This window comes from Perca fluviatilis, chromosome 22, assembly GCF_010015445.1.
Source record: "Perca fluviatilis chromosome 22, GENO_Pfluv_1.0, whole genome shotgun sequence".
NCBI classification, from domain to species: Eukaryota; Metazoa; Chordata; class Actinopteri; order Perciformes; family Percidae; genus Perca; species Perca fluviatilis.
Window position 1 is genome coordinate 16,262,671 of NC_053133.1, and position 69,927 is coordinate 16,332,597.

At 39.0% G+C, this 69,927-nt stretch overlaps 7 protein-coding genes across 14 annotated transcripts in view; 4 read left to right on the forward strand and 3 right to left on the reverse strand.

The window, feature by feature from the left end:
* Positions 1 to 3,632: 3,632 nt before the first annotated feature.
* Positions 3,633 to 22,065, reverse strand: drd3 (dopamine receptor D3). 4 transcript variants are annotated; one of them, XR_005638013.1, is made up of 9 exons: positions 21,622 to 22,065; positions 19,506 to 19,835; positions 14,412 to 14,524; positions 11,577 to 11,713; positions 9,631 to 9,824; positions 8,103 to 8,168; positions 6,133 to 6,505; positions 4,488 to 4,694; positions 3,633 to 4,424 (listed from the first exon to the last, which is right to left on the reverse strand). XR_005638013.1 is itself a non-coding variant. In XM_039790560.1 (8 exons), exons 2-8 carry the CDS (start codon positions 19,791 to 19,793, stop codon positions 4,567 to 4,569), a joined length of 1,299 nt encoding a protein of 432 aa, XP_039646494.1. In that variant the 5' UTR covers positions 19,794 to 19,835; positions 21,622 to 22,065; the 3' UTR covers positions 3,633 to 4,566. The 4 variants fall into 4 exon arrangements, 2 of the variants coding, with proteins under 2 accessions (XP_039646494.1, XP_039646493.1); XR_005638012.1 differs by having other exon boundaries at positions 4,488 to 4,755; positions 21,622 to 22,062; XM_039790560.1 differs by having other exon boundaries at positions 3,633 to 4,694.
* Positions 22,066 to 23,826: 1,761 nt separating this feature from the next.
* On the reverse strand, positions 23,827 to 25,658 carry si:ch211-161h7.8 (thiosulfate:glutathione sulfurtransferase). 3 transcript variants are annotated; one of them, XM_039790563.1, is made up of 5 exons: positions 25,558 to 25,658; positions 25,362 to 25,472; positions 24,664 to 24,786; positions 24,418 to 24,580; positions 23,827 to 24,031 (listed from the first exon to the last, which is right to left on the reverse strand). In XM_039790563.1, the coding sequence occupies exons 3-5, from the start codon at positions 24,752 to 24,754 to the stop codon at positions 23,977 to 23,979; spliced, it is 309 nt and encodes a 102-aa protein (XP_039646497.1). In that variant the 5' UTR covers positions 24,755 to 24,786; positions 25,362 to 25,472; positions 25,558 to 25,658; the 3' UTR covers positions 23,827 to 23,976. The 3 variants fall into 3 exon arrangements, with proteins under 3 accessions (XP_039646497.1, XP_039646495.1, XP_039646496.1); XM_039790561.1 differs by lacking the exon at positions 25,558 to 25,658 and having other exon boundaries at positions 25,362 to 25,551; XM_039790562.1 differs by lacking the exons at positions 25,362 to 25,472; positions 25,558 to 25,658 and adding an exon at positions 24,881 to 25,011.
* A 2,256-nt stretch (positions 25,659 to 27,914) lies between these two features.
* Positions 27,915 to 29,280, forward strand: LOC120552475 (cystatin-B-like). The gene is made up of 3 exons (XM_039790571.1): positions 27,915 to 28,142; positions 28,265 to 28,366; positions 28,753 to 29,280. Exons 1-3 carry the CDS (start codon positions 28,071 to 28,073, stop codon positions 28,879 to 28,881), a joined length of 303 nt encoding a protein of 100 aa, XP_039646505.1. The 5' UTR covers positions 27,915 to 28,070; the 3' UTR covers positions 28,882 to 29,280.
* Positions 29,281 to 41,034: 11,754 nt separating this feature from the next.
* On the forward strand, positions 41,035 to 42,856 carry LOC120552474 (cystatin-B-like). The gene is made up of 3 exons (XM_039790570.1): positions 41,035 to 41,193; positions 41,306 to 41,407; positions 42,517 to 42,856. The coding sequence occupies exons 1-3, from the start codon at positions 41,122 to 41,124 to the stop codon at positions 42,643 to 42,645; spliced, it is 303 nt and encodes a 100-aa protein (XP_039646504.1). The 5' UTR covers positions 41,035 to 41,121; the 3' UTR covers positions 42,646 to 42,856.
* An 11,034-nt stretch (positions 42,857 to 53,890) lies between these two features.
* On the forward strand, positions 53,891 to 54,579 carry LOC120552689 (cystatin-A1-like). Its single transcript, XM_039790910.1, has 3 exons — positions 53,891 to 54,047; positions 54,147 to 54,248; positions 54,461 to 54,579. The coding sequence occupies exons 1-3, from the start codon at positions 53,973 to 53,975 to the stop codon at positions 54,551 to 54,553; spliced, it is 270 nt and encodes an 89-aa protein (XP_039646844.1). The 5' UTR covers positions 53,891 to 53,972; the 3' UTR covers positions 54,554 to 54,579.
* A 3,603-nt stretch (positions 54,580 to 58,182) lies between these two features.
* On the forward strand, positions 58,183 to 60,445 carry LOC120552349 (cystatin-A5-like). The gene is made up of 3 exons (XM_039790332.1): positions 58,183 to 58,426; positions 58,512 to 58,613; positions 60,155 to 60,445. Exons 1-3 carry the CDS (start codon positions 58,319 to 58,321, stop codon positions 60,275 to 60,277), a joined length of 333 nt encoding a protein of 110 aa, XP_039646266.1. The 5' UTR covers positions 58,183 to 58,318; the 3' UTR covers positions 60,278 to 60,445.
* Positions 60,446 to 65,502: 5,057 nt separating this feature from the next.
* The window catches only part of mix23 (mitochondrial matrix import factor 23), a 5,655-nt gene continuing 1,230 nt past the window's right edge, over positions 65,503 to 69,927 (reverse strand). For all 3 annotated transcript variants that reach the window (XM_039789827.1, XM_039789828.1, XM_039789826.1), the window contains exons 2-5: positions 69,461 to 69,586; positions 69,211 to 69,357; positions 65,960 to 66,019; positions 65,503 to 65,866 (exon numbers count right to left, since the gene is read on the reverse strand). In XM_039789827.1, coding sequence (XP_039645761.1) covers positions 65,816 to 65,866; positions 65,960 to 66,019; positions 69,211 to 69,357; positions 69,461 to 69,586 — 384 coding nt within the window. In that variant the 3' untranslated portion in view covers positions 65,503 to 65,815. The remainder of the gene's footprint in view (positions 65,867 to 65,959; positions 66,020 to 69,210; positions 69,358 to 69,460; positions 69,587 to 69,927) is intronic.

Here is a 69,927-nt window from a genome sequence, read left to right on the forward strand (position 1 = left end):
AAAAGTAGTAGAGTTTTTCGGAAAAAAAGTAATAGTAGAGTATGACATAAAAGGTTATAGTATAGTTTGTTTGGTGCCCAAGGCTGCCATGAAAGGTGCCACCAGCTCATCAGATAAACTTTCACATACCGATGGCACAGCATCAGGAGCAACTTGGGTTCAGTGTCTCTTTTACATTGGACTGCAGGGCTAGGGATTGAACCACTGTCCATCTAATTGGTCGATGACAACTCTACCACCTAAGCGACAGCCTTTATGCCATAGTATACCAAAGTCATAGTCTAGTATGTCGAAAATTTCATAAAAAGTCTACTATGACTTTTTGTATGTTGAAAAAGTCATAAAAATCGTAGTATGTGCTGGAATAAAGCCATAAAAAAATCAGTACAGTTTGTTTGGTGTCCAAGGCTGCCATGAAAGGTGCCACCAACTCATTACATAAACTTTCACATACCATCGGCACAGCATCAGTAATTTGGATTCAGTGTCTTTTATACATTGGACTGCAGGGTCAGGGATCAAACCAACGACCTTCAAATTGGTAGACAACCACTCTTACACCTGAGCCACAGCCGTCATAGCATAGCATGTCGATAAAAGTCATAAAAACATCATAGTATACTATATTGAAAAAAGTGGGAAAAAGTCATTGTAGCCTATAGTATGTTGAAAAAAGTGATAAAAAAGTCACGTCGAAAAATATCATAAAAAGTCATCGTATAGTATGTCGAAAAAAAGTCATGGTATGTCAAAAAAAAGTCATAAAAAAGTCAAAGTATAGTATGTCCAAAAAATGGTTGAGAGACCTAGAAAGTGACTGAAGAGAGCATCGTCAAAACAAGGAAGTGAATCAGAAATAAAACGTTTTCGCTGTTTCATCACTAGAAATGCAGCTTTAGCAAGTATCTCACTCACTAACGTTATCCACATTCATATGTAGACACAACAAATGATATTCAGCTATAAAAAAAGCATTAAAGTTGGAGTTAGGACAAGTACAAGAGTACAAGAGTCATTGTGCTATGGAGATGAGACACCGTCTCATCTCATTGCATTAGTGTAAACTGGCAGGTTTCAGAACATTTCAGAACGTTGCAGACTGGCGAGCAAAAAGTCATTAAAAAGTCATAGTAGGCCTGTCTCTGTCCTCCTTTCAGTGTTGACTTTTTAAGACTTTTCAACGTTTTAAAAAGTCATAAAAAGTCATAGAATAGTAAGTTGAAATAAAAGTCATAAAAAAAAAGTCTTAGTAGGTCGATAGTATGTAATGTAAATGTGGCAGTGGGATAAATATGTCATAAGTCAAAGTATAGTATGTTTAAAAAAGTTGGAAAAAAGTCATAGTATAGTTTGTCAGAAAAAAAGTTATAGTTTATATGTTTGGTGACCGAGGCTACTATAAAAGTCGCCACGTTAATGTCATAAAAAAGTCATACTATAGTATGTATTAACTATGTCATAGTATTCATACAAATATTTCCCACAATTATCAGATTTATTCAACATAATTCTGCTCCATATAATTTCCTCATTAGATAAGGGGCTTTAGGATGGAATGCACACAGAGCACAGCATGTCTGTGCGGGGGTTCCAACAAACCAGCAGGGGTGCAGCGATAAGGACTTTGAACACTGTCAGTACCCAACACTGAAGCTGAGCCTCTATAAGCCGCTGGTGGGCGAGAACGTTGTCCTTGCACCTATGTGCCAGATGTGTATTGTAAAAAAGATCATTTCAAACAAGCTACTTTGATAAACGCTTTATTTTTCTGGTCTGTAATTTCTTGGAAAGCACCATGTTACTAATGATAAGGAAAATAGGGACTTCCTTGAGTGAAAATGCCATTAGATACAAATGAATATTCAATCATTATGTTAAACATAATTCTACATATGTGGAATTGTGTGCTTGCCTGTAGATAAACTTCATATTTATGTTCAGCTGACCTGCTGTGCACTGACTCACTGATTGTCTAGATTGTGCAAGAAATTAATTGGAATTATCTTCCTTATAATTACTTGAGAAAACACGATGCAGTGCCACAATCAACTTGTTTTGGAAACAAATGTTCTCACTATACTATCAGAATAAGCCACACAATTTTAGACACTCAATAAGCTCTCCATGTGTTTTCATCACCTTCAGGATAAAATGTCAACTTTTCACACAAGATGGCTTTCATTGTAAAAAGCTGATTGCAATGAAATTGGATAAGCACATACAGTATATTCTCCCGAAGTGATAAACTCTTTTGTTTTTAATGACCCTGTCATTTGTCCTCTAGCAGCATCCACATAACACGTTTTAGCCTCACTACTGATAAAGATACAAAGCAATATCATTAGTATATTTGATCCATAGAGCTGCTTCCTGGCCTTTGGGGGTTTTGGCTCATATGCAGTTAATTTACAGTAAGATGATTTTATTATTGTCTCAGAATGACTAAATATAATCTATGTGCACAGCTGTGCATTATTTACATGCTAAAACGGATCTTTAATTAAATTAATTCACATTCAATTTCAATAAAAGAACAGAAGAGCAAACACCATGGCATCTCATCCTCAGTTTTTTTATGTCCTGATTACACTATTACGTGTCTACATCTTATTAAATATAAATTTTAGTTCTGTCAGTTAAACGCGCCGAAATGGATGCTAATAAGATTCTGAATGGAAAGTTTACTTTTAAAAAGTTGCCAAATGGTTCCATTGACAAGACCAAAGTGTTGTGTGTTTTGTCGTTGTGAACTGAGCCATCATCGCAGCACGTCCAGTCTGAAATACCACTTGATGGCCAAGCACACAGCTGATGCGAATTCTCTGCCGAAAGCACAAATGTTGATAAGAGCATTAAAATGAGAAAAAATAATGGGACAAAAAGATATCAAGTGAAATTTAGAATAGATAAAAATGTGCGATTAATTGCGAGTTAACTATGACATTAATGCAATTAATCGCCATTAAATATTTTAATCATTTGACAGCACTAATTAATTTCAGTTGCAAATGGATTTTTTCTAGAGAAGGAAAACATAAATTAACACTACGGGTTAGTAGCGTTAGGATGATCCTAAACTGGAAGTTCCACTCACATCACAGTGTACACCCATAAATAAAGTCACACACACATACACCTGGTGCATCCTCATAAATAGTTTCAGTGGAACAAGGCCAACGCAATGACACAAAGGGCCAGGGGAGCAGGTGTTTATGCCTCTCAGAGAAATAAGACAGCTTAAATTGTAGGCTGAGAAAGGCTGACCCCCACCCCTTCTTTCCCTTGTGCAGCTATCCTTGATCCATCTACCTTTTCCCCCATCTTAGTTATCTTTGATTTTTGTTCATTTACTTAAATTATTTTCTTTTTGGCTTTACTCCTTCCCACTCCGCTCTCCCATCATGCTCTATCTCGTATTGTGTTTTTTAATCCTCCGTCGGTGTCAATGTTGCTTCTTTTTTCAGTGTCTAAATCTCAGAAAATCCTCTCCACTCTCCATTCCTCTTGTGTTCCTCGCAGAAAGCTCACAAACACTTTAATTCATCAGTATCTCATGGTGTCTCCCATCATCAGCAACATTCAGACATATACATGCATACACTTGTAATACTCTGTGTATAAATAGCCTGGAAAACATTTAATCATTTCTTTTATTTACAACGCACTGCAGTAAATGTTGTGTCTATGACAGACCTGCCCACCACATGGTTGATAATCCTGCTTGATTTGTTAGGATCACACAGCTCCTCCGTTTATCAGCGCGTCAGAACAGCAGCAGGCAACTCGCCAGCAGGGAGGTTCGCCAATAAACAGAGAGTTCCTTTAAAAAAAACACTGTGCATTACATCAAAATCTCACATTTCTTTTAATTATAATGAATTCACACTGAGCACAATGTTTCCACATCAATATATATGACAATCTTTAAAATGATGTGAGGCTTGGCAGGGACAAATACGATCCTTCTTGCAAAATTCAAGTGAATGTCCTTGATATTTGATGTGTGCATTCACTGGAGAGTAACTGATGGTGATGAAGTAAGGGGTGAGTGTGGGAGGTGAGTAACATCAGTTAATCCACAGTGCGGTGGCAGCGGGCCTCAGGACGAAGTGGCCCGGAGCTCTCAATTTATCAGCCTCAAGCTTCGTCTTGAGTCCAAAGAGCTTCCAAACTTACATCAATTGGAAAGGACTGTGCCAAAGTGCAGCGTTCATACTGTACAAGACATATTCAACAAGAAAGTCCAACACGTTGTGCTATCAATAAGACTGTATGCATGTGAAAATGTAGGTAGAAGTCTTATTTGAGGAGTAATACTGTTTAAATGGAGTCCCAGCCCTGTTGAGAAAGAAAATCCCCTTTTGTTTGTATTTATTGCATACCACAGCGTCTGTTGTTTTTCATGCTGCTACTGTGTAATTCCTGTAGGACAGGTTTGCTTACATGGATCATGAACAGCGTACATCTGTGGTCACCATTTACCAAATGCACCACGCTTGAGTTGGAGCACAAGTGCACAGCCTAATCTCCATTTGAATTTCCTGGCGCGCTGTCCTCCTCAGCAGCTCAGGAGCTTGATGAAGGCCCGTCTGAACTCGATGTTAAAAGTGGTGTAGATAATAGGGTTGAGGGCACTGTTGACATAACCCAGCCAGGTGAAAGCACTGTAAAGCCCAGGAGGCACGTAGCATGTCCTGCAGTGGGTGTTCAGAATGTGAGTCACAAAGAAAGGCAGCCAGCAGATGAGAAACACCCCTGGAGCAGCCAGAGAGCAGAGAGGTATGAAGAGAGGACGAAACAAAAAACATAAGAGCAGATTTGTAAGAAACAGTGTGTTTGTCTGCTGTAACATAAGCTGCATAAGCTAGCTACCAACAGTAATAATCAGTTACTTCAAAAGTTAGCTAATAATAATTAATGTAGTCATTAGCTAACTACTTTAATTATTATGCGGGGTTACGGGTGATAATGAGTTTAGAGTAACAAAAAATTTTAGCATGCTGAGCTAACTATCTTACTACCTACAGTAACTGTGGGTTACTTTTAAAGCTAACAGTTAGCCAACAATGCATAATAATTAATGTAGACCTAGACAGTAGCCAACTACATTAATCATTTTGTGGGATTTGAGGTTATGCTTGAAAATTCCCTAAAATGCAACTGTAAAACTAAAAGAAATTGTCAGCTTTTTTAACCAACTCATGAAGTTAGTGTTAGTTAATTAGGTAACACTATCTAACCACAGCTGATAAACTCTTCTAGCGAAGGTTATTTCACCCAACAAATTCTGCAGTTGCTGCTGGATATAGTTGACCTGCCTTTGTTGACTTTTGTGTAAAATCAAAGACCCCTTGCTTCAAAAATTACTACGAATTTCAAGTGGTAAATCTGCTGCTTTTGTTGAAAACTGCCTGTGTGCCAGAATGAAACGCTTGACAGGCTTAGCAATGGGTCAATTAAAACACTTTTGGTTCCCAATTAACCTTTATGTGGTAGTCATAGTCAAGTCTTGAAGTCACTTAATATGCCCAGCAGCAGCCAACAGGACATAGTTTATTATGTATAAAAAACTATAAATGCAGCAGCATACTAAACATTCTTTAAAGTCAAGCACTATAATTGGGGTCACATCAGAAGCACTAGTCAGTTGGGTGAAAAGCAGGTGGGAAGTGGGCGGGACTGAGATGTGTGCCACAGTTTTTTTCACAGACACCAGTGTAATGTAATGAGACACCTCTGATTAAATTTTTGCCAGCGAGATCTATGCTGTGCCGAGCTAACTTGAACGGGCTTATAGCAACCTCACTGATAATTGAAGCGTGTGGAAGTTGTGTCAGGAGCTGCAGCGTGTGTCTGGACACACACTGTGAACCCAAAGCCAGCCAGACATTTTTGACATGTCAACTTGATTTATTGTGGCTCTGCAAAATAGGCCGCAAATGCACACGGAGTAGGAAAATGTGCTGGTTTTACCGTGTTACCATTGCCAGGTGACCGGGTACATATGGCAATCAGGAAAATGTCAAAACAGTTGAAACAGAATAAACAACTATCTATAAAATTGCTTGTGTTAAGTGCTACCATCACATTAACATTTTCCTTCCTTAGCCACTTAAGACAATCTCCACTCACCAAGCACAATGGCCAGCATCTGAGTGGCCTTTTTCTCCCGTGCGTGCATGCTCCTGAATCGTGAGCTGTTAATGTGAGAAAGAGCCATCGACTGCAGTGACGTGTGTGTTCGTCCATTTGACAGATCCTTCACCTCGCAGCTCATCCTGACAGGAGGCCGTTCACTCTGGTTGTTCTCTTCCGCCTCCTCCTTCCCTCGCTCCTGCTCCAGATCCAGCTCGGTGCGGCCGCAAGAGGCGTGGCTGATGCTGCAGCAGTTCTGCATGTCCACCGGGGGCACCACAGAGTTCTCCACAGGTCCCGTCTTTGGGCGTTTGCGCCCCAGGCAACCTGACAACAGGTTGGGCTTGGAGGGACCTGAAGGCTCTACACTCTGTTGTCGGGGCAAATGACACACAATAACGAGATTAGCACACATGTAATCATATTAGTTTTATTATAGGCTATGTTATGTCATTAAAGCTGCACTAATTCATATTTTTATATAAACAATAGATCAAATGGCAATATGTTATATCAACATTGTTGGTTGTAGGGACCAACCCAACTCTGTTCCCCTCAGCTCTACGGAGTGTTTTGGCGTCTTTCAGGTCATTGTTTTGGTTTTTTGGCCTGCAGCTGTAATGTTTTGGTTCACTCTCACCTAGAACGCTACCTGCCAAGCACCAAATGGCAGGCAAAGTTAGCAGCTATCTGGGGAACGTAGTGGAGCATTTAGCTGTCTGAAGTGCTGGATATTTTCCTTGGGAGTTGTGGAAGACCAAAACAGAGCTAAAAGGACTGAATATTGGACCTTTGTCATGTGCCAAGAAACACAAGTCTAAATGCTGCTCAGTGTCTGCTGAATGTGTAAATAGCTAATTGTTTACTAATGTCTTAATTCGGTGATGCAATGTTGTGTTTTCAGCTAGTTCTGCCATCTCCAATTGCAAAAAAAATATATATATATATATATATATATATATATATATATATTTTGCAGCTTAATGTTTCAATTTAAAGATATCACAGTTCATTGCTCTGCCTTCCTTCTTATCTTCTTCTCTTTCTATTGAAAGATTACCGTCCTCTTATCCTGCCTTGACCTCATGTGGAAAATATTAGAAGCTGAGTGCTACTCCAGTGAGCCAACACAGTGGGGAGTATGATTCAGAAAGTTGGACGTTATGGCCAATACATCTCAGAAGTGCTGTTCAGACAGACTGAAAAAGGTGGAAAAGCCCCCACTGCACCTCTTCTCCAAGTTTTTAAATCGCAGATGCAGAGTTGGCATTCAGCATATATCAGTGCGACTGCAATATCTGGTAACTACCTGTAAATACAATATTTAATTTTTTATAGCCTTGTATCAGCAATTACTTCCACTTTCTAAAACATTGCAAATTCAGCAACTACAGCTCCAATGAGCTTTTCCCCCTTGGAGCAATAACAAGCATCATTAACTAGTTTTAAGTATTGTGTAATGTATATTTCTAGTATAGCCAGAAACATTAATTGTCTTCTCTTACTAACACACTCATCTCTTTACACATTTTCCTTTAGGGGAAAATTATAGATTGTCATTCCCTCGGCCTTTGAGCAGTCTGTGGATTATGCAGGTGCTGTAGTTTTTTTTTTTTTGCAGTGCAGTGCATCACCCACAGACTTTGTTCAGCTGACAAGTGAACAGGTGACGATAGACACGCTTCAGAATCACAATTTTCAGCTCCTTCTCAGACCCCTGGGCTGCGACCACACAGCGGAACAAAAATAACTCAAGTGTGCATGAACATACACGCTGACAGACTCCCATGAAAAGCTAAAAACAGAACCCCCTTGTGTGCCACCATGTCACAATACGCCAACACAGTCAATATGAGAGTTAGTCAGGCATTAGACTGTGCTGCATTCAGCTAAATTAAAGCACTGAAAAAAATTCTATTCAAGAATCTCACAGTTGTGTTGGATCTCTCGTTTAAAATAGCACCCACCACTTTAATCCTTATAGGTGACAGGTCTTGCTTTGCCTTGGGAGTCTCTTCTTGTAGACAGGTCTCCTAGGGGATGAGAGGGATAGAAAAATGCTGAGCCACCCTTATCTAGTCCCAACACCCCTACCCCATCAATATACACGTACAGAAAGTCTCTGCCATTCATTTGGAAAGTCATTGATTCATCTATACAGTATGCATCTCAGTGTCTCCCAATGCAGACATGAATAGCGATTCACGTCTGTCATGTCTTCAGTTTCTTTCACTCCTGAGCCAAACGCTGTGCGACTCAATTAAAGCTCACAGCAGCAATAAAGATAAGTCGCTTTTGAAACAAGTCTCCTTCTTCATATCAATATCATATATATCCTACCCTATTGTGTTATTTCAAAAAACGTTGCCATTATACTAATCTCAGCCTCTCCTCCAGCTCCAGGGCTTGGATATTATCTATCTATCTATCTATCTATCTATCTATCTATCTATCTATCTATCTATCTATCTATCTATCTATCTATCTATCTATCTATCTATCTATCTATCTATACAAGATAAATAAGAGGGACAGAGAAGACTCCTCCAAATTAAATTGAATATATTTAGCGTTACAAGCCATTTTAATTAAGAACAACTTTATTTTGACAGTGACAGTCGTGTCAGATGCTTAAGAACCATACTATAAATCTTTTCTACATTTCTTCTTTGACCTTCGGAGAGGCCACTTGCCTACATTTACATTTTACAAAATGACACAGCATTTTTCTCCTATTTGAGCAAAGCAATATTCCTGAGATTATTCTGACATCTCCTCCGAACTCTTTTACCTGCAAATGACTTATAGGAAATTATGCAAATGAGAAAACCGGCTTTTACTTTGGCAATTTTGCCGAGTTTCTCAGACAAGTGTTCTCTCATACTATAATGGAGCCAGTTATCAGGCTCTGGGGAAGGTTTTGCTAGAGAGGTCTAGTTTAATATAAAAGGTAAATTGTAATTTGCAAGTCATTATGGGAATACATAAAGTGGGGGAATGCGAATGAGGGAGAGAGCCTGCAGTTACATGAGAAATATAAAGCTGCAGAGAAAAACTTGAATCTACAAAGAGTCAGTTTATTGGGAGCTAAACAAACAGCAGCATTATTCTGAGCTTGACCACCATGAATTAACTTTATACAATCAGATCGAAAGGGTTTTATAATGGTGGACAATAGTATTTTTCTCTGTATAATTCAGATGCCACGTTTTAATAAGACACCCTTTATAAAGCGTTAATAAATTGTAACTAATGACTGTATAAATGGTTAATAAATCCTTTACTAATGTTAACAAGTTAAATAAATGATAATAAAACATCAAGTCTGCGTCATGAATATCATATCACATCAAATATCACATCAAATGCAATCAAGTTTTCAGTTAAAAATGTTTGTAAGTCATAAATAAACGACAATAAACCATTATGTCTGCAATTATTCAAAGTAGCATAATTCAGCAAAAGTGAAAACACTAACAAAGATAATGGACTCACCACAGACGGCAGAGTTGAGCCTGGCTGCACCTTTCCGCTGGCCTGGCCGAAGGTGATCCTCTTCCGCCTCATCCTGAGGAAGACGTAGATGCGGACGTAGACCAGCAGAGTGACAATAAACGGCAGGTAGAAGGACACCACCGAGGAGTAGATCACAAAGTCGGGGTTGGAGATGGAGCACACCATGGGGTCATCTGAGTAAAAAATAAATTATAATTATGCAAAACAGCCTCAAAATCACACAGGATATCAAAAGAGAATAGGCGTAATTTATAGCCGAACTCTGAGCCCAGTGCTAGATGCTCTCCACTTGTAAAATGATCTTGATGGCTTGTCCTCTTTCATATTCGCCATACATACCTAATCATACAGCGATGATTGTGAGGTGGAGGCATGATTGATTTGAGAGTAATTGCGCTATAAATTCAGAATAAGAAACCATTTGACATCATGACAATAATAATAGTGTACAGTATATATCAGTTTTTCAATCAATATAGCGTTAAATATCTATCAGCTGAGCAAATAGTGCTGCAAATTGAAATTTGAAAAAAAAAAAAAAAAAAGACAGGCTCTGACCACAGCTGTGAAATGCATATTGCATATTGCATCTCAGTGGCATGAACAAACAGAAGTGATTTGCATTTATTGTAAGTAGACAAAACTAAATGGCTGTGTCTCTGTGAGTAGCTTTACATTGTGTCTGACTAATGTTTCTAATTGTGTATGTGCAGTCATGCATCGGTGCTGTTGGCTATTGAAATAGAAATAGCTCCTGGTGATGTCTCTCGCAGTTCTCTGTCCTTTTTATTGTGTGGTGGTTCATTCTTCGTCACAAAAATGCAGAAGATGTGATTTCATCAGCATAGCAAGTTAGTTATTGTTCAGTAATCCCGCCATCTCTCCACATACAGTAACCTCATTTAACCAGAATTCAATGCAATATTTGAAAGTTAACAAATGTATGCATTTTCACTTGTTTGGAAAAATGCCTTCTTTTATTGTTGCTATCAGCACTACTCCCTCCACCTATACACACAATATAATAATATTCTAATAATTCTAAATAAACATAAAAATAAGACAAATCCTGCAGTGTACTAAACCTCACAGATAAATGATATACATTTATTACACGGCCTTGTTGAATACTTGATTCTAATTGGTCAATCACAGGTAAGTGTTGCCATGGACGCAGTTCTGATTATAGACTCTGGCGGACCATTTTTAAATCAATAAATAATTTCAAAATCAATATTTGTGCTCATACGGAGCTCGTATCAGCGGATCGCACATTTTTGTTAACAAGTGAAATCACATGCAAACCAATGGTGTATAACTCTTTTTAAATTTGCTGAGTCAAATACATAATAATTTTGGATCTTATTTATTTGGATTTTATTTAGCAATAGGCTTTTTCATCCATTTTGCCACAGATTTGTTGACAGCCAATATCTGTGACTTTGGATTACAACTCCAAGGCTTTCTCCCACTCAGCTGTTCCTAATTACGGCCTGAACGATATGACCTGAAAATAGCATTAATAAATGGTTATCATGATATATATCATTCAAACTCAACAAGTTCTAGTTTTTAACACAAACTCTGTTAAAAATGTTACTTCTCAATCCCATCATCAGTGGTGTGTTCTCAGGCTTGAGAAAGCTCAAGACAGAGTCACAAAAACATTATACAATATTTCTTCAGGCTGAGCAGTACAGTCCATGACTAGTAAATTGACTAAAGTGGTGTCCCATCCCATTTTAGATTGCATGTCATGTCCCACTGCTGACCCTACACGGCAAGTAGACTGAATTTTGGCACTCAATTTCATATTAACACGGTGCCTTCGTGCCTTGCATTCTATTTTGTATCCTGCATAACCTGATTCTTCGCTACGATGCATCCAGACAGGAAGATAGGAGTCATAATGTTGTTGACCTGACCTGTGGTGTTGAAACCAAACAGCAGCGGACAGGAGACAGTGAAGGCCAGGACCCACACAGTGGCAATCATCACAAAAACTCTCTTCCTGGAGCGATGGGTGGTGTTGTACAAGACGGGCATCACCACTGCTGTGTACCTGCAGACACACACACATTAGAGTCTGTCCAGCTGTGAAAATATGTGTGTATAGGGGATAGGAGAATAGGTGGGCCAGAAAGCTGAAACATCGGACACTGAGAACAAAAATATATCAATATCATGTGCAATATTACTTTTTTTAATTTCATGCACAATATCTTTAGCTTACTTATTTACTAAATCGTATAGGCACTGGTGTTAGAACATAACTCCTTATACACTTTACATTTATTGTTATTGTTAGGGTTATGGATTAATAAAGTTCTATCTTATCTTATCTTATTTGGATGAAGACAGAAGTGCTGATATAGTAAAGTTAAAGGGAATAATTAGAGTGAGAAAAAGAGTGCCACTGAAAAGATCTTAAGGATGCCAAGAAATGCACTGCTGAGAGAAAGCAGATAATATAAAGACCAACAATAGAGCAGCAAAGCAGGCATTTCTATCTAGAAAATATTTGGGTATTCAGCAATAAACCAAGTGGAGGTTTGATTTAAGAGTTAATCAGCACACTATACGCCATGAGTGTATAATGAGCCCGGGAAAACTAGGCTCACATGAGGCAACAATTATGCTGGACCCTGACCCAAAATGGATGTGATGTTGTTTAAAGCCAGATAACTTCCATGATTGTTTATCCTCATCAGAATAATTACACTGCTTCTTCTCTGGGCAAAATGTGGGGCTAAACCCAGAGCACAGAAGTTCATTAAAAATACTGTTCCCTTCTGCCATGATGCTGTCTGGTTGAATAAAAGCAGATATGAACAAATGGAGTAGGTTGAAAATAATGTACATGATTTATTGATCAAGTGCTGTTTTAAGTTACACATTTAATTGAGGATTAAAACAGCTACTGCTCTGAGAAGCCCCTCAAACCATTACTTACGCCGTAAGTAGGCCTATTCACAATACCTTCACCATGAAGTTTAATGCAAAAACTTCCTTTCTGTTGTATTTTTATGCTGCTTCCGAATAGCCTGGTTTGACCCTTCCTTTTGACAGGCAATGAATCTTTCCTGCTATCATAGCAACAATTGCTATAAACTTATTAATAAACAATACTGTCACAAAGGTTGAGTGGGTGCATTGAACACTATCAATGACACAGAATGTCCTTGGTGTTTCTCTTTAATTTAGCACCTCACAAAGCGTGTGATGCTGCAGTGGTGTTGTTGACACATCAATCACAGAGAACTGTAGGGCTCCAAATATCTTGATCCCTCAGAAGCAAATTGTGCATTGTACGTACAAACATAGTGTATGTACCAGCAGGCATGTAACCATGTGCAATGAGAGATACAAACTATGGGGAAAAGTGATTTGGTAACCTGTTAGGGGGCCCTGGATCATGTTGCCTCTAAGGTCCCATTGCCCCGACTGCAAGTTTTTTGTGTATTAATTAATTTGTGGCAATCTAAACCGTCGGCCAATTGGAGGCAACAGAAACTGACTTGTCATCACTTGTTAAGTTTGTCTGGTGTTGCCTTTTTACAAATTCAGCAGTTACAAAACAACAATCATTCATTTGGAGTTGTGTTGTGAATAAAAGTCCAATAAACACTTTCTTTTAGATCCGTTTTTGGTCTCCTGAGGGACATATCTGTCTCTTTAGCTGCTAAATACTCTGCTGTGCTCACCAGCTAGTCTCTAACTGTGTCTATCTGCTGCTTTTGTGCTGGGCAGGTAGTTTACAATGAGTTGTTAGAGCTATTTCACTGAAAACAGCTGCCTGCTGTGGCTGAAAACTATGAGAGGAAATGAGTGTGAACCAAAACAGTAAAGTTTAAATGAGCTGAAACTATAAAGCTCTGTGAAGCCGAGGGGCACTGCAGGGTCACATGAGAATCCTCTGTAGGTTCATCACTACGAGCAACACCTTACACATATTGCCGCATTGTTTTCACATTGTCACTCGAATGGTTAGGTGGTTAAACTAGTTGTTGACACTCTACGAGACCTAGGCACATAATTAAATAATTATGCAGGATCACCTGTTATCATGCATAAGAGGTCTTGGTTGGTAACCCAGCTTTGTAACTGACGACACTATGAAAGCACACATTGGAAGGTCTTACTTACTAACTGTGCAAATACATTCCCATGACACCTTCAGTCCTTATGTAGTACTTTATACATACTATGTAGTTGGACTCTTGATGCCTGAAGGTTTTAAGTTCAAAGACTGTAGAGAGCATTTAAATATTAACTGTGACACAAGAAGAAAACTAAGCAAATAAATAATTTAAATAGAAGATGCACATCTACATTAAAGGTTCAACTGATGCACGGCACAGTTTCCCCTACAGTAATGCAAACAAATGCACAGCTATTAGACATAAACAGACCAGGGACTGAACCTGGAAGATCAAATAAAAACCACACATACGTGTACATAAAATCTCCTAATTTCTGTCTCTTCCTCACTGTCTCTCATTCTGTCCCGCACTGATGCGCACAGATGTACACGCTGACACACATTTTTTAAGAGGAAATGAATATGGTAAAATATTGTCTTTCTCCAGGAAGTTGTGAAATATCTATGAGGTGAGGTGAAGAAAAGAACAAGACCTTAAAACATGGAAATCACACATGGTCCATCATGGATGACATCCATACTGGAGGTGTCACGGCAAATTTCTGTAGTCATACACACAGTGACTGCAGCAAGAAGGTACACACACATACACACTCACCTGTCAATGCTGATAGCACACAGGTTGAGGATACTGGCAGTGCACATCATCACATCTAGCGTGACAAAGACGTTACAGTAGAGCCGGCTGAAAAGCCAAGCGCCGCCGACCACCTGCACAGGACAGACAGGCAGATTATCAACGCACACGTTTCTCTTTCCCTTCTTCACCGTGAAGTGTGACACACCTCTTGAGTGCACACATGAACACAGACACTTGCATATGTAAAAGAAAGGCAAGGAAGAAGGAAATGCATGAAGATAGTTTGGACTACATTAAAAAGAAGGATAAAGAAAAATAAGCTGCCAAAAATACTACCATATTCACCTTGATATTTTGACTTTAAGCAGTTATAATAATAGGGGCATTAATTAGGCTAATTTATGCATGAATTAAATATGTTTAAGTCACTTGTTTTCAGATAACACTAGCTGCAAAGGGTAAATGTGAAAATGGCCTGTGATGATGCATCATGATAGATACAATTCATAATGTTGTTAAATCTAATTATCATTGACATGACATTGACCAACAGGCTTTCACTTTCACTTATCCGCTCCATAATGCCTCGTATTACCTGTCTGACAAAGATAAATGGGATCCAAACTCCATTGCCTGGTTGCTGAATCTTTTGTGTCAATGAAATGAATATATGCCTACCCACACAGAGAGGCGGCGGGCACACATGGGAATACGCACGGGCGCAGACACACACACACACACACACACACACACACACACACACACACACACACACACACACACACACACACACACACACACACACACACACACACACACACACACAGTACAGTACAGTACGGTACGAAGATGTAAATAGAAAGCAAACAACTCAGGCTGTGAAAACAGTTGCATAATGTTTTCCACAAACTAGAGGTATTGAGTTTAAAATATAAGGATGTTGAATAGGCAGGGAGGGTGTAATTAAATACAATTTCCAGTGGTGGAATGTAACTATGTACATTTACTTTACAAGTACTGTACTTGTATAAATTTGAGGTACTTGTACTTTTACTTTTCATGCCACTTTCTACTTCTACTCCACTTCATTTCAGAGGGAAATATTGTACTTTTTACTCCACTACATTAATCTGATAGCTTTAGTAACTAGTAACTTTACAAATGGATGGTTAAACACATAACTGTTTTGATCGTTTCCAGTTTGTAAAATGTATTATAAAAGTATTTTTCTGCATTGATTACTTTTACTTTTAATACTTTAAGTACCTTCTCCTAATGGACAGAAAGATCTTAGAAACGGCAAAAACTGTATTCTATTACAATTAGTATATTACTGTATATACTGTATACACTGAGTTTTTAGTATGGAATTATGACACAGCATAGGTAAAATGTCCTCTTTGTGGCATGCAACTATCATCTCTTTAATATTTTGTAAGGACTTCTCAAATGTAGAAATTATGTCAATACACACAATACACTGCATGTACACAGTACATTTTTGTACTCAGTCACCCCCTCAAACAAAAAGGCTGAGGCTCACATGTGAGCACATATTGAACGAAATGTGCACAGTGTGGGGAAATTATGGTGACTCAGTGGGGCTCTGCATATACCTTGTATCGACTGTTTGAACAAACTGTATAAAATCTATACTTTTGCAGCAGTTAAGTGCAAAATGTCTCAGTAAAAAGACACAGCAGGAGCAACAAATGTTAGGACCCGGGGACAGGAGATAGAATATCTGTCAAAGATCTTTGTGTTTGTGTTTGTGTTTCCACTGTTTTCTATAAAGTAAAAATAACATCATATTCTGTGACAATAAACTTCCTTTTTGGAAATTATGTGAAACAGGCGTAGATGATAATAAAACACATTTTTTGGAATTTTTCTTGATGAAAGGTGGAAGTGGAAAGTGTTGACTAGGGTTGGGTATCATGTTTCCGGTACTGGTGCTAAATCGATACTTTTAAAATGGTGCCGGTGCCTGAACCAAAATATATATAATATATTTATAATGTATATAATATAAAATATAAAAAAGGAGCACAAAACGACATTAAAGAATGGCTTGTTTATTTTTTTTAGGCCGTATGGTCAAAAAATTATTAATTAATAATGTAATAACAATAACTTGACTTATTTCACCAGTAAACGACAAAAACAAGCACTAGATGGGAAAAGGGTATTTTACAATAACTTAAAATGCACCACAAGACTGGCGAGTTTCAAGTCTGTGTGGTTTTTCCGACAACGGCAGCTGCAGTCAGACAGTTACATATAAGGTGTTGGAATCCTCCAAAGGGAAATACAGTCACACTTTACACCGCTTAACGTAAACTGTCAGCATTTTAACCATTGTGTTTAATCCAGCTACTAGCTAATGGTAACTTGGCGTCCCGTGCAGCGATGCTTCTGAAAAAAAGAAAAAAGTCAGGAACCGAAATTTTCGTTCTTATTCGGTCTCGTTACTACCGTTTACATTGGAGCTGGTGCCCTATTGGCACCGCGTTTCGGTACCCAACCCTAGTGTTGACCCAAGAAGAAATAATCTGCATGTGGATTTATTTATTTATTCTTGTGCGCAGGAGTACATTTGTACCACTTAATCTTACATTTTCTGTCAGATCTACCTGTATTTCATAAAATAAAACACCACGAATAAAATGTTGACCTTAAAGAGGGGTAACCTCCACAATACCAATGGAGCTGTTTCCGAGTCAGGCCGTATATTTGCTGAGGCCAAGCAGCATCATTTAGGATGATTTATAGAAAGCGAGCTCTCTGTCATTGCAATACAACCACTTCCTTCCAGTACAAGTCATACATCAACTGTACCATTCAGATATAAGATGGCTTGCCCAAGGGCACATGATTGGTACCTGCTGAGGGGTGGGGAGAGAGATACTCAGTCAGTTTTCCTGCCAAGACACATCTGCAGAAGCAAACCAGCAACCCTCTGGTCAAAACAAGCTAATCCCCCATCCTTCAGATTATAGAGCTCGCAGGGCGATGGTGCTCGCAGTGTCTTGGGAGTTGAAAGACTTTGCCTCTGACTAATATGTTTTTCCACCAGCCCTATATAAGATATTACTGACCTTTAAATTCCTGCTAAAATAATGAATATGGCACCAATTATTATATTTGTATGATACTATATTTTAATGATTCATTCCTTATGGTTTTAATGATTTATTTCTTATGGTTTTGTAAGTCTCTCCTTTGAATCTGAAATGAAAAATATAACACATGCTCTAACAACATGACGAATTTGACCGGTTTTCAAAGTTTTTTATATCAGAAATATGGGTTTCTTTCAACAAAATTGCCCAAAATGGACATTGATGGATTGAATTTAGGGTGTTTTATAATGTCATAAGAATTTGTTAATTTATATATAAAAAAAAAAATTATGAATAAAAAAAAAAGCTTTGAAAAAAAGTGACAAAAACATTGGGAAAAGAGACAAAAAAAAGTTAATTTTCAATTTTGGCGAACGGGAAGACAACACAAGGGTTAAAATCATGTTTAATTTGTAAGCTTCAGCTCACTGAGTGTGTTCATTTATTTATTTTTATGGTCGTTCAATCTTCTGCACGCTGTGCAAAATAGTGTTCTCTGTTGACTGTGACCCCCACACACACACACACACACAAGCCTGTGCTCTTACACAAATTGGAAACCCCTGCAGTGCATTTTCAGTGTGCAGAGTATTACTTTGATGAAATGTGCCTGAGAGTCATGAATGCCAGTACAGTTAATGGATTTACTGAACAGCCCCACAAGGATGGAGGCTGAGAAAATTAACAATAAGCATTAGCAAGTAATTTTTAAAGTGTAAATAAAAATTAACAGCAAACAAATATCAGTTTGCTTCAAAGGTTTTGATAAAAATGAAATTCACAGGTTTGCAGTTGCCTCTACGTAATTTGCAGCTCAGCCAAATACCCAAAGCAGGTGAAGTCATTATTTCTTAATACTCAATATGTCCTTCAGCAATTATGTATAATCTAAAGGAATGGTGAAGCACTATTATAAACCACACAGCTTTCACTTTGTAATAAACTCCAAATGACCCTCATCATTTTTATCTCTGACTGCAGCTCCATTTTCCTGTTGCAAAAGTCCACTTTGTCCCAACTTTCTGTCCTCTATTCGCGTCAGCTCACTGCCAAGCACCTGTATTTCAATCTCTTCCACACCCTCCGTGCTTCCTCTCTACTTCCTTACCCTTCTTTCCCTTCAGAGCTCTAGAGATGATTCCCAACCAGGGGTACTTGCAGCACAAGCGGTACTTCTACAGTATTGTTGCTGGGATGGTGGGTGGAAAGATTATGGGGTAGCTCAGCCAATTAAAAAAATTATAATTCATGATTTGATTAAAATAAACGTATCCACTTGTGTTTAGGGAAGAAAATACATCCAATTAGGATTACAAATTGGTCATTTAGTAAATGTATTGTCACAATAACCAGTAAGCTACTAGACAATATGCTGACTGCACATTACTCTCCTCCTTTAAACCTGAGATAACTGTAATACCTTAAGGCCATGTTTTGCAAAAGAGATTGCAGGGAAACTAGTAAGCAAGCAACATAGAAGTTAAAACTACAATTTTTAGGTACTTGACAATTTTTTTCTTTTTATACTTCTAATCCACTACTTTTTGGAGGTATTTAACTTTTTATTACACTACATTTATTTATCAACTTTAGTGCCTTTGAAGATTTAGATTAATAAAAAATAAAGATAGACTAATAAATTACGAGGTATTATTATAGGAAGAGCTACGCAGCAGTATATGAAGTAATCCAGTAGTCCAGTAATATACATTATTCAGAAATGGGTAATTCTCTGTAATGAGTACTTTTACTTTTGGTACTTTGAGTACATTTTGATGTTAATACTTTTATACTTAAAATTTTGAATGCAGGACTTTTATTTTTTTAAATTGCTACTTTTACTGAGGTAAAAGATCTGAATGCTTCTTCCACCATTGCCTGAAAGTAAACAGCTGAAATAGTTACCTAAAAGTAGCTTTTGGATCAACTTTTGAAATAATTAGCTACAAGTAATAACATTAAGTAAATACAGACACCCTGAACTCCTCACCTCCAGGTACACAGCCCAGGGCATGACCAACGAGGCCACGAGCAGGTCGGCAACAGCCAGGCTGACCACCAGATAGTTGGTGGTCGTCTGGAGGGAACGCTCCCTCAGAACAGCCAGACACACCAGCACATTTCCAAACACGATGCCCAGGATGAGCAGGGAGTACAGCATGGCGTAGTAGTTACGCTCGTCCTGCCCTGATTCCCCTGAACTCTCATTCCTCTCTGAGTCCAATCCAAGTCTGTCTGATTCGTTCCAGACCTGCTCTGCACTGCTGAACATCGCCATGGAGACGCCACGGTGACATGGGAGAGGAGATGTTTGGAAGACCTACCAAAGGAAAAGAGCATAGTTTGGTGTTTACCCATTCATCACATAACTTCCTCTCTTTTGGATTCACAGACTTAACATTTTCACATCTCATTAGTCAAATGAAAGTCTAGCATATTAGCCATCAGATGATGGTAGCAGCATGGTTTCAGGTCAGAAGCCTTGTGGGAAACATCCCTAGTTGGTTCCTAGGAACAGTAGTCAGATTAAATGATAAATAAAACAGTGTAAAAGCATCCCTGCAGTAATGTTCATAGCTGTATACACTGGCATAAGTAAGCTGATAGAATGCGCTCTTGAATATAGGAATATAACTCCATACATAAGTGTTTTATTTTTTCCAGCTGAGAAGCACATATTGTTGCCTCCTTAAGCTACTGGTTCCTATACAGATAATCACATCCATAACGATGCAGCAAAAATTCATGCTCTCAACAGCAAACTTCAGTAACAGTATAATGCATTTTTGATTGTTCCAGTCAGCCTCTCCCTTCCTTCCTGAACAGAAACTCCAAAGCAGAGATGGTAACTTTAATGAGTGGCTGGCAGTGTGCCTTTGAGCAGTGTCAGTGAGGTTAGCTCATCAGGGAGGGGTAAGAAGTCTGTGATGCCACCCTGAGAGGTTGGCTCTGGTCCCAGGCTCTGCTCTTCGCACTCAATCCTTCCTCTCACTTATTCCCAATCCTCCCTATCTGGCCTGAATCCAGATAACAGCGCTGCTGTTGCAGTGCTCACACCTGTGTCTACATGTTAAAAAAAAAGTGATCAATCTTATCCAGCTCCCCCCCTCCTCTCTCTTTCTTAGACCGAAATATGGAGAATGACACAACAAACTAGGATCATTTTTAGATATGGTTCAAACCCAGGAGGCTTTTAAAGATTTTTCCTGGTCTATAATCCCACTCAGTGCCTCAGTGGCACCACTATCACATGATTGTCCTCAAGAGAATCTAGAAGAAGCAAAACTAAAAACAGCCACCAATATCAATCACCTTGAAGTCTCCTAATGGAAGTGAGTTTATCACATAATCAAGTGTGATAGGTCGCGAGGAATGCAAATCATGAAACAACATACACAAGCATTTTAATTTTTTATCTGAGGACACTGGTTTTGTGAAACAGGGCTGCATAGTGCTCCAGTGAATGGTTTGTTTCTATATTGTAGATCAAGGGCTGATTTTTCTAAAACAGATTTCCCTCTTTACTCTTTAGTTCCCCCTCATGTCAATATGCAGAGCTCTGACCTCCTCCAATCATCGGACCCTCAAATGCACACATGCATATGCGTGCATTTGATGGTCCGATGATTGGTCTAATAATGCTCATATTGTTGATTGCTCTAACGTAATTAGGGAGGTTGTATGGGTGTGTTACTGTATTTAACTGCATATAGGAAGACATAAAGCAACGTAGTTATATTTAATCAATTTTAACGATAAATTAGGAGCATATCAGTTAAGGGTTATGCAGCAAAAGACAATTTATTTGGGGTATTTTTCCTTCCAAATTTAAATTGGCTGCCAAGTCAAACCTTAATGTAAAATGCAATTAAATCCTGTAATGGAGCATCTTTTCAGGCTCCACAATCCTGCTTCCCCACACGATCAACTATCAGAGCACACGCACAATGGAACAATTAGCAAACGGAAGCATAAGAATTTAATTTAGGCCTACACAAACACTGGAGCAGAAACATGCAAACTTCGAACGGGTGTGAAATGATGCTGTGGTGTTTTTTTTATTATGATTTTTAAACCAAGGAGACAGAATAAGTAAACAGAATTACCTGTTACGGTTTCCCAGAGAAGAATTCATCAGATGCCATCGAGGATAAAAGCATCATCCGTAACTGCAGAGTTAAAAGTTATCCGGTCATCGCGTCCAGCACTGCGAGGCGAGCAGCAGGAGGAGCGCTCGGTGCTATTGCGCACAGGCGAATGTGAATGTGGTAAGCTCGCACATGAACCACTCACTTTCTACATTTTCACCAATGCTCTGTGGCTGTGTGACTGCCGGTAACACGCGTTGGTCTTTTTTTTTTTTTTACACCTTGATTTTGCAGCCACACGGGAGGCGCGCGTGTAGCCTACGTGAGTCGTCAGGAGTCTCCCTTTGCGTGTTTAGTGATGCAGTGACAAATGGAGGAGACTAATTATCACAACCCCGCAAAAAGCTGTTTTAATGTCAGAATTAACTACTTTTTGTATTTAGTTTTAATGAAATGTATAATGATCATATTTCTGTTACATTCCTGTTCCATGGGACTGGACTGGACTGGACTGGTTCAGGGTCACGCTGAGGAGTAGGCTACTCCTCCTCCATGACCCTGAACTAGGCGGCCGTGCTTTGCCGAAAGTGACATTGCACAAAAATAGACTAATGTTGGCCTCATACAGGACCAATAAAACATACAGAACATAAATTAGGACATGCTTTGTTTTGCTATCTTCAACATGACATTGTAAGATAAGAGTACTAAACGTGCAGAAGCCAAACAAATGAGATCTGGAACAAACCAATTAAGTGTCCCAAGGGAAGATGTTGTTTTTACTCTATGAACCAGATCCAACTTGCAAAGAGTCCAATTCCATTGTAAAAAACAAACAAACAAAAAAACCAGACAATTTAATAGACCTTTCTGTAGCTCATATAAATACATGTTCTCTTTTTAAATAACATACTGTAAATGTCAATTGGGAGGCAAGTGAAGACCACATAGCTCACATTTCCAGATATTTCTATATTTAACAAATTACAGCACATGTACTCAATGTAGATTTCATTATGAAGCCTCCCATAAAGTGCATTTAAAAAAAGTGGTGAGCAGCAGGAGGTTGATGACCTGTTCCATGTTACCACATGCAGCTGGCAAACAGCCCTAACTAATAATTTTTCACCACAAACCTGGAGTCACATTGTGTTTTACCTAATGTTAAAGTGCCCAAATGTCCTTGGAAATTTGGGCCATTCTTCTCCACAGCAGGACGCTGGTAAAAAGCTCCTGTACACTGCAGAGCTAGAGAGAATAATAATACACACTGTAGCTGGCATGGATCCATACATTTGAAACTTGACAAAATTAATGGTGTGACATCCATAACACATCCTGAAATTTGACTTTGGATGAGTGGTTTGTAAACTCCTTTAAACATAAAAACAATAAATCCAGATTTTGCTTTAAACATTTTAATACATGTATATTATACAACATGGCAGCTACAGGAAATGTGTAGTTTTTGTTTCTGGAGAGGCTATTGAATTTCTGAGTTAAACATGCACAAATATTAAGTTTTTTTTTTTTTTAAGAGGCACATCCAAATGTCTTTTTCATGGTAAGTGAGAGGATCAACTCATGTATAAACCCACAGTGGGCCACACACACACACACACACACACACACACACACGTTTGCAAATAACCCCGATGAGGGAGGATGGAGGGTGAAGGTGAAATGGGATTTGCTTTCCCTCTGAATGAGAAATCTATGGCCCTTTTGCAGACCGGGCTCCTGACAGCTGCTCACAGAGTGGTTACTCACAGGATCCATACCTGTCTAGACCAATACCTGTGTGAAGGTCAGGCCTGAGAGGGCTTCGCTCCAATAATAATAAAAATAAGGAAAGTGGTAGGAATAATGGACACAAAAGTTTGACTTTTGAAATTTTGCTGCCATCTACTGGTCTGGAGCTCTAACTGCTTTATACCACACAAACTCACAAGCTGTGTCCCAAATCCAAACTACACATTTATTTAAAGCAGGTTTTGAGTATGCCTGAGTATGTTCACACTCGAAAAGAGACAAAATCAATGGCACTCAAAACTTGCACAGAAAGGAAATGGAGAAACTGGTTAAGGATGCTGATATTTTTAAGATGCTAACTAAAAAAACAGTAAACTACGACAATTACTACATAGCTGAAAAAACTGAAAAACAATAGTGTGTAGTGTGAATGGGACAAACTGCAAGTCTACAAATACATTCAAAGACAAGTTAAAATTTGTATATAATTTAATGTGAATCTGATTTGTAACTTATAAACAGTCAAGTCAATGTTGCTCAAGACATCACTCATTTATATTCTGTAGTTTTGTATTAGCTGTATTTTTGATATGGAGGTAAAGCGCAGCATTTAGTCCGGATTCATTTTCCTTCTTGCTCTGCCCACTCACTGTATCCTCCTTTATAATGTCTCACCCTGAGAAAAAGAAGCATAAAGAGAAGAGCTTAGTCTCTTATCACTGTTATTTGTTTTTCTAGTAAAAAGGTCATACAGCGTTTAACACACCAAAGCAGTGTCAGAGGACATTGTACTCTAGTCCCAGCACCAGGACTGATTAATAATTACCTAACAACACATGAAATATGCAATTTATAGTGCTACATATCTCCACTACAGCACATTATGTGTTTTAGCAGGATCCATATTATCTAGCATGATTGAAATCAGAGAGTTTAACAGTGGAGTCACTTTTATTTTTTGCTCTTTAGGTAATACTTGTCGCCTTCGACCTTTAATGGGCCATCTAATAATTGGACTACTGGATGTTTCATGTGTACACAATAACATCTGCTGTCATTTACCTGCTAAATCCCAGCTGACGGGCGATGCCCAGTGCTTTGGCACTCCTGTTGCCACTTTTGCAGTGAAACACAATGTTGTCGTCATCTTTCCCAGGAGCCTTCACTTCAAATGTCTGCTGAAAACGCTCTGGGGACAGCTTCAGAGACTCCTCCAGGTTGCCCACTGATATTCAAACACAAACAATATGAGAGTAAAAACACATAGAAAACAACTCTTCTTCACACTTTGCACGTGTTAACACTTACGTGGGATGTTGACAGCATCTGGAATGTGCCCAGCCTGGTATTCATCAGGATTTCTTACATCAAACAGCTGAATGTCTTGGTTGGACAGCATTGTCTTCAGCTGAGAGTAGGTCACCACTGAAGCTGAGGGGGAAACATAAAGGTTATACACTTTACCTATTAAGTTAAAAATCATCAAAACATTTTAACTGATGCCTATAGAAACCTATAAACTCACCATCCATTGATTCAATGATAACCTTGGTTAATTAAGCATTAGTGCTGGTAAGTGCTGTGAGGATAAACTAGATCCTTTCCCTACTGACGGACTATTGTTGTCCATTTGAAACAAAACTGCTAGAGTCAACCAAACTCTCCGTTTCAAACAATCACACGAAAAACACACTCTGCACTTCATTCAGTTTGACAATAGGCCTACTGGCAGGAGCTTTATGCAAAAAGCAGCCTCTGATAATGCCATAAACCACTACAGTGATGACTACACATATTTGGTAACCACCAACAACATACGACAGCAGTGGTAAACACTCAAATAACTCTTTAAAGCGACATTTCACAGCTGTAATTTTGATACCCAGCATATAAAGAGACAGTAATGTAACGTTAGGCTAACAGTTGTATTACTGGGATATTAATGTGATTACTGTAGGACACAGCCAAAGTACAACCATAGACAGTAACAGGCGATATTTTTTTACCGCTGTCGGATGTATCTCCCCATTTGGGACTTGAGGTTGTAAAAGTGCGTAAAACTGAGCCAAATGTCGGGTAAGACCTGCGGTTCACTTCCGCAACGACCTGGCAGAAACCTCGAGACAGAAGAAAAGAAAACATCGTGAAAACAAATGCCCCGTGAAGACCGTGCATACAGAGAAGTGAACACATCCTACTCACTGCAAGATTATGCCGCGAGACTTTCTTCTTCTTCTACTTAAAAAATGTCCCACAAGAAGAGCTGCATTTGACGCTTAGCAACTTGACACGCCACCCTCAGGTTGGAAAGGTTACAGCCTGTCATAGTAGGAAAAGCACAGGTGTATTCAAAACATTAATGATGGCTGCATTCCACTTAGGAGAGGCCCTGGTATTGTGCATGCTGACTCAATAAAACATCTTACTGGGACACTTGATGGAATTGAGCCATCGTTAAGGTCATCAACTTCAGCTGTGCTTTTCCTACTATGACAAGTCCAAATGTCTGCTGTGAAAAAGGTCCGTTAACTAGGAGTACCTCTGCCCCATCTCATGACATATATACATGTCTGTACAAGGAACATTAATGTTGGTTGAACTGGTCGCAATTCATAGACATATGCAATAGGTTATGAGTGGGCATTGGTTGGCTGAAAAAGGTTGGGAATCAGTGCAGTAGGCGAATTGATTAAATACTTTTAATTCTTCCAACCAGACTACTAATCTCTGATCACTCCATTTCTTCCAGTCAAATTTAGTCAAAACTGGTTCATATTCTGAATCCATTGTTCTGGGATTCTTCATAGGAGTCAGCAGGAACCGATTAAGACAGTGTTGGGGTCAGGTGGCTGAAAATGGAACTGGACGTATTTTATTCTGTTTTACACTGATGGATCCAGTTATAGATGAAAATCACACTTGACCAGCAGATGTGCTCATCAGGTTTCTCATTTGCTCATTTGTACATCTCCATCATGCAGTGGTCAGAGAAGTCAGCTGAATTGGATCATGTTATATGCACAGTTGCCGAAATTGAATTAATTCCTCTAGAACTGGATGGATACATGATGTAAAAAAGGTATGCCTTCCAAGCTGGGTGTTAAGATGAAAAGAACGCTTGATAAAAAAAAAAGATCAGAGGTGTTACCCAACCTTAGATTGTACAGAATAAATGCTATATTGTGGGAAGGATTTCATAATTTGTGGAATTAATGGAAAGTAACATTTTAGTAAGTACATTTACAATTTTGAGGTACTTCTAGGCTATTTTACTTGAGTATTTCATTTTTCTGCTAGTTTATACTTTTTACTTCACTTATTTGATAACTTTAGTTATGGTTACTTTTCAAATTCTGATTAATAAAACAAAATATAATCAACAAATACAGATGTATTATTGCAGGTTTATGATAAGATAAGACTTTATCGATCCCCATTGGAGAATTCACAAGCAGTATAATGTATAAAGTAATTTAAATTAGCCCCACCTTTAATGCATCAATAATTATAATCCAATAATACATTATTCTTAAATGGGTCCTTCTGCATAATGAGTACTTTTACTTTTGGTACTTATTTAGACGCTAATACTTTTGTACTTTTACTTAAGTATACTTTTGAATGCAGGACTTTTACATGTAACAGAGCAGGCTACCTGCACAATCAGTTAGCAGAAGAATAAAGGGATACAATGCAAATAGCTTGTAGGCTATACAAGTAAAGCACAAGCATCCCAAAATTGTTGGCTACTTAAATACAGTAATTTAGTAAATGTAGGCTACTTGGTTACTTCCTACAACCAAATATTGTGGAAATTAAGTGTAGACTATACAAAATAAATAGAAGATGAATCACCTCTGGCCTGTTGAGTGATTTATACCCTATCAAAGTTGTTGTTTCAAATGTGGAATTGGAGATATAATCCTAATCTGAAATTTAAATCAAACTGTCACAAAACCTGTTCAGTGAACGTATGGAAAGTGTTTAAACCGAAATGGGACTACAGTGAGGGTTTTAATCCTGATGCAGTTTAGCCTACTCTTTTTTTAGGGGGGGGAGGTTATCTGCTGCACAGCAGAATGACTATTAAAAGAGGAAATACAAGGAACACAAGTTTTATGATTTATTAGAGTCCAACCAGTCTGTATCATGGATGCATAGGCCTAATAAAACAGGTACTGGCTGAATTGGCTGAATTGAGTCACCTCCCAGCAGTGTTTTGAACGGGATAGTCAGCTGTCACATCCAAACCAGAGAATGTCTAATAAGGGGAGAACTTCCACTCTCGGGAAAATTCCGGGTTGGTACAATGGGGCTAATAGGGAGTGAGATAGGGAGTGAACAGGCTCTCCATAGACAGGCTCTGATCCAAACACAGCCACTCTTCCGACTAAACCATATGGATGTATGAAGGAGAAACAAAAATATATATATTAAAATATATTTAAGAGACTTTCTTCCTGATACTTTAAACGATTAACACTAGAGATATACAAGTAGGGCCTAGTTGTAATGGTTTATTTACAATTCGGATGTTATTTTTTCTAGTCAGTTTGTGACATCATTCAAAAAGTAAACACCCCTACGCCAATGGTATGATTCAAAATAGGAGTCATTACCGCGATATGGTTATTACCGATTTAATTTAAACGCCTCACTGACACAAACTGCATCGTTTTCTTTCGTCTTTTTTTATATCTACGCCACCAAAAACGATGGCGATGAGGCGTGGAGGTACTGGCCCGCCAGCGGATGCCGACGAAAAAGTTCAGAAGCTCTGTGATCACGTAAGTAGAAAAAAAGAAATGTATTTACACGTTGACTTTCTTCCCTCAAAACTAACGTTATCCCCACACAGTAGACACGACTTGTACTATTTTGATGTTGCTATGATTTCATTTTTACTCAGGTAAAGGCCAGTGCAGAGGCAAAAGCAGGGAAGACGTATGATGTTTTCACAGCCAAGAGCTACACGAAGCAGGTAGTGGCTGGGACCAACTACTTCATTAAGGTACGTTTTTATTTGCAAGGCAAAAAAAGCACAACAGCAAAACTACGCAGAACCTCGAGATTCATAGCATCACTTTGGTTCGCAGCAGATGAAAAAGCTCTAAAAACCCAGTGTGCACTCCGCTATCTGCCCAGCACCAAACAGCAGACAGACACAAACATAGTGGAGCATTCAGCAGCTAAAGAGAGGGAATGTTGGATTTACGTTCTTCAGGGCAACATTTCAACATAACTTCAAAATAAATGCTATAACGTTGCTACATGTCTGCTGGATGTATTAACTATTTCCTAATAAGTTAGAATAGTGTTGTTCTTGTTATTTCTGCTACTTTTTTTTTAAATGGCCATACCAAGATCTTCTGTAACTTTACTTTTCCTTCCTTGCAGGTCCATGTGGGAGGAGACGAACATGTTCACCTCCGTGTTCACGAAAAACTCCCATGTTATGGAGGAGAAATAGAGCTGAGTAATATGCAGCACTCCAAGAGCCACCAAGACCCTATTGAGTACTTCTAATGGGATTCTGAACCAAACAAAGCATCAGTGCCTACAGGCTGCCATCTCATTATAGTCAGTTCTGATCAAATTATCCTTTTTTAATTATATAAAAAAATGCTGTTATAAAAAATATGCAGTTCCCTTTCCTAGCATGTTATAACAGACATGTGTCAATGTTATGTTTTACAAGATCAGGGTTAAACATTATGGTTTTTTAAAAAACTTTTTTACTTGCCCAACGTAAATTTGTGTTAAAAAGTGTTTTTTTATTAGTGGTTATCAAATAATGACAAAGATTCAAGTTTTTTTATTAGTGGTTATCAAATAATGACAAAGACTCAAGTATGTTGTATTTGATCTTAATTTACAATAAATAAACACATCATGAACAGTGTCATAGATGAGTGAAAGTTCGTACTAAAAGTGAAGGCTATTATTTTAAAAAGAACTAACAAATCTAATTGTGATAACTAACTTAACAGAGACAGTTGTTTCTGTTATTTGTTTGACTGCATACATTTTTTAGGTACCCTCATTTCTACTATGAACTTTTATAATTTTTTTGTTTCTAAACTAAGACACCATTTTCCAAGCTACTTTAGTGGTCATATTTCACCGGACCCACTTGAGCTCTGTTTAGGAAATCGGGGGGGGTTGGGTTTTTTTTTTTTTTTTTTTTTTTGGGGGGGGGGGGGGGGGGGGCGGAGGGAGGGTTGATACTGTGGGATCGATACTGCGATACTTAGATTTGGTATTGATTCCTTTAAACAATAATTTGATAATAAAATATTACACAAAACGTGGGTAGCTGCATCACATTTAAACATTTTCAGCGCTTTTGTATAATGTTTGGGCCAAAACAGCCTGAGTCCCGTCACATGAAACCTATGTGACAGAACCTAGTGAGCACTGTGCAGCATGTGGAGATACACTATTTGTGACAAAAAAGTGGCACACAGCAGCTACAGCAACAACATGTGTAACCTTTTCAAACATTTTAAAACAACACCCTGAAAATTGGAAGCTGAACAAAACATGAAGAATGTCAAAAGTTTACTTGCTTTTTCATGTAGGTTCAGAAGATTAGAAAATCTTCACAAACAATCAAAATGTTTATTAACTTGTATTTCACCTCTACATCATGCAACTTCAGTAAAGATGTGGAACAAGCTAATCCATATTATATGTGTACTGTCATTCAGTGTGAAATTAAATTACTTTTTCAACTTAAAGGTCCCTTTAAGAATACATTTCAGGAGAAATATGGACTTCCAAGAGGTTAAATGTTGACTAAATGTAAAGCAACATTTGAGTGTATAGCCATGATATCTGCCCTATAACAAAAGTGTAACATAGTTGTGTAGATGAAGTGCTGTGACTTTATACCACAGTAACAAATGTACAAAAATAATCACAATGAGTAACTTTAAACATACATGAGAGGAGACATATCACTTTTTCATTCCCAGCACATGTTCAACAGCTTAAAATAAAATGTGTATTCTTTCATGAATTTGATTATTTACACCAAACACGGTATCATTCAAAAGTAAATTTAATTAGTTGCATTATAAACAGTTTTAAGGTTTCAGGCTTCATACATACCTGGTGAATGATGACCACATATCTTAAACAAAAGTGTTTTATGCACTCTGAGCCGTGAAGCTCACCCAGCCTGTAAGACATTTGGATGAGTCATGCAGTCTATAGATACCTCCATATTGTTTGAACAATACTGTGTAAACTAAGCACACATTTATGAATCACACCCACTCCACTGGAAGTGAATCAACTTGTTGAGTTTGTTTTTATAGTATGAATATGAAAAAAAAAACTACATACATTTGATCCATCTTTCTAAAAATATAAAGTTTTAATTCACTGCAATTATTGATGCATTTAACAGCACTTTAATGACTTTATTTATTTAAGCAATCTATCAATTTGTTTTAAGGGATATCTATCAACCTCTTTAATAAAGAACTATTCTGTAAGTCTGTTATTAGCTACTGCTTCAAGTGTGTTTTATTATCCATCCTATTTTCTATTAATTATCACATTCTATTGTTTTTATGTTCATTCTATGTCTGCTTATGTCATGCAATTTCCTTATTGTACAGTAGGCCTATTTATTGTATTAAAGGCGCAATACAAATATTATTTATACAAAGTATTATTACTGCTATTTACACATAAATACATGCAGACTCATTTCAATGAGGCCTGTTAATCAGCTGCATGAGTTTCAGATTCAGAAATTTGTGATCTGTATCATGATTAATTATATTAATGCTTACATCTCGCAAAAACAGAATTTATCTAAAGAAATCACACATACAACTAGCCTATCTACGGTGGCCCTGAGAGGCCACAGCACGCAACAATAAGACAACACGTGCAAATAAACCACAGCACGCACTAATAAGACAACACGTGCAAATAAGACAACACGTGCAAATAAGACAACACGCACTAATAAGACAACACGTGCAAATAAGACAACACGTGCAAATAAGACAACACGCACTAATAAGACAACACGTGCAAATAAGACAACACGCAATAATAAGACAACACGCACTAATAAGACAACACACACTAATAAGACAACACGGGCAAATAAGACAACACGCACTAATAAGACAACGCACTAATAAAACAACACGTGCAAATAAGACAACAACAGATACCCGTTTCTCTTCAGGAGAATTGTTTAAATTATTTATTATTAATTAATATATTATTAGCTTTAATTTTATTGTTTATGGTTTAGCTCTAACACCCCTAACTTATTCAAAAGAGTGGAACACGATCCGACTAGTGTATTAGTTTATGTCAGTTTAAATTATAAAAAGAAGTAGGCCTATGCGCTGGCGTGTCCTAGGTGTCCCTATTACTGTTATGTGGAATTATCATTTATATATTATTGTAGTGCACTGTAAATGCCTAGGGACAACAGATGGAAATTAGCAATTCAAATTATAAAGGTTGGTGTCTCCCCTTTAGTCTACATAACATGTCATAGCATGTTACCACTTTATGTACAACTGTTCATTTATCATACAGATTGAAACTCAACTTCTAATAAATCAGAAAACAAATACACCAACAAAAAAGTATGAGCTAAATACCAAATCTAATGTATATAGCCTATGTCATAATTTAAACAAGTCTCCCGCATCTGCCTGCTGCGCTCTGGCCGTGTGTGTGTGTGTGTGTCTGCATAGGCGCGGATTTATGTTTTCCAAAGTGGGTGCTCACGGGCGCACGCCCTTCAAAAAAAAAAAAAAGGAGTCAAAAATGGTTTGCATTTCAGAACGTTAGGAAATGGACAGCGGCTGACGCGAACACACACACCCAGTGGTTAAATTGGCTTTTGTAGGGAGGGGGAGCCCTTATTTACGGGGGAATGGTCGTCATTCAAAATCGCGCCGTAAAATGACTTAATGTGTTTTTACACCAAAGGGGCACTTTTTCCAGTATTAATGTGTAAGGTAGGGTTGATTAGTTCAAACAAAGAGAAATACTTTACAATTCACTTACTTTATTATTATTTCTTACCTTTTATAGGCTAATGTTAACAGGCAGGCAACGGATTTCACCCTTGGAAAATGTATGAAATTGAACATGTTTGAAAATATTGGTTGGCAAATATGTAAACATCTTTTTAAACAAGAAAATTATGTTGATTTAAGAGAATCAGAAACCACTATTATAGCCTTTTTAACAGTGATTGGCTTGCCCAGCTTGTTAATAGCCAGTGTATGTTCATTTTAGCTTCCAGTTTGTTAGATGGCACCAACATTTGGTCTAATCATAACTGGCCTGGCAACCCAAATGCCAAGGTTTTGCTTACAGATTTGTGTGCTGACTTATGATGTGGGGGTCTGGGGGTCCTCCATCCATCCATCCATCTTCGTCCGCTTATTCGGTGTAGGGTCGCGGGGGGAGCCCAAACTTCCCTTTCCCGAGCAACATTAACCAGCTCCGACTGGGGGATCCCGAGGCGTTCCCAGGCCAGGTTGGAGATATAATCCCTCCACCTAGTCCTGGGTCTTCCCCGAGGCCTCCTCCCAGCTGGACGTGCCTGGAACACCTCCCTAGGGAGGCGCCCAGGGGGCATCCTCACCAGATGCCCGAACCACCTCAACTGGCTCCTTCGACGCAAAGGACAGCGGCGCCTACTCCGAGGCTCCTCACGGATGACTGAGCTTCTCACCCTATCTCTAAGGGAGACGCCAGCCACCCTCCTGAGGGAAACCCATTTCGCCGCTTGCACCCTGGATCTCGTTCTTTCCGTCATGACCCAGCCTTCATGACCATAGGTGAGGGTAGGAATGAAAACGGACCGGTAGATCGAGAGCTTTGCCTTCTGGCTCAGCTCTCTTTACCGTCACAACGGTGCGATAGATGGAATGTAATACTGCACCCGCGCGCCGATTCTCCGACCAATCTCCCGCTCCATTGTCCCCTCACTCGCGAACAAAACCCCAAGGTACTTGAACTCCTTCACTTGGGGTAAGGACTCATTCCCTACCTGGAGAAGGCATTCCATCGGTTTCCTGCTGAGAACCATGGCCTCCGATTTAGAGGTGCTGATCCTCATCCCAACCGCTTCACACTCGGCTGCGAACCGATCCAGTGAGTGCTGAAGGTCGCAGGCCGATGATGCCATCAGGACCACATCCTCTGCAAAAAGCAGCGATGAGATCCCCAGCCCACCGAACCGCAACCCCTTCCCACCCCGACTACGCCTCGATATCCTGTCCATAAATATTACAAACAGGATTGGTGACAAAGCGCAGCCCTGGCGGAGGCCAACCCTCACCTGAAACGAGTCCGACTTACTGCCGAGAACCCGGACACAGCTCTCACTTTGGTCGTTACAGAGTTGGATGGCCCTGAGTAAGAGCCCCCTCACCCCATACTCCCGCGGCACCTCCCACAGTATCTCCGGGGGCCCGGTCGCACGCCTTCTCCAAATCCACAAAACACATGTAGACCGGTTGGGCATACTCCCAGGCCCCCTCCAGGATCCTTGCGAGAGTGAAGAGCTGGTCCGTTGTTCCACGACCAGGACGGAATCCGCGCATTGTTCCTCCTCAACCTGAGGTTCGACTATCGGCCGAACCCTCCTTTCCAGCACCTTGGGGTAGACTTTACCAGGGAGGCTGAGAAGTGTGATACCCCTGTAATTGGCACACACCCCTCTGGTCCCCCTTTTAAAAAAGGGAACCACCACCCCAGTCTGCCACTCCTTTGGCACTGTTCCAGACTTCCACGCAATGTTGAAGAGACTTGTCAACCAGGACAGCCCCTCCACACCCAGAGCCTTGAGCATTTCTGGACGGATCTCATCAATCCCCGGGGCTTTGCCACTGTGGAGTTGTTTGACTACATCAGTGACTTCCGCCCGGAAATCGACGACAATCCCCCGTCATCCTCCAGCTCTGCCTCTAACATAGAGGGCGTATTAGTCGGATTCAGGAGTTCCTCAAAATGCTCCTTCCACCGCCTATTACCTCCTCAGTTGAGGTCAACAGTGTCCCATCCTTACTGTACACAGCTTGGATGGTTCCCCGTCCCCTCCTGAGGTGGCGAACAGTTTTCCAGAAGCACTTTGGTGCCGAACCGAAAGCCCTTCTCCATGTCTTCTCCAAACTTCTCCCACACCCGCTGCTTTGCCTCTTTCACGGCAGAGGCTGCAGCCCTTCGGGCCCTTCGGTACCCTGCAACTGCCTCCGAGTCCTCTGGGATAACATATCCCGGAAAGACTCCTTCTTCAGTCGGACGGCTTCCCCGACCACGGTGTCCACCACGGTGTTCATGGGTTACCGCCCGCAGGCACCTAAGACCCTAAGACCACAGCTCCTCGCCGCAGCTTCAGCAATGGAAACTTTGAACATTGTCCACTCTGGTTCAATGCCCCCAGCCTCCACAGGGATGCACGAAAAGCTCCGCCGGAGGTGCGAGTTGAAAGTCCGTTGGACAGGGGCCTCCTCCAGACGTTCCCAATTTACCCGCACTACACGTTTGGGCTTACCAGGTCTGTCCAGAGTCTTCCCCCACCCCCTGACCCAACTCACCACCAGATGGTGATCGGTTGACAGCTCTGCCCCTCTCTTCACCCGAGTGTCCAAAACATACGGCCTCAGATCAGATGAAACGATTATAAAATCGATCATTGACCTTCGGCCTAGGGTGCTCTGGTACCAGGTACACTTATGAGCATCCCTATGTTCGAACATGGTGTTCGTTATAGACAATCCATGACTAGCACAGAAGTCCAACAACAAACAACCACTCTGGTTTAGATCAGGGAGGCCGTTCCTCCCAATCACGCCTCTCCAGGTGTCTCCATCATTGCCCACGTGTGCGTTGAAGTCCCCCAGCAGAACAATGGATTCCCCCACTGGCGCCCCATGCAGGACTCCACTCAAGGTCTCCAAGAAGGCCGAATACTCCGAACTCCTGTTTGGTGCATATGCACAAACAACAGTCAGAGTTTTCCCCCCCACAACCCGCAGGCGTAGGGAGGCGACCCTCTCGTCCACCGGGGTAAACTCCAACGCAGCGGCGCTCAGCCGGGGGCTTGTTAGTATCCCCACACCCGCCCGGCGCCGCACACCCTGAGCAACTCCGGAGAAGAAAAGAGTCCAACCCCTATCCAGGAGTACAGTTCCAGAACCGAGACTGTGCGTAGAGGTAAGCCCCACCAGATCTAACCGGTAGCGCTCCACCTCCCGCACCAGTTCCGGCTCCTTCCCCCACAGAGAGGTGACGTTCCACGTCCCCAGAGCCAGCGTCTGCTGCCCGGGTCTGGTCCGTCGAGGCCCCTGACCTTCACTGCCACCCATGTGGCAGCGCACCCGACCCCAGCGGTTCCTCCCACAGGTGGTGGGCCCATGGGCTGGAGAGATGGGAGCCACGTAGCTTGTTCGGGCTGTGCCCGGCCGGGCTCCGTGGCAAACCCGGCCACCAGGCGCTCGCCGACGAGCCCGCCGTCTGGGCCTGGCTCCAGACGGGGGCCCCGGGCTTCCTCCGGGCAGGGTCACTCCATTTCTACCTTGTTTTTCCATTGGGGTTTTTGAACCATTCTTTGTCTGGCCCCTCACCTGAGACCACTTTGCCTTGGGAGACCCTACCAGGAGCACAAAGCTCCAGACAACACAGCCCTCAGGTTCACAGAGACACACAAACCTCTCCACCACGATAAGGTGATGGTTCACGGAGAAGAAAAAAATAAAAACATAATGGAAAATATTGCAGTAAGGCTGTCAGGCATTCTGTATTGCATTCATCTATTTATTCTCCTTTAGATCGACTTTTCTAATTATATCTGAGTCAGCACACATGTAGCTTAGGCCTAATTTATTCTTCCCTCTTTTGCATCTTTTGTTGGGGAAGTAACCTCTGTAAATGTGCATATGACAATTTTTCACCTCAGTGATACATTATTCATTTAATAAATCCCTGGACTGTAATATTTCAGATGTTTGAACAAGATTTCTGCTCATGTCCAAAACTTGAGTTGACTTGTGCACATTCAAAATATAACTCATCCCACCTGTGCTCTCTGAGATTTTGGGGGGGCGTGATATTTTGTGAAAAATAAAGTTATAATAGGCTATTAGCCTACAAGAATAAAGTCACTATATTTCAGGAAAATAATGTACCTGCACCGTAGTTCGCTGCGATACGCTGATTGGTCTGCTAATGGTAGATCTCAGACCGTCTGACAGACATAGAGCGCCGCTTTGAGACGTTTAGGGAAGTGGTGCGCGGTCCCTGCCACGGAGTATGGAAACCCGAAACTTATAGCAGAAATGCACTGAGCACAAACGCGACCATTTTGCCGCAGCATGTCGCCAGCAGAGCGCATCCATAAACCTGAAGCTGCCCAGCTTTTTACAGCGAGAATGGGCACAAGCGACGTCCAGTTTCATATTTGTGAGTCAACACTTCAAAATACATTTGGGGCTGAAGCCCCGGCAAAATGTTTGATGCTGAAGGAGACGGAGCTGAGCTCCGGCAGGGTGTATAGTGGACCTGAGGAGGTGGAGCTGCGCTCCGGTGCGCTCCGGCCCAATTTAACCTCTGCACACACCTATTAACTCGATAATAAAGCCGGAAAATAGGCTTTCAACTCAGGACAGCGCCACTTCTCACAAATACAGAGAGGATTGGAGATGAGTAATTAAACTGGCACGTAACCGCGATCAGCTTCGTGGGAAATTAAGAATCAATTCCACCAACATAACCAATCACACCATGACAGACGCTCCACTCAGCACCAACTGCTATGTTTAATTTTAAATGAATGTAGCCTACTGGTAGTCTGGCACATGTAGGGTGCTCAGTATTTTATTATGTATCGGCGAGTGTGTGTGTGTGTGTGTGTGTGTGTGTGTGTGTGTGTGTGTGTGTGTGTGTGTGTGACGGCCGGCCAGCGAGGTTGTTAAGCCTGCAAGCGCTTGTGGAGTTTAACTCCGAAAATGCAGCTAACCACAGGTGACTCTTGAAATGGACATGTGTTGTGATACTTAAACAAATAATCCATCAACGGGGAAATAAAAGCCTCTTATTTACGAGAGCGGTCTGAGAGACCTCCAACTTAGAGCGGGGTCTCTGAGCAGGACTGTCTGAGCGACGTCCTAGCCCCGGCAGGCGCTAGCTGGCTGTCGCGTCACTTTATGGAGCTCCTCAATTCCGAAAACTTTGAAACAAATTGTCAATTCGGCAACAATTTTCGCAAGACTGCCTATATTCGAAATCTAAAAAGTTCATTTCTCGCCTAAAACGTATTCAGAAGTGAATTTAGTGATGAATAAAATGGCGAAACTTAAAAGTGTCCCCTGGAAACACTTCCGTTGTGGTGTGGGCTATTTGCATGTGTTGTCTTATTAGTGTGTGCTGTCGTTTATTTGCAGGTGTTGTCTTATTTGCAGGTGTTGTCTTATTTGCATGTGTTGTCTTATTAGTGTGTGCTGTCGTTTATTTGCAGGTGTTGTCTTATTTGCAGGTGTTGTCTTATTTGCACGTGTTGTCTTATTAGTGTGTGCTGTCGTTTATTTGCAGGTGTTGTCTTATTTGCAGGTGTTGTCTTATTTGCACGTGTTGTCTTATTTGCACGTGTTGTCTTATTAGTGCGTGTTGTCTTATTTGCACGTGTTGTCTTATTAGTGCGTGTTGTCTTATTTGCACGTGTTGTCTTATTTGCGCGTGTTGTCTTATTAGTGCGTGTTGTCTTATTAGTGCGTGTTGTCTTATTAGTGCGTGTTGTCTTATTAGTGCGTGTTGTCTTATTAGTGCGTGTTGTCTTATTAGTGCGTGTTGTCTTATTTGCGCGTGTTGTCTTATTAGTGCGTGTTGTCTTATTAGTGCGTGTTGTCTTATTTGCACGTGTTGTCTTATTTGCACGTGTTGTCTTATTAGTGCGTGTTGTCTTATTTGCACGTGTTGTCTTATTTGTGCGTGTTGTCTTATTTGCGCGTGTTGTCTTATTTGTGCGTGTTGTCTTATTTGCACGTGTTGTCTTATTTGCACGTGTTGTCTTATTTGTGCGTGTTGTCTTATTAGTGCGTGTTGTCTTATTAGTGCGTGTTGTCTTATTTGCACGTGTTGTCTTATTAGTGCGTGTTGTCTTATTAGTGCGTGTTGTCTTATTTGCACGTGTTGTCTTATTAGTGCGTGTTGTCTTATTAGTGCGTGTTGTCTTATTTGCGCGTGTTGTCTTATTAGTGCGTGTTGTCTTATTAGTGCGTGTTGTCTTATTTGCCCGTGTTGTCTTATTTGCGCGTGTTGTCTTATTAGTGCGTGTTGTCTTATTAGTGCGTGTTGTCTTATTTGCGCGTGTTGTCTTATTTGCACGTGTTGTCTTATTAGTGCGTGTTGTCTTATTAGTGCGTGTTGTCTTATTTGTGCGTGTTGTCTTATTAGTGCGTGTTGTCTTATTAGTGCGTGTTGTCTTATTAGTGCGTGTTGTCTTATTAGTGCGTGTTGTCTTATTAGTGCGTGTTGTCTTATTTGCACGTGTTGTCTTATTAGTGCAGGGCCACCGTACCTATCTAGTAAATAAAACGTATAAATAAATAATTAATTGACATTAGTTATATTACATGTTTCAGTAAAATATCAAACTAACAATGAGGAAACTAAAATTGAAATTGTATTTATTCATCTTCTCCTTCTCTGGTGGTCAGCAACTGGAGTTTTAGCAGTTGTAGGCTATACATTACTGCCACCTAACCATGGATGTCCTGTCTTGAACCAAATGCATAAGTGCAATGCATTGTGGTGTGATATTCACCTCTGGAGTGATCATCGTTGTTCACTTGCTCCCTCAGCCCTCCGAGAGTCGAGCTGCTTAGGGGAAGCGAACGAGGGCATGTTGAACCACTATTGAAACGCAGCCAAAGACATCCAAAGTCCATCCTCACCTGCTCCATCACCATAGTAGCTATGTAGTATCTGTTGCACAACAGAAAACTGTAAATAGAGGAAACACAAGAAACACAAGTTTTTCATGACGTTTCCAACCAGTCTTTATCATGGATGTATAATAAAACCTGTCAAATCTGTACTGGCTGAACTCATTGACATATAAAAGGCTGAACTGGCTGAATTGAGTCACTTCCCAGCAGTGTTACCGTGCGTTCATGGACATCGGAAAAACGTTTTTCCGAGTGAAAACGTCACCATTCACGTAACGTCCTGTGGGAATCAGAGGTGGGAAACTCGGGCTGGATTTTGATAACCGAGTTCCCCAGTTGGTGACGCGTTGTTGACAACTGACGTTTGATGGAGGCGACTTTGGTTCACTGAACATATTTTAATGACAATAAACTGTTTATTGTGGACAAATGCCTCTGCCAAGAAACATACACAGACATAATATGTTTCAAATTATTCATAAATAGGCCTATGTATAAAAAAAACCAACACATTATCCGTGTCTTTTCCCGTTCGTTTTCCTCCAGATAACACAAACAAACACCTGTCCATGTGCTGTTTGGATGCTCGTATAGAAAACAGCAGCAAATCTTTTGTTATTGTGGCCTCCATGTTTTCACACACCTGATGCTCTAGGCTACGGCCAACCGTTGGTGGCAGTCATGCAAAAAGTTGTTATGCCAAACGCCAATATAACAGAAGAAGAAGAACACTTTATTTTTTTTTATTTTTTTTTTATTGAACAATAGTAACAACCATACTTGGCCTGGTACAATAAATGAAATGTCTTCACAGACAACAGACAAGCACCTTACATAAGAGAGAAGAAAGAACACATGAACAAACAAGCAAACAATGTAAAGAAAAAAAAATAATAATAAATAAAAAAAATAAAAAGGGGAGAACACTAGGAGTTTTCAGAAAGTTTCACATCCTCTATCAAAGTAGATAAGATTAAGGCATTCTTTTTCTTCATTAACTTCAGAGATAAAAAGTAATGACACAATTCTTTATGAAAAACATTAAAGTTTGGAAGTGTTTTCAGAAATCTATTCTTGTGTATAAAGAATTTCCCAAGAATAATGAATGTGTTAACTGCTAAGTCGTGCACTTCATTTTTCATAAACATTCCAAAAATTATATTTTCCTTTGTAAATACAGGCAAATCTTCAAATTTAGGAAATAACCAGTAATGCAAATCCTCCCAGAAGGTATAAGCAAATTTACATTCATAAAACAGATGTTCTGTTGTTTCAATCTGATCAGCACAAAACGAGCAGCAGTTCACATCAAATCCGAATCGACATCTTATAAATTCTCTAGAAGGGTACACTCAGAAGAAGAAGAACACGCATTCCGACAATGTGAACGCTGCCAGTCGGAAAAACAACGTAACCAGGGGGGCGGTGCCTGTTATTCCGAGGTGGCATGAACGCAGCATTATTGAACAGGGTAGTCAGCTGTCACATCCAAACACAGCCGCGCCTCGGACTAAACCATATTGTCTGTAAGAGGGAGAACAAAGAGACATATTCAATATATTTTAAGAGACTTCCTTCGTGATACTTTAGACGATTAACAATAGAAATACAAAAACATAATTGTAATAGTTACATACAAATCAGAGACGGTATGTGGTATTTTAGTCAGTTTGTGACATCGTTTTAAAAGTAAACACCCCTACGCCGATGGTATGACCCAAAACAAAGAGTCATATGACTCCTGACTATTTAATCGCCTCACTGCCACAGACCACATCGTTTTCTGTCGTTTGTTTGCTGCTTTTTGCCACTTAAAGCTGTCACAATGCCGATGAAGTGTGGAGGAACTTCCCCTCCGGCTGATGCCGACGAAAAAATTCAAAAGATTTGTGATCACGTAAGTAGATACAAAGGAATAGTATACGTTGAGTTTCTTCTCTCAAAGCTATCACCGCACGTAAACACGACTTGTATTATTTTGATGTTGCTATGATTTCATTTTTACTCAGGTAAAGGCCAGTGCAGAGGCAAAAGCAGGGAAGACGTATGATGTTTTCACAGCCAAGAGCTACACGCAGCAGGTAGTGGCTGGGACCAACTACTTCATCAAGGTAAATTTTATTTACAAAAAAAGCACAATAGCAAAACTACGGAGGCCCTAAAGTCCTGAAAGATGAGATTTCTTTTTCAGGACTTCCGGAGTTCCCTCCAGAACAGATCGATGACTAGACTTCTGTTGCAACAAGATCAAGTGATATTTGAAGCGACTGCAGTCAATATTTCTTTTAAATAAACAATGGATCACATAACTAATTTTATGTAAAAGGTGTCGCTTCGTAGTTATGAACCCACAGAAAAAGTCACCAAACCCCTCATTTCTATGATATAGTTCTGGTTCTGGTTTTCTGGCCCGTAACTTTAATATTGTATTGGTTCACTCTCACCACTCGAGACTATAGCATCATTTTTATTCGCAGCATGGTGAATAAGCTCTAAAAACCCTACACTACCAAACAGCAGACAGTTAGACTCTAGTTGGTCAACACTGAAGGATCCATTTGTTAGTATTTAGTTGTTACTAATGAGTAGTATTGTTTGATTGTTCTAGAGGTTCTAGATTTGTGTTTTTGATAGTATTTTCTTTTGTAGCATATTTATTAGTTTTTGCGTAATCAGTATTTTGTTTTGTTTACGAATTGGTCACTGGGCACTCAGTTATAGTTAGGTACAATCAGAATGCACCTAGGTGGGCCTATGTTTTATTTAAAATTTTTACCAGTTTAAGAGAGGCAGCAAGAACAATGATTTCTTTATTCCTTTGTTTGCTTACTTACTTTTGGATAATCATGAGAAACTCAGAACTTTGCACAGAAGGTGGACTTATTTTGCCTGTGTACACCACATGCCTATGGTGAGTCAGTAGTCCTTTTGATTTAAGTTTAGGTTTGATTTTGATTTTACTGACAAATGGCCACTAGTAACTTAGTGGAGCATTTAGCAGCTAAACAAGATATTTTTTCTCAGACCACTACAGAGCTTAAAGAGAGCGAATATTGGACTTACTTTCTTCAGGGGGACATAAACATGACTTCAAAGAAATTCTAACGTTGCTGTGTCTGCTGGATGTATAATTAGACATAGAAAATCAGTGTTGTGCTTTGTTTCTGCTACATTTTAAATGGCCAAGATCTTCTGTAACTTTACTTTTCCTTCCTTGCAGGTCCATGTGGGAGGAGATGAACATGTTCACCTCCGTGTTTACGAAAAACTTCCATGTCATGGAGGAGACATAGAGCTGAGTAATATGCAGCACTCCAAGAGCCACCAAGACCCTATTGAGTACTTCTAATGGGATCCTGAACAAAGCATCAGTGCCTACAGGCTGCCATCTCATTATAATCAGTTCTGATCCAATTATCCTTTTTTAATTATAAAACAATGCTATATGCAGTTCCCTTTTCTAACATGTTTGAACAGACTTTGTCATACTGTAGATCATGCTGTAATGTGTCAAGATGGAACTATGTTGTTGTACGAGCTGAATAAATGAATGAATCAGATTGGTTGTGGTATAAGTGTTGCTTTTCTTTGTGAAATAGCTGCAGTCCAAGGCGTATGTCTTGCTGCAGCCTTCTTTATATTATATGCGGGGAAACCCCGAAGATCCAGTCTGACATAGTTAGATTTGTGTAATAACATTGGGCTACAACTAACTTATTTCCTGAATTTAAACATGCCTGTTTAGGCAAGAACTGTACCCACATAACTTATTTGAAACACTGGAGATCCCCAAAGTTTCAAATGATGCAAATATGGCAGGCTGAATTTGGGAAAATGAGTATACCCAAGAGGTTTATGAGCCTTTCCCCAGTCCCTAAATAATGTACAGTAATATTCTTAATTAACACTGTTTCCTAAAGTATTCCTCAATCTGAACACTAGTTCACAGTTTATACATTTAAGGTATATTATATTTTTGTTTAACATCATGTGGTACATTTTAGTAACTTATATTTCACCTATACATCATGCAACTTAAGTAAAGATCTGGAACAAGCTGATTCCTATAGGTGTGCTGTCATACAGTGTGATATTAAATTACTTTTCAACCTAAAGGTCCCTTTTAAGAATGCATTTCAGTAGAAATATGGACTTCCAAGAGGTTAAATGTTGACTAAATGTAAAGCAACATTTGTCGAGTGTCGAGCGATAATATCTGCCCTATAAGAAAAGTGCCACATAGTTGTGGCTTAGAAGTGAAGATGAAGTGCTGTGACTTTATACCACAGTAACAAATGTACAAAAATAATCACAATGATGAACATTAAACATATTTGAGAAGACATTATTGCTTTTTCATTTCCAATACATAGTCAACATGCAGCTTAAAATAAAATGTATTCTTTAATGAATTTGATTATTTACACCAAACACTGCATCATTCAAAAGTAAATTTAGTTTGTTGCATTATAAACCATGTTAAGGTTTCAGGCTTCATACATACCTGGTGAAAGATCACCACATATCTTAAACAAAAGTGTTTTATGCACAGTCTCTGAGCCGTGACCCAGCCCCAGCCCTCAAGACATTTGGATGAGTCATGCAGTCTATAGATACCTCCATATTGTTTGAACAATATTGTGTAAACTAAGCACACATTTATGAATCACACCCACTACACTGGAGGTGAATCAACTTGTTTCATAGTATACAATACATGTATATATGAATTTTTTTTTATACATTGTTACATTGAATTTAATAATTTTTCTATAAATGTCAAATCTATGGCAGTTATTGATGCATTTAACAACATTTAGATTACTTTAAATTACTTTACTAACTTTATCAATTTGTTTTAAGGTATATATATATTTCAACCTTTTTAATTAACCACAGTTCAAGTCTGTAATTACTTGGTATGCAGCACCGGTACTCAACCCAAAGGTTGAAACATAACTAGAATCACATTTATATTCTGCACTCTGATGCTCTCACATAAATGTAACTGTTGAACAAGCTGACTAAACCGCCTGTGACTTTGTTTCTCCATTTTCCGGTGAACGTTTATACGTAAAAATGAAAATATTCCTCAATGGATATTTGAATTAAATTAACTGAATCCTAATAATCTGATTAAAGCTCAACAAGTCAGAGTTTAAAGGTGATAAATATTGATAGAAGTCAAAAACATAAGGCAGAATTGATTTTCTTGTTTGCTCACAATGTCCTATAACCGCATAGAAAGATTCTGTGCCTATCTTACAGTGTCTGTGACTTATTTCTGTTATTAGAATTGATTTGCTTGACATTGTAAGTTTTTTTAAGTCGCATCTTGCAGCAGCATGTATTGGCCACATTTGCCCATCAAGTCTTATAGTCCTTTACACAGTTAAGGGTCTGTCACATCAGATTTGAATAAATACCATTTTCTTTTGTCCGACTGACCCAACATTTTGAGAGTAAGTTACTAACTTATGTTAACTGACTAACTCTGTAATTTGTCACTTGGTAATAAATTTAAGTCCTGATGCTTTTGATTTCTAGGTTAAAGTAGTGTTGTATTTTCACTGGCGTTTACTGCCAGTATCATCTGAGTTTCACTTAGATTCTGTATTATTTGCTCTGAAATTCCTCAACACTCACTAAAAATCACTAAAACATTCCTACAACAAGCAGGAACAGGACTATCTTCAAATGACTGAGGAGGCAGATGCCAGACCAGGCATTCAATTTTTGTGTAGACTAATTCAAGAAATTGACACTATTACAAGGCTTAGAAAACAAACAGCCACGCCATAGTCTGCGAGAAACACTTAAAATCTGAACCTTTGACTCATGACTTTTTGTCAATAAATCTACTTCAAATCTTGTAGGTTCCAACAGAAACTTCCTCTATCCTGAGATTTCAAGCAATGTGCAGTCATGCTTTTAAAACAACTTTGTGACATGATTTACAATCTAAGGATTTTTACAGCCACACAAGCTTTCAGCAAGACTCAATCAGATTTGACTTATTTCACTTTTTTCTCTTTTTAAACTGGAAGTGGCATGAATTCAACACTTTCCACAAGGAACTTAATCCAAGGAGACCACTTTAATCCCTGCACATTCACAATTAAGGCAAAATTCAATTATGGACTCAGTGGCATTATATTTCATTTGTTAATGGTAACAAAAATCATGTAGGATGTGATTAAGAAAAAAGGAACAGTAGTCACAAGATGAACAGGGATGTGACTCACGTGTGAAGTCCAGGGAGTAACAAATAGGCAGACACAAATTTAGCTGAGCACAGCTGCAGTGATTTGAAGTAACAAGTGTGGTTTGTGGTACAGTCAACAGTTTCAAGATTTCTAACTGTGGCGTGTAGGATTTGGTCTGGCTTGGGTCGGGCGATTGCTTAAACATGATACAGATGTAGGCTATTTAAGGTATTCATAGATGGAAGACAACTTCCACAGGATTACTTGTAATACTTAATGTGATAATTTTCAAGTTAGGAGGAGCAGTTTCTTTCCTTCATTTATTTTCATGTAAACTCAAAACTATATTGAACGCAAACACCACATGTAAATACTGTATTTGTGTGAACATGAGGTCAAAATCAAAAGTAACACTCAGTATCTGGTGTGGCCAACTGCATTAAGTACTGCAGTGCATCTCCTCCTAATGGACAGCACCCATGTGGTAGGTGGTGTTTTTCAGAGTCAGTAAAAAAAGGTCTTTACTTTCCTAATTTTTGGTAACTGACCGCCTACTGCCTGTAAGCTGTTCTTGTCTTATCGACCATTCACAGGAACATGTTTATTGTTGGTTCACTGATCAAGCATGGAGAACTTTGTTTAAACGCTTCAACAAAAATCCTTAGTTATTTTGATTTCGAAAAAATTATGATATACATATTAAGTGCTCATATTATACTCATTTTCAGGTTCATAAATTGTATTTAGAGGTTATATCAGAAAAGGTTTACATGGTTTAATAAAAAAAAAGAAAAACATATTTTTGTTGTACTGCACATTGCTGCAGCTCCTCTTTTCACCCTGTGTGTTGAGCTCTCTGTTTTAGCTACAGAGTGAGGCATCTCACTTCTGTTCCATCTTTGTTGGGAAACTCATATGTGCAGTAGCTAGGTAAGGACATCCAGCCAGTCAGAAGCAGAGTATGAGGGGGTGTCATTCTAGCAGCTAGGCGAGCATTATAACATATGTTAAAGTGCCGCACGTTCGTCATGTAAGTAAAGGCTGGACTACAATAGAGCTGTTTGGAGCAGTTTGTGAACAGTGTTTTCTGTTGGAGATGGTTTGGGGTGGACTTTGGGATTTTTCACTTTGTAAACCTATAACGTGCACAAAAAAGATATATGACACAATAAAGGAAAGGGGAAAAAGCCAAAAAGCATAATATGAGCACTTTCAAATATGTCCTGAAAGAGGGACGTTTCTTTTTTGCTGAGTTTATTTACCTCTGAGTACTAGTTGTCAGAGATTGCTGATTAAAAAAATGCAACATTATGTTTATTTTAAACTTGTAAAACTGGATTATGGAGCAGTAACTTTGTTGAGAAAGTAAATGATTCAACACAGTCTGTAGGAAACAAGGTAACGGCGAGTTGTCAAGATACCACCAATCACAACGGAAAGAGCATTTGCTGGCGGTGGGTGTTACAGTCGTTTATTCACATTTAAATAAATTATAAAGGGAAACCCTACCACCTTAACTAACACATTTTCTGCGGGAAACCCTGCCCATCTTAAATCAACAACGTGCATTTGTTACAGAACCCTGTTCCATTATTAAAAACTATTTAATTATTGTGGTCTCCTATTGCTCATTAAAAAGGGGATTATGGAAACAAATTTGTGTCAGAATAATTAAACAAAACTTGGTACCGGAGCAAAAAAGTAATCTCTGGAGCAAAACTATTAAAGCAATTAAGTTATACAAATTAATTAGCCAATGGGAACACATCCCTGAAAATGTATGATCAGTGCGAAAGAAGCAAAGGGAATTGTAAACAAAGACTAATAGTTATCATGATAATACAAATCATTTGTTTGCATTAATAAGGTTTACTTTAGAGATGACTGTCTTTTTTTTTTGCTTTATTAATAATAATAATTCTTATTTTAGTTTGACATGTAAGATGTTTTGATTATTTGACACAAAAGCTTATTTCTATACTTGTATACAATTTTAAAGCTTATATTTTTCTACTTTTAAAAGGAGGATCCAACCAACCTATGTGCGAACAAAATACGCTCTTGGCATCATCCCTATTTCCTAACCTCAGTGATCCTTACTCAAAAAATGGATATCTAAGTTTGTAAATGTATGGCTTATACTACAATTTATGCAGGGAGGTTATTCTGAATTTGCCTTGTATTGCTGTGTCCCATCAGTTATGTTTAGTTTTGTTCTTTCTTCTCGAATTTTACACGAGCACTTCTATGATGCTGGCAGTGGATCTGGTTATTTGGCCTGGAGGATAAAGACAGTCCAGTGCAACACTGCAGTTCAGTCCCGGAGATGCTCAACCACCACTACCTATCAAGATGGTCCAAAGAGCAAAAGGGATTTTCTCCTAACTGACAAGCAACTGTTTGGCGAGGAATGCTACGAGGCTATCTCCATATTGAATTGGTTGTCAAAGAGAAATGAGGGCAACATTTCAATACCGTCAGACACTGGTTCAAAACCAGCAAATTCCTCAACAGTCCTGGATGTTTTTCCACGTTTTCTCGATACACCTGGCTTGGTAAGAAATGCATATGGTTTAATTTATTTTTAAAGTGAACAATGTGTATTTAAGGTTTACACTTTCAGTTACACAAGCATAAACATACTGAAAATGTGTGGATGGTTGCACGGCTACAACATTTTTCGTCACATACAGCAAACAGCTCCTCACTATCTGCTAGCTGCCTGTCCCCTGACCACACTGTAAAAAAACGCAGTCTCTGAAGACAGCTCAGACTCCACAAACGGCAACAAAAACAAACTGGGCCAACCTGGCTCACGAACCATAACAAACAGATATAAAATAATGCAGTTTCTGTTAGTGTTTTTTATGACATTGTGCTATGATTGACTAAATGTTCCTGTTGGAAGAGAACATGTTAGTGTTTTGGAAGAATTATTTGATGTTTGCATTGTTTTGGTACAGTGTATTGTGTTAGTGTATTATTGTATTTAGAAAATGTTGGAGTTTAGTTTACAATGTGTGATTTTGAGCATGAAATTAACTGTTTTGCCAATTGTGTATTGTAGATGTGTTGGTGCGTTAAGAGTTTAGGAAAGTTGTTAAAAGTATTGAAAAAAATTGCCATAGCGATCGTGAAAAACTAACGTTGCAATTAAAGCCTCACCACCCTCCAAGCTATCAATCACTTCCTTCCTCACTGGACCAAACTCAAACCTCTGAAAATTTAAATTCTCCCAGTGATAAGCTAGCTGTCTCTGGTGCTGTTTGACCAATGCTTGTTATATTTTTGAAATTCTTGACAGATCTTTAAAAAAAAAAATAATAATAATTGTTTGGCCTCAAACCTCATGCACCATATATGAAGAAGTGGGCCTATTTTACAAATACAACTTGGGTAAAGGATCATAAAATTATGCTTTGGAATAAGTCTTTTCTCAGGAAACAAAGATTTGAATAGCTTGTGATCATTAATTAATAAAATGCTTCAGATGATGTCATACCATTAGTAACAACTATATAGGTGAAAACACTTTATTCACGATTTGAAGCAAGAGGAGGAGCAGGTTCCAATAACTTAGTTCTTTCAACTAGATCACCAAAAATGAAGAGCATTTCGCACAAGGCACCATGCCCTCATTTTCAACCCACGTGGCCTGTTTCTTCTCAGTATAACCATAGTTAAAACTCTGACAATGATTCCAAAGATAAGTTTATCCTCGACAAGGTATTGAAAGACAAGTTTCAGTTTGTACTGCACTACACCTTTAAGCATGTCGTGCGTGATGTCAACTCCATAGTTGTCAGAGGTGTGAAAAAAACGCAATGTATTGAGCAAGCATGTCTTGACACCAAATGTCATCAACATAGGATTTTCGTATAGAGCTGAACAATGTTCTGCATGGATTTCTTTTGTATGAAAAATCAAGCCAGGGTGATCTTCAGTGAAGACACATTGAAACATTTCCTTAGTGGTTAAACAAAATCTACAACAATATGTTGCAGCAAAAGACTCAACATAACCAAACAGCCCGTATAAACCAAGGTTATCACCAGTTACTTGAATAACAGACCCTAGCAATGGTGAGCCAGAGAAAGGCACTTCTATTCCTTCATTTTCTAGTTTAAAGCGTAACTCTTGCCAAAATGCAACCTAGGGTCTTTTTGTGAATGTACCTGAGTCAAACTTTCGTTTAAAAGCATATTTAGGACGGAAGCACCACTTTTAAGATTTACCGTATTTTCGGTCAAATGGCCTTTTGAATGGGAGTGCTAGGGGCACTTTTATGCTAGACTCAAAATAGCCATTTTTAAAACACTAAGAAGGCTAGACACAACATTAAACTTTGCTCGAAGTATCACCAGAGGCTCTACACCTTAACGAAAGCATTGACAACATTGTGTACCCAGAGTTTAGTAAAAAGAAAGGTTTTGAACAACTCACCATAGCTCTTGTTGTTTCCAGCCACAGACATTTTATCAGTCAAAAACAGTCGATTTCCGAATGAAACGTAACAGGGAGGAAAGTAAAGACGGAAAGCTCCTAAAGCTCAGTTCCATATAAATGCACGGATAATTCATTGTTTTGTTGTTAGTGAAAAACAATATTGACCTTGTAGTTGAAAAAGGAGCCTCATATAAGAAGGACATTTCCTCCTATGGAGTCCGTTCATTCGCATATCGACTCGTTTTGACTGCCAAGGTGGCTGCGGCCGGAAACAACTAGAGCTACGAGTTGTTCAAAACCTTTTAGTAAACTCTGGGTACACAATGTTGTCAATGCTTTTGTTAAGGTGTAGAGCCCCTGGTGATACTTCAAGTTTTCATGTTGTGTCGAGCCTTCTTAGCGTTTTAAAAATGGGTATTTTGAGGCTAGCATAAAAGTGTCCCTATCACTCCCATTCAAAAAGGCTATTTGACCAAAAAACGAAAATACAGTAAATCTTAAAAGTGGCGCTTCCGTCCTAAATATGCTTTTAAATGAAAGCTTGACTCTGGTACAGTCACAAAAAGACCCTAGGTTGCATTTTGCCAAGAGTTACGCTTTAACATCAACGAGAGGCTTCAGTATTTCATCAAATCCATACTTTTTCAGGTCTTGTTTGTTATTTCTATTGATGAGTTGATTTATTATAGACCCTATGATAAACCGTTCTCTAATGAGATGGATGAAAATATACATTGTGCCACATTGCCATGTTGTGTGACCCGTACTATTGTTTTGTGTGACCTGTGCTATTGATGCTGCCAATTAAGAAATGTTATTGTTAAGCAAATGCTATGTTTGTGGAGGGCTTGAAAATACAAGTTTTATTTAAACAAACTTTTGTACTGATGTTTTTCTTCTTTGTAATAGTTAAGTACTAGGAATATACTGAATTCAAAAGTAAAATTGTACCATCTATAGCATTAGGGATTATAACTCCCTACAGTGTTTTTTTTAAAAATATAAATCAACTCTACAAGAGTAAAATACAGAGTTTCATTTTAAATCTTCTATAGTGTTACATAGCAGCAACTCTAGTCAGTGTTAAAACAGAATATACAAATAGTTTTAAATTTTGACACTGCACACTAGTGTTGTGTAAATTCAACACTGGCCTGTGTTGACTGGTGTTACATTTCAACTATTGACAGAGTTGCTGCAACTCTTAGTGTTGAGCATTTAACCCTTTTAAAAGTAGTTTTAACTCAAAATAGAGTGGACCAATATAACTGTATTTGTGTTGAATTAACAATGCTGATTTTGCTGTGTACGATGTCAAATTTAGGTAGAAAGTTACGGTGGCCGGGAAGTGCAATGCAACATTACAAAGAATGAAACACTTTTACAAAGCTCGAGACAAATTTACATTTTGGAAAACAAATTTACATTTTGGAAAACAAATTTACATTTTGGAAAACAAATTTACATTTTGGAAAACAAAATAACATTTTAGAAAACAAATTTACATTTTGGAAAACAAAATAACATTTTAGAAAACAAATTTACATTTTGGAAAACAAAATAACATTTTCGAAAACAAATTTACGTTTTAGAAAACAAATTTACATTTTGGAAAACAAAATAACATTTTCGAAAACAAATTTACATTTTCGAAAACAAATTTACATTTTAGAAAACAAATTAACAAGATGCAAAACACTTTTACCAGTCCCGAAACAAATTTACAAATGACAGATTCTTCACGGAAAGGGAATGTACCACATACCGGAAGTGATGAGGTGTTGTTGGTGAGCGCAGTCAATTTGTGTTGTTGTGAGTGAGTATATGGCGTGAATGAAGTTTATGGTGACTTTACGTGTGGTCGGTGTTTGGAGTTTTTATATGACGCGGACCTGACGGAAACATTGGAAAAACGGGGAACGTATCGACAGCCGCGGCCGGATCGAAGCTACAGCAGGGGGCAGCTGAGTCCGTCTGCAGCTGCAGGACCTGGAGCTCACTGCCCATTCCTGGGAGCCAAAACCGACACCACGCAGCTGGAGACCCAGGCCGTATTGCTGGGCCCGCTGGAGGAAGGAAGGAGCCCGGGAGAATCAGATCCAGGACTAAACGGAGCGGACTGTCACAGCCTGCTGAAGTTTAAATCACAGGTTTCCTAAAGGGAGTCTGGCGGGACTCGGACTGTGGACCGACGAAACACGAATTTAAAGTCTCGTTAAATAAATAAATACATGCAGAAATAAATGAATCATTAGTGGGGGAGTGAGCCTGGACATTTCAGTCTGTTTAAACTTCACTTTGAAGCAGAACCTCTTAGTTCAGAAGGGTGAAGTTTCCGTTTGTACTCATATCTGTGAACTGATTATAATAAATATTCTTTGTATTAACACATTAATTAGTCTCTTTGTCTTTTTGTTTAAAAAAACTAGAACATCGCATGAGATTTTGACGATTTATAGTGATTTTATTTCCGTTAGACCTTTGCCTACATTGACGCTGATGCATTAAGGACGGCCCATAGACAGTATACAAGGCAGTGCCTCCCCTGTTCCAAGATGGCGGCTCTATTGACGCATTCGATCCATAACTGCCGTAGTCAAGGCGACATGTATACAAAACCTCATCACTTCCGGTATGTGGTACATTCCCTTTCCGTGAAGAATCTGTCATTTGTAAATTTGTTTCGGGACTGGTAAAAGTGTTTTGCATCTTGTTAATTTGTTTTCGAAAATGTAAATTTGTTTTCTAAAATGTAAATTTGTTTTCGAAAATGTTATTTTGTTTTCCAAAATGTAAATTTGTTTTCGAAAATGTTATTTTGTTTTCCAAAATGTAAATTTGTTTTCTAAAATGTTATTTTGTTTTCCAAAATGTAAATTTGTTTTCTAAAATGTAAATTTGTTTTCTAAAATGTTATTTTGTTTTCCAAAATGTAAATTTGTTTTCTAAAATGTTATTTTGTTTTCCAAAATGTAAATTTGTTTTCCAAAATGTAAAAGTGTTTCATTCTTTGTAATGTTGCATTGCACTTCCCGGCCACCGTAGAAAGTGTAGATATGGTTTATTACAATTCAAACAATTAAGGTACATTTTTGAATGTACCTTTATTTATTGTATTTTTGCCAAATGAATAGGGTAAGTGAGCAGAGGCCAGCTGTGGAGAGACAATCTAACTCAGGGTGTGTTTCAGGGGTGCATCAACTTACCCACCACACATGCTCACTGCAATCACTGCAAATCGCGTTCCAGTGATATCACTACAAACTGAAGGGAACCACACTAGCGCACATAGTCTCCACCACAAGCTGGCTACTAGCTCCACTGAAAAATAAACAAATTAAAGAAATAACCATAAACAATTTGGTTAAATCTAAAATACAGGTGGACCAAACAGGGAGGGTGCCACCTGGTGGCACTGTAGCAAGCTGTACTGAAATGACAAGTTCTAAAAACTAAACCAAAAGGAAAAACAGCAGCTGACAACCTACAAGTCAGAAAACAATCAAAAACAGTTTAACAGTGCAACTATGTCAATTATTAGTATCAGATATTCATCACCTTATATTAGTATTATTTACTTACTTATAATATTTATTATGGCTAATTAGTAAACAGTTGCCTATTTAAACATCCAGCATACAGGAAGCAACATTAGCATTCATTTGGAGTCATATTTCTGGCCACACAACGGAATGTTATAAGTCCATTATTCTCCAATAAACTCATTTTTTGTTGTTGCTGAGAACAGCTGCCTGTTGCACCAGACATTCAGAATTACACAATTTGAAACATACTGTTTTTGGGACATGCCACAGAGAAAGCTTGAATTGGGGAGTAATTCATGAAGAATGAACAACACTAACCACACATGTAATAGCTCCACCCAAAACATCATGCAGTAGAGCCACCTTCCAGTCTGCATCCAGAGGTAGTTACACAATATAAATACATTTAATAACCAGCTGAAAATTAAACACTCAAGACACGTAAAAGCAGACTGTTGACTTCTCTGTTAACTTCAACAATGACTAGCATAGAGCTTGGAGGATGGTCTGAGGCGCAGGATGCAACTGAGGAAACTCAGAAGATTTGTGATCAGGTGAGTCTCAAGCTACCTTTATTCTTCACAACCTCTACACACACAACTCTCTGGTTTGCATTTCAGTCTGGATTTACATCATACTTTCATCATACACAGGTGAAGCACCAAGTGGAGGAAAAGACAGGCAAGAACTATGTGGAATACAGAGTAATCGAATACAGGAATCAGCTTGAGAATGGAGAAACATTTCTCATCAAGGTAAATAATATCGTAAATAGATGTGTCTTTACAGGTTGAATTAATTGTGACATTCAGTTGAATCAAATGTCATGGCAAATTCATGGCAGGACAGTAAAGACCAGTTAAACACATCCCTGATGGTAGAAGATCCTCACTGTTCAAAAACAACAAGATCAAGATGAAAATATTTTGTGCAATAATATGTCAAATTTTCCATTTTTTTTCTGCAGGTTCATGTTGGAGGAACGGACTACATTCATCTGAAGGTCCACCAAATAATATTTCTTGTCAGAGACGTGCCGAGCCCAAAAGTTTTTCTATAAGGTGTAGAGCAGCACAAAACCAAAGATGACCCCCTCGTACATTTTACAAACTGATTAAACAACCTGTTTCAACAGTGAAATACTTACAGGCTGCAGTCTCATATTAAAATGCTTGGCTTCTTTATTCTGAAATGATTTGACATTGATTTTGAATGTATTAACTCTTACAGATAAAGATATTTGGTGGAATGCATTACATGATACTAAAGAAACAATAAAGATTGAAGCATTAAAACAATCTCTATATCTCTTGTGGTTCTTATATGCATCATTTTGTCTTTTGTTAAGTCTGATTACTAAAATAGAAGTCGCCTTGGCTGCAAAAAATGATAATAAATAAATTAAAAAAGGTGAATCCATCGCTTAAGTTAACACATACCTTAATAGGCATTTTTTAACCTACTGATTACCGGGAAACACTTTTGTAGTCAGTTAGTGGACGGGTGCTCTCGAGGAGGAAAATGTATTTTATACTTTCTTCTGAGATTACTGAGTGAGGAGCGTACAGAATGTAACCAAACAAGGAAATACACTGACATTAAGTACTGTCTGCCAATTTTCCTGAATGAAGAAAAGACAAAGAATACTAACCATGTTAAGAGTCTACAGCCTGCTAGCAGCTCTATGAGGCTGTACTGTTACACAGTGGTGCTTTGAGCTCTATGCTAACCTGCTCACATCATTAGGATTCACATGACAGTTGTTAAATGTCCAGTGTGTAACGTGTTTAGTTGTTCATTATCAAAATCTGTGTTGCCCGTTCACAAACTTGTCTTTTTTCATGAATATTTACCACCACCATCAATTCCAAGTATTCATTTTGGCTTGAAATTTTACATTTCCATTCGCATGAACTTGGGTAGACGCTCCATATTCATGCGCCATCTAAGGGACATACAGGACATACTGAAGGCTACCGTAGCTGTAATACGTACTTTGAACTGCATAGTGCGAGAGAGTTGATTGCGATATATGATCTCAACGCTAGATGGGATAAATTCCTATACATTGGACCTTTAAGACATTTCAGATATTTAAATCTGTACAAGATCTTAAGACCCATGCAAAAAGATTATTACCAGGTGTTTTGCAAGACAGGACATCGCGTGTGATGTGGATGAGAACTTGTGGTGGAACGCAAAAGAGAGAGATGACTCACGGTCCTTTATCTGTAGCTATCCCATACAAGTATTTTCTGGAATGACTTTAGTTTAATTTTGTGCACTGTGGATTACTCTATGCAAAGAAAGAAAGAAAAAAAGAAAGAAAGAAAGAAAGCTTACTGAAGCATGTTGTATGCTGTATTTTCATCTTGTATCGCGGTGAACCCAATCTTATTAATAATTTATCAGATCATCTATTAATACTACTCAAAAGTCAGTTTGTTATTTTTTTTTACGTATAATATCTGTATAATAATATAGTCCAGAGTCTCTCCAAATATCAGGGAAGAGGTGCTGCTGCAGCAGCCAAAGCTGAACAGAGTAGGCGGATGTCTATCTGGATGGAATGGTTACAAATAAATTACAAAAGGTAAATAAATCCCTTCAGTTTGCACAAAGCTTAACACGGATATTCCTAACTTCACTGGGATGAAAAAAATAAATAAAACTTCCTCATGTTTTGAGTTCTGATTACACAAATCAGGCAACATCTTCTTACTTTCACTTCCTTGGCGGGTGCCTTGTAGAAGGAACATATTATAAACTATGAACTATAGTAAACTATAAACTGGAATTAAAAAGGTAAATCAATTGCTTGCTTTGGCTGCAAACCGTTTTCATACTTTCTTCTGAGGAATTAGTCCCAATGAAATCTGTCCACAGTGAGTTTGGTGGATCCTGAGTAACTGGGACACTGTACATTTCTGTAAATTATAGTAAAATAAATATGACACAACAAGTTTTGTTTTGTGATTTGGGAAACCTGAGCCTGACGAGGAGTGTCTTTCAGTGAGCCTTCCAGCAGACGGCTCACATATTACAGCCTTGTGGTATTTGGAAAGTATTTTTTTTTAATAATTATGGGATTTTATTTATTGCAAGTGAACATTGGATACAGTGTGCACTGGTTAATACAAGCAATATAATTTTTTTCCATTGAAATATGCTACTTGAATATTTTACATTATATATTTTTTCGTCTTATATGCTTCAAAAGGTTTGAATAACATTTGGCCCCCTCACGTGTTAGAACAGAAATTACACTAGTCATCTGAAGTTTGGCGTAGGCTTTGATTTACGTTTTGTTCACTAGTTTTTTTCAGGTCTTCTATTTCTATACTACAAATTGTCACTAGATGACACTGTTGTCAAATTTATTTGATGTTCTAAAACATTTCCCCCAGGTGTCAGCTAACTGGGCTGAGCCCCGTTGTTTTTTGATTATTTGTATGGATTTATAGGCCTACCTCTGAGCACTAGATGGAGTATGAGTGCTGTCTGTTGTTAAGGACTGCTTAGTTTTTGTCCTGGCCCATACATGAGGTGGATTTTTAATAACATGCAACATTATAGCTACGTGTTTATTTTAGAGGTAGCAAATGGCCATCACACTTGGATAGGAGAACATGTTTGTACGTTTATAAAACCAATGTATTACTTGGAAAGTAACTGCTGGTATATTTGGCATCAAAATAATCCCAAGCTTTGATTGAACAGTATTCCTAATGTGTGTGTATATATATATACATAATATTACCCTTTAATTCTTGGTTCAAGCTAAATAAATAAATAAAAGATACTTTAAAGACATCAGTGATAGGCTATTGTAATGCAACCTGTTGTCATTGTTTTTATGGTCATTATGTAATGAGGGGCAAAGGGTTACTGTTGGGAGACAAATGTCGTCTGTGTTCAGATACCAGAGTTGATTCTGAGATCTGTATCAGTGTTCTGGTCTCTCCAGTAGCCTACATTTTAGATGTTAGATTAACTGCTGTGCTGAGCTGAATATCGTTTAAGAGAGATGTCTGAACAGTTTTGAAAAAGTGAACTCAGTATAGAGAATAGTGAGTTATCAATTGTCATTGTTGTTGCTTTTCTTTCGGAGGAGTTTGATTTGTGAAATAGCTGCATGTGAGGGCGTTTCAGCTGGCAGAGAAGAAAAGTGAAGAAAAAGGCGTTGGACTAAGACATTTGGAAGTAATAAGACACGCAAACAAGTCTAGACTTAATGGCAGCTGTTGCCATCGCTCCAGGTTCTTGAGTGATTTATGATCTTAAGATTACACCGTCCCTTTATGCAAATCATATCTAAAAAACTAATAAACAAGAAATAAGTGATAAACACTGTACGATAGGTGCAGAATCGGGGTTAAGGAGCATTGTAAGCCAACAGGAAAATCTTCTTATTTTTAGACTTTAGACTATCAATATTTATTACCATTAAACTCTGACTTGTTGAGTTTTAACTGTTCAATAGTTTCTCTTAGAGTAGTCCAAACCAAACATGCTACTTTAATAACCTTTAAATACATTTGTATTATTGTTCTTGTCTGCTCCAAAAGGTTTGGATGTACAGTTTTTGGGAAGTGCCACAGAGAAAGCTTGAATTACGGAGTAATTCATGAAGAATGAACAACACTAACCCCACCTGTACTTTAGCTCCACCCAAAACATCATGCAGTAGAGCCACCTTCCAGTCTGCATCCAGAGGTAGTTACACAGTATAAATACATTTAATAACCAGCTGAAAATCAAACACACAAGACACGTAAAAAGCAGACTGTTGACTTCTCTGTTAACTTCAACGGACCTTGTGACAATGGCAACCAAACTTCCTAAAGCGCCTGAACGCCCAGAGTTTAGCATGCCTGGAGGACAGAGTAAGGTAATGGCTGCCACTAAGGAAATTCAGAAGATTTGTGATCAGGTGAGCTTCAATCTACCTACATTCTTCAAAACCTCCACAAACACAACTCACTTGAATGCATTTACATCATATTTTATTTACACAGGTGAAGGGCCAAGTGGAAGTAAAGACGAAGAAGAAATATGTGAAATTCACAGCAGTTAATTACACATCTCAGTCTACGAATCCACCTAAACTCCGTATCAAGGTAAAACATTGTGGTTGGTGAAAAGGAAGTTTGAAAGCATCAGATGTCTGTCTTTGTATAGGCCAATATACAGGTTGAGTTAACTGTGACATCCATCCGTATTTTCAAAGTCACATGAATTTTTGTATTCAGCAAAAGTTCAGATACAATAACATATTTTCATGATTGTATTGTAATAACTTGTAAATTACGTTTTAAAACTGTGCTGACATATTTGAAAAAACATGACCTTACATTGTGACGAACCGTTTTAGTCAGTTGAGGTGATTCAGTGAAGTCTCAGGTTTGTACCAATCACACTTTCATCTGCTCTACTGTTTTATACAATATACCTTTTTCAGACATGTTGACATGTCATAGTAGAAAAAGCACAGGTGTATTCAAAACCTTAAAGTGATGAGTTTGAGTATTCTAATTCATTATCCAGTCCTTTGAAAGCTTTTTTCACCTGGGTCTAACATTGGGAAAGTTTATAGAGTAGCGTTATCAGCTGAATAGTTTAACGCAGGGGGCCAATGGACCACTTTCTTATCTCGTAAATTACCCCACTAATAATGCCTGAAATGATACCAAACGTCTACAAGTAGTACAAATAGGTTATGCTCTCATAAAACAATGGATTGGAAAGTTTGTAAGTACACCAGAAGTTTATGTAAATAACACTTGCCTGCTGGCTTCTGCTCTCTGCTGTTGTTGTTGCTGCTGTAAGACGAGTGCTTAGGGCCGTCTACAAATTACAACACCGAAAAGAGATGCAACAAAAATATTTATTAATTTAACTTTTTTTTTTTAAGTAAGTGCTGTAGTATAACTAGCAGGAGACAAGTAATAATTGAGGTAAGTTTGGAGACATTAAGTTATTTAATCATTGAATTAATAAATATTTTTGTTGTAACTCTTTTCGGTGTAGTAATTTGTAGACGGCCCTAAGCACTCGTCTAACTGCAGGTAGCAGCAGCAGCAACAGAGAGCTGAAGAGAGCAGGCAAGTGTTCATAAACTTCTGGTGTACTTACAAACTTTCCAATCCATCGTTTTATGAGAGCATAACCTATTTGTACTACTGTAGACGTTTGGTATCATTTCGGGCATTATTAGTGGGGTAACTTACAAGATACAAACGTGGGTCCATTAGCCCCTGCGCTAAGCTATTCAGCTGATAACGCTACTCTACGCTAACTCTCCCAATGTTAGACCCAGGTGAAAAAAGCTTCTGGGGGGGTGTTTGGCTCGAGGTCATGGTGCAAAGGACCCTAGGGTGAATTACTCCGAACCATCACTTTAATGATGGCTGCATTCCACTTAGGAGAGGCCCTGGTATTGTGCATGCTGACTGAAACAGGTTACTGGGACACTTGATGGAATTGAGCCATCATTAAGGTAATCAATTTCAGGTGTGCTTTTCCTACTATGACAAGTCAAAATGTCTGCTGTGAAAAACGTCTATTAAACAGATCACTGATGGTAGAAGACACTGTTCAGCAACACAAGCTCAAGATGGATGTTTTTCAGATGTCCACATTACCTCTCTTTTTCCTACAGGTACACACTGGAGGAGAACACTACATCCATCTGATGGTCTCACAGACACTTCGCAATGGCAAAGAAGAGATTGAGCTGCTCGGTCAACAGGAGAACAGAACCAAAGACGACATCCTAGTCTGATCACACAATCAGTTTCAACAGTGAAATACTTACAGGCTGCAGTCTCATTATAAAATGCTCTGCTTCTTCATTCTGTATGGACAAATAAAGATAAAGATATTTGGTGTTTTAGAAGCAGCAAGTTGAAAGCACTACCTCTTAAAGAAATAAAAGTCTTTCAAAAATCTATATTTCTTGTGGTTCTTATATGCAGCTTTTGCTTTTATTTTGTGAAGCCAGATTTCTCAAATAGATGCTGTCTTGGCTGGAATGGTTACAGACCAGAAAATCTTTTTTTACTGTCAGTTACTTGACAGGTTCACTGGAGGACTCGGAGGAAAATATATTTCATAGAGAAAGAGAGAGAGAGAGAGAGAGAGAGAGAGAGAGAGAGAATACTACCCAACAAAATACATACAGCCCAGTCAGTGTTGTTGAGTTGATTCTGAAATCTGAGGCAATGTGTTTTGGTTGCTTCAGTAGCCTACATTTAAGATGGTGGAGAAATGTGAGTTACCAAATGTAAAACACTGTCAACAAATCTTGTATCATAATTGTCAAATATCTTCATCTTTAGTTTTAGTTTGCCTTACAATTGCACTATTTAGAATGTATTGTATAAATCACTTATCTTTCTTTATCTTATTTGTACATATTATCTTTTTAAATAATCTTTATTTGTATATATTTCTTATCTTTTATATTATACTTGTTGTACGTGTCCTTATTGCACCGTGGGTCGGAGGGAAACGTATTTTCAATGGCGCTGTATGTCTGGCACATATTGCAGAATTGACAGTAAGGTTGACTTGACTTGATTTGTTTTATATATTGAACCAGGATAACAACTTGTTTTTCTTTCTGTGGGAATTTGTGAAATAGCTGCAGGCCAGGGTGGTTTTAACTGGCAGGCAGTGTACAGAAAAAGGGTTAGGCAAAGACATTTTTCCACAGACCCAATGAAGACACAAACAAGTCTATTCATTGTGTGGGAACATTCCAAAAAGGTAAAAAGGTAGCACAGCTCAGATTTCAAGTTGAGGAGGATACAATACCTACATTTCATGAGACTGAACCCCCTTAACACTAGAAGTGCCGGAATTCCATAACTAGAACTGCCGTGAGCCGTCAATTTGACCGCCAGATTCCAAACTATAATCTCTCATGATAAATAGCCTACCTAATTGCGATATTGTATTGTGTATTGTGTTAGGATATCTTTAGAAAAACGTAATAATACCGAAATATACATTTTAACGAGTTTAATTATACATTTGAGTAGTAATAAGTGTTTCAATAATTAATATCATGGCATAGTAAACCGTAATTATTTCATACATTCATATCCAGAAAAATATGGTGTGGAAATTCATTCAACTTAACTCATAACAGCCAGATAACAATTAAAAGTATCTTATTTGAACATTTAGCTATCCTAACCTGGCACTGCCTCCGTTTTTGTGTCTGCTGCGGTGCGCAGCGCTGTTCAGACCGTGCGCCGCTGCCTTTTTTTCCTCCATAAACTCCGCTCCCAGCTCCTCTGCCAGTTGCTGCATGAACTTCCTCCGGACAATTTTACTGCTGGTGCACTCCTTGGAAAGGATGTGTACAATGATTCCAGCCAGTTCGAGGATGTATAAAGTTATATGAACATGTAAACAGCCATCTAGCTACGTGTACTGCGCCTTTCACAGAGCGATCGCCTGGTGTTTGCATTCCGATTCAGAACTGAGTCCATCCTCGCCGTATAGCCCACGTTACCGACTCTGGCTTTGTCTTCGGCCCATCAGTGATGCCCACACTTTTTACTTGAGATCGCTAGTTATGTTTATCTGACAGAGACTATGGTAGTTAGGCTACTAAGCAACCAAGATGCATCTTCAACCGCGCAGATTAAAAACAATACCGCGAAAATCAGAGCGGTCAATATGACCGTCTCTGGCTGAAATAGGTAAAAGTGATTATATTTTCTATGCCTTTTGTGTAATGTATATAAAAACAATTTTAAATTAAAATACAGACTCTTTTAGGAAAAGTCAGGCAGCAGCAGGATTGTATTTCTTTATTCAGCAAAGTTATTAGGCCTACACATATACATTTCAAAACGGTCAAAATGACCGTCATGGCCGTTCTAGTGTTAAAGGTCCCATGGCATGAACATTTCACTTTATGAGTTTTTTTTTTAACATTAATGTGAGTTCCCCCAGCCTGCCTATGGTCCCCCAGTGGCTAGAAATGGTGACAGGTGTAAACTGAGCCCTGGGTATCCTGCTCTGCCTTTGAGAAAATTAAAGCTCAGATGGGCCGATCTGGAATCTTTACCTCCCCTTTCTCTGCATTGCCCGCCCAGAGAATTTGGCCCACCCATGAGAGAGAGACATCATGGCTTTCAAACGAGCAAAGTGGCAGTTGGTCAAGGCCACACCCCCACCCTCCACTTTGCCCCCCCCCCTCTCCTCCTCAATAGCTACAGACACAGAAATGGCACATATTAAGGAAGGCTTAGACTATCAGACAGCACAACAAGCACTTTAAACGTACATTTTTATACATTTTGTATTGTATTTATGTATTGTATTTGTATTATATTGTATTTATTGTATTGTATTAGGCAGGTATGAGCACTGTAATTTCCATTTTTATGGATGAAATAAACTTGACTTTGACTTTGCTCATTGTGGGACTGGCTCTTGGCTGTAATTCTGCACCAAGGCTGAATTTAGGGGACCACTAAGGCCTATATAAAAGCATCCAAAGAGCACCATGTCATGGGACCTTTAGCCTTTAAGTCGTTTGTTCAAGCAGTAACTACGACTCATATTTCTGTGTATAGTGATGGCACCCTCTAGTGGCCTCCCGTAATTATGACGTAAGCAAAGCAGGAAGTAAGGTGACAGTTATTTATTTTTATTCAATTTTTGTATTGCTTTAATGTAAACAGATGAGCAGTACAGTAAAAATCCACATTACAATGTAGGCCTACACAGTAATCACTGCTATATCAAGACATATTGTCAAGAAATACAGTACAAGAATCAAATACATGTAAAGATAAACATAAAATAAACAAACAAAATTAAAATCAAATTCAAAAACGTCCAGGTCTGAAGTAGCCTATTTGAAATGTCTAAATAATCTTATAGTTTTTTGCCAATTTAGAGCTCCTGAGTTTCAAGTTTTCTATGGTGGTCAAATGTGTTTTAAAATTTGTATTTTAAGCCAAATGTCCTCCCAGAAGACAACTGTCGTCCATGTTCGGAGTATTTTTTGTCTTTTGATTACTGTTAAATTTTGTTCCAAAAACAAATGGCCACTGTTGACATTGTTCCAGGTTATTGATGGTTATGTGTGGAAGATCCACTGTGACATATTATTTTACACAGATTTGTGTGATAACATGGGGGTACAACCCTACTGCCTTGTGGACTAAACTCATGCTGTGTAGTTGAACATTATTCAAACGAACCCACCCAGATCTTTATTTCAACTTCTAGTGGACATCCCAAGTTTCTAATGATACCAAATATGTCAGGCTGAATTTAGGAAAATGTAAAATAAATGTAGCTTATTCACAATGTCTCCCCAGTCACTTAACAATATAATCAGTAATAATGTTAAAAATATTACTGAATCTTTAAAAAAAAAAACACTAGTTTTTCAGTAGAGTTAATACTTAGGCTACAGGCTGCAGTCTAATATCAAATTGCTCTGCTTCTCTTTTGAAAAAAATAAATCTAACATTGATTTTGCTTGCTTTAGCTTTTTAACCTTATGTTGTGAGTTCTGATTACACTGTGGAGGAAGGTCTGGCAATGTGAGACTAGATTACACAAACCAGGAAACAATTTCTTAATGTCAATTTCCTGATAGGTGCTCTAGATGAGGATAGTATATTTCATACTTTCTTCTGAGATCAACGAGTTGGGAACATACAGAATCCAAAAACAAAACAAAACAAAGAAGACTAACAATATTAAAGGTGCTGTAGGTAGGACTGTGAAGATCCGACAACTTCTCAGTCCCTCCCCCCACAATGGAGAACGAATGCGTGCACATGAGCAGTGATTAGGCTCGTTCGAGATGAACTGCGCCTCGCCTGTAAAGTGGACGAGAGCAGGCGGGAGCCGCAGGGGACGGTGACAAAAATCCGCTGTCAAGTCGGACAGTTCCCAGCCGACTCCAGCAGCATTCAGGCTGAACAGTAAGTCACAGAAACACTGTGGTCCGATTCCGATTTAATAAAATGTTATCAGACCCATATATCAGCTTGTACACAGTCTCCAGTTGTTTTTATTATAACAGAGTAGCTCCCAAAATGCTCTACATGCGATCTGTTGATGATTTTAATTAACAACACACTGTAGATGATCCATAATCTGAACGGATTTAGTCTCTCTGACTTCTAAATGTAACTATCAGCCACACAACAGGTGTTCTGTACAGAATAAGCCTTTAAATCAGACAAATAGCAGTTAAAATTACTCCAATTCAAAATCAATAAAAGTTTATATAAAACGTAATCATGTTGAGTCGATTCTGAACCAATCAGCTGTTAGATCAGCTGAGAGGCCGGCGTTTCCCAGCATGCCCTGGGTCCGCCTGGGTCTTGCGGTCGGTGAAAAGTAACTGCGCTGCCTGCGTCTCAGAACTGCGGCCGCCTTGATCTCGTGAGGTTATCGTTGCCCATGTGTGGATGACGTCAGAGCAAGTCGGGATCAAGTCGGACACAAATCTAACCGGTATGCATTGGGCGGCGATCGCCAGTGATCGATTCTGCGCAGATCTGGCTCATCTCGAACGAGCCTAGTGACACGCAGTTAGACACCCCCTCTGGCCCTGATTGGTGCCTCTGAACAGGGAACGGTGGATTTTTGCAAATCACACTACAGGCTGTAGGTGGTGCCAGATTTCTTTTTTTATTACCTGCTTCATGTAGTTCTACTCGAACATAGGGTCAGTTTCAATATGAAAGAAAATTAGTTTTATAAGTTTTACCTACTGCACCTTTAAGAGTCTACAGCCTGCTAGTAGCTCCGTGAGGCTGTACTAAGGCACAGTGGGGCTTTGAGCTCAATGCTAACATGCTCACATTGTGTCATTAGGATTCATTATCTGGGAACCATGAAGGTCCGTACAACATCTTAAGCCAGTCCACTTGACATTTGTTGAAATATTAAAATCCGTACAAGAATTTAAGACTGAGAAGTCAAAACTGTATCACTGCATCAAATGTAGAAAACACGAAGTTCATCAAAAGACTCAAATGATTTAAATCACAGACAACACACTTGAGAACATTTCATTTCCTTAAAAAAAAAAAAAGAAAATACTTTTTTTGGTACAATGTTTCTCATTAAAGAAGCTCACGGATGACTGTTTTACAGCTGTGGTAATGCAATACAATAATCACAATGGAATACAAGTGTGTTGGAGAAGAGGTCAGAGTGGTCTGGATGGTCTGCAGCCTGCAGTCAAGACTCAGCAGCAGGTCACAGTTTCAGCTCCGGTCTGGATTCAAACCTCTCGAGTGAAGCAGCTCCTCTCATCGGACCTTTGTCTTCACTTCACCTTCGGGGGTATGTAGTGGATTCTGCACCTTTCACTGAAAACCTGACCACAGGAAATCAGGAGTAAGTACGATGTAGGATAATGACAGAGCATTTTTCTGTGATTATAGGATATTACTAATAACCGTGAGCATACCTTCAGACTTCTATCATTGACGACCTCTTCAACATTCAGCTCTGATTGCATAAGCTTTAACTGGAGATGTGGAAGAAAAAAATACATCACTTAATTTATTGTTTTTACTCAAAGTATGATGACAAAATTGTTCTAAATATATATTATATAGATTTGTGTCTTACACAATTGTTTATATAAATCTATTCCACACAAAAACATATCCACTATCAAGCTATAAAGATAGTTTTATGGATGAGACAGAGGGTCAGATTTTTAGGATTACTAAATTCTAAAGTTCCAATAAGAGAACTTGAAAGCACTTTTCATTAGATTGCTCCCTGCTAGGGCTGTCGCAGTGAAGGGATTTTCCCTGTGGTGAATTAGGGTGGTTTAAAAGTGTGGTGTGCTGTATTATTGCATATCCACATATGGAATATAGATTGATGTACATAATGCGGAACCACAAGCGCAAGTTCTTCTGCCAGTAAACGTTTAGCTGTTACTGTTAGCAACAGGTGCTGAGGTTAGCACAACAAGCTGATTGATGTGCGAGTCAGTCACTATTGCGAGTGTGAAACGCCAGAGCTGGCAGCGATATTCTTTTTCCCACTATGGCCACACCAAGACCCGCCCTTCAATAGCTACTATTGGCCAGGCGTTCATGCTTATGCAAGGTAACGTAACCAAGAAAACTTGAACTTTTGTTCAGGTCCTATCCCCTGACCAATCGGCTATCCTAACCTTAACCACTCAAGGTCAAATGCCTAAACCCCACCAATCGATTCGTAATTTTGCGAGCTGCCACACCCATCAGCTGGTTCCTGGTCAGCTACAACAGCAATGGGGAGAGAGTTGTGTATAAGACGAGGATGGTGTGTCACCGTTGCTCCACCGTCATAGGTTCTGGAAATGGAAACGCATCCAACATGCTAATGCACATTAGACATCATCATCCAGACGTGGAAAAAAAAACAAAAAACACCTGGAACCCTAGTCCTTATCTTGATGCTTTCTTTAGATGGAGCAATTAAATCCTTTTGTTAAACGTCCACTTTAGTTTACTCTTAAAATTACACTCTTAACTCTGAGTTAATATGAGTGTGAACTAGGGGTGGTACGGTTCACAAAACCCACGGTTCGGTTCGTATCACGGTTTTAGGGTCACGGTTTTCGGTTCAGTACGGTTCTTATTTTTTCTTTAACACTCCAGAATATACTTCAGCATATAGCTAAAATTAACATATTGAATGCATGTTGCACAAAACGTGCACACAGTGGCAGTTCTATATTGTTTTATTTCATCATAGGTAACGTGAAATCCAAAATGTTCCCACACACCAGACTATAAACGACGCTGGCACATCCTCCAGCTCTGGGCAGCCTCTCTCCCACTGGACATTTCTGCAGGTGACGTGACGTGACCTGCAGCGGCACCCCACTCCACTTGAGGAGCGGTCGGCTCGGTGTCTCTCAAAATCTGATGAAAATCTTTTAAACTGACCTTTGTCAATCTGAAATGAAGACAGATTCAGCAACTGCATGGCCTATTTCTCGCTTAAAATGTTTTCAGAAACACGTTTCGGTGAACTATTTTAGTACAATATGAGATCGTATCGCCATGACAGTCTGTTTTGAAATTTGGGACCAGTGTCACTACCCAAAATGAGCAGAGTGCAGCTTTGAGTTGCGCATGCGTCACTTTGCGACGAGTGCAGATGTGAGTTGCGCATGCGTCACTTTGCGACAAGTAGCCTACAAGATGCTAACGGCGGTTTGAGCTAACGTTAGCAATCAAGTAGCCTACTAGATGCTAACGGCGTTTTTAGCTAACGTTAGCAATCAAGTAGCTAGCCTACTAGATGCTAATGGCGTTTTTAGCTAACGTTAGCAATCAAGTAGCTAGCCTACTAGATGCTAATGGCGTTTTTAGCTAACGTTAGCAGTCAATCATAAATAGCTAAAATGTTTTTGAAATGACTGCTAGCTACAAGTTTGCAATCAAACACAACATCGGCTGTCACTTGAATGGCGTTTTGAGCTAACGTTAGCAATCTAACAATCATAGAGAGCTAAAACATTTTTGAAATGACTGCTAGCTACAAGTTAGCAATCAGACACAAAGACTGTCACTTTAATGGCGTTTTGAGCTAACGTTAGCAACCAAACAATCATAGATAGCTAAAACGTTTTAGAAATGATTTCCATCTTCTGTTATTGTATGTAAAGAGAAAAGTTTATTATTTTACAGATTTCACAAATTTCAGTAAGACACGTTATGCCGTAAACAGTTTAAATCTGACCATGCGCAACTCACATTTGCACTCGACCAAAGCCGGTCTGACTCGGGTAACATCGGGTATGACACGTTAATGCCGTAAACCGTTTAAATCTGAGCATGCGCAACTCAAAGCTGCACTCTGCTCATTTTGGGTAGTGACACCAGCCAGACCAAGCCAGACCCATGTGACGCAATCGTCCAATCAGCTGCCATGGGTTGCGTTTGTCACGCCCATCCCGCTCGTCATTTCCAGTAAGTGTTTTAACATAGGTGTATAAAGTGGGCACTACGGCAGTAAGAGGTTAGTGCACATTAACAGTGTACTGACGAACCGTGCGGTACACACACGCTCCGAACCGAGACTAGCGAACCGAGCGGTTCGGGTGTTTTTTCATGAACCGTACCACCCCTAGTGTGAACATAGCAGTTGGCCTGTGTGTGGTATTGTAACATTGCGGTTATCGCCACAGCCATACCCCTTGCCTCCTAAATACCCACGTCTTTTAAACTCCACCCCCTCATCGTAATGCAGGCTTTCTATTAAAATATATAAAAAGTATTTGTTCTTTATGCCCTATCCGAGATAACCCTAACAACATCACTATGTCATCATCTGGGTTATTTTTTCAATCTTTGGAAAATTCCCCCTATACTAAAGCCACAGAGGACATTATACAACTGTTTTAACCAAATAGGCCTAATACACTGAACTTGTAAAAATTGTACCTTGTACCTGCATTTACCCGGAAATGTTTATTACAGGTAACAATGTCCTCTTTCCTCTGGATTAACCAAATAGCTTGCTGTGCTTCAATCAACTGCTTTCTACTATGTAGTATGAAAAGGTTTTGTTGTTGTGATTTAGTTGAACTGAGCCTAATCCTCTCCAAATGAGGAGCGGTTTTAGTGAGTCTTCCAGCTGCAGATGGCTCACATCTTACATCTTCGTGGTGTTACTTTGGAGCCCACTGGTGTTACAAAAAGGACTTACTTTGGTTTGCTCTTTTCTGAGCTGTTTGAGGAGCGTCAGGTTTTCGCTGTCTTTTGCTCTCTCTTCACGCAGTTGCCCCACCACCTCAGATGTTTGGGCTATACAGGACTTGATAGCTTTGTCTCGGGTCAGATGGGCCTCCATCATCTGTGGAATGCATGAGATTATTATAAGAACTGCTTCAGCAATTTTATGAAAAAGCTAGGCGGTAACCTGGACACACATTATTTTAGTCATGACTGTCACTCACAGATTCATATAGTTGTTTGCATGTTTGTGTGGCATCCACTTTGCCTGAGAAGGAGACTGTGGGCACGGTGGTGTTCAGAGAATGGACGATGCGGTCATCTATGGTGCGCATCAACTTTAGCACCTCCTGAGAAACAGTGTTGCAACAAGATAGGCAGCGGCTCAGTTCAAGTAAACGTTAAAAGCAAAGTTTAAGGTCACAAAACGTGTTATGCTGAAATACAGGGCATGTTTTTTTTTAAGTTATTAAAAATTGCATACTAAATCTGGCCAACAGCCAAAATATACAGGTCTCCACGTACTGTAGGCTATTTGTGCTCAGTAGAAATGAAACTGAGTATCAGAATGGGAACTGATGACCTGTCTGGTTTAAAGAGACAGAGAGGTGCTAACACAGAGCGTTTCAGACAGAGGGTGAATACGGGTATATTCAGACAGACAAAAAATAATGTTTTTTTTTGTTTTTTA

Excerpts from the sequence above, each read along its gene's own strand:
- LOC120552349 (XM_039790332.1), top strand. The coding sequence starts at position 58,319 with ATGGCAACCAAACTTCCTAAAGCGCCTGAACGCCCAGAGTTTAGCATG. Across the intron at positions 58,427-58,511 it reads TTCAGAAGATTTGTGATCAG|GTGAAGGGCCAAGTGGAAGT; the intron begins GTGAGCTTCAAT and ends TTATTTACACAG. Across the intron at positions 58,614-60,154 it reads CACCTAAACTCCGTATCAAG|GTACACACTGGAGGAGAACA; the intron begins GTAAAACATTGT and ends TTTTTCCTACAG.
- drd3 (XM_039790559.1), bottom strand. The coding sequence starts at position 19,793 with ATGGCGATGTTCAGCAGTGCAGAGCAGGTCTGGAACGAATCAGACAGA. Across the intron at positions 9,825-11,576 it reads GTTTGGTTTCAACACCACAG|ATGACCCCATGGTGTGCTCC; the intron begins GTCAGGTCAACA and ends TTTTTTACTCAG. Across the intron at positions 6,506-8,102 it reads CACCTATAAGGATTAAAGTG|AGTGTAGAGCCTTCAGGTCC; the intron begins GTGGGTGCTATT and ends CCCCGACAACAG.
- LOC120552474 (XM_039790570.1), top strand. The coding sequence starts at position 41,122 with ATGCCGATGAAGTGTGGAGGAACTTCCCCTCCGGCTGATGCCGACGAA. Across the intron at positions 41,194-41,305 it reads TTCAAAAGATTTGTGATCAC|GTAAAGGCCAGTGCAGAGGC; the intron begins GTAAGTAGATAC and ends ATTTTTACTCAG. Across the intron at positions 41,408-42,516 it reads GGACCAACTACTTCATCAAG|GTCCATGTGGGAGGAGATGA; the intron begins GTAAATTTTATT and ends CCTTCCTTGCAG.
- si:ch211-161h7.8 (XM_039790561.1), bottom strand. The coding sequence starts at position 25,548 with ATGTGTTCACTTCTCTGTATGCACGGTCTTCACGGGGCATTTGTTTTC. Across the intron at positions 24,787-25,361 it reads GGGAGATACATCCGACAGCG|CTTCAGTGGTGACCTACTCT; the intron begins GTAAAAAAATAT and ends TTTCCCCCTCAG. Across the intron at positions 24,581-24,663 it reads AGATGCTGTCAACATCCCAC|TGGGCAACCTGGAGGAGTCT; the intron begins GTAAGTGTTAAC and ends TTTGAATATCAG.
- LOC120552475 (XM_039790571.1), top strand. The coding sequence starts at position 28,071 with ATGGCGATGAGGCGTGGAGGTACTGGCCCGCCAGCGGATGCCGACGAA. Across the intron at positions 28,143-28,264 it reads TTCAGAAGCTCTGTGATCAC|GTAAAGGCCAGTGCAGAGGC; the intron begins GTAAGTAGAAAA and ends ATTTTTACTCAG. Across the intron at positions 28,367-28,752 it reads GGACCAACTACTTCATTAAG|GTCCATGTGGGAGGAGACGA; the intron begins GTACGTTTTTAT and ends CCTTCCTTGCAG.
- LOC120552689 (XM_039790910.1), top strand. The coding sequence starts at position 53,973 with ATGACTAGCATAGAGCTTGGAGGATGGTCTGAGGCGCAGGATGCAACT. Across the intron at positions 54,048-54,146 it reads CTCAGAAGATTTGTGATCAG|GTGAAGCACCAAGTGGAGGA; the intron begins GTGAGTCTCAAG and ends CATCATACACAG. Across the intron at positions 54,249-54,460 it reads GAGAAACATTTCTCATCAAG|GTTCATGTTGGAGGAACGGA; the intron begins GTAAATAATATC and ends TTTTTTCTGCAG.